Consider the following 72,089-nt stretch of genomic DNA (forward strand, 5'->3'; position numbering starts at 1 on the left):
GATTCATTTATGTATTTAGCCATAAAGTATTTATGCAAATTAGAAATTTATATATATATAGTGGTTTATTAATCATAAGTTATTTAGATACATATATAAATTTTTATATTAAAACATGAAATTAGAGTTTTTTTCTGTAATCAAACAAAAAATATAAAAATTAAATTAAAAAATATATTAAAAGTCTTAGTATAATTCTTATGAAAGAGAATAAGGAAAAGACTTTGAAATAATTAAATAAATAAGAGAAAAATTATAAAAAAAACTAAATTAATTTATAATTCTAAAAAAGTGGATTAAGAATTTTAGAATGATTCTTATGATGATAAGGTGAGAAAAATAATTTAAAGTAATTAAATGGTTAAATATAAAATTATAACACTTTTAATACTAATTAATATATATCTTTCTAGGATAGTTAATGCACTTCTTTAATACTCATACAATTATTATTTTTTAGTAGTTTTTATTTTCATATAAATTTCTAAATTTATGATAATTTAAATAAATAACTTAAAAATCATAGACAAATAAGGTAAGTAAGTTACAACCTTGCTTTTATATCTATATAGATTTCTGAGATCTAAATTTTTTTTGGACAAATTTAAATATTGTCTTGATATGAGTATTCACTTTTGACACATGAGACTTAAGCTTATGTGCAATTTTATAGTTCTTCTATTAATTTATTAATTAATAAGTTACATTCCTAATTAAACACTCATTATAATTCTAAAAAATAACCTATTAATAATAAATTAGTTTTCTAATTAGATAATGATTATTCTAAAAATAGCATATTAATTATATTTTAATATTATATTAACTAATAAATCGATTTTTAATTAGATAATAATTCTAATTATAGAAAATAATAGTTTTAAATATTATATTTACTAGTATATTAAATTTTAATTATTATAATAATCTTTAGTTTTAAAAAATAGTAATATCAATTATATTGGTAGTATTAATTTATATAATTTTAGCATTAATAAATAAATATTTTAAAAAATTATATTAAATGAAATCTTAAAAAAAATTAAGATATTTAAAAATAGTTAGTTTTTTATTATTTTTTAAATATTAAAAATTGATTAAATTGTATTTATAAATTTGATTTTATAATCGAAATAGTAATAATGATCATATAACACACGGATAAACAACTAGTATAATTGTGTTTAAAATGTTCAGTTACTATTTGAGCTTTAAAAATGTTCTAATTGTGTTTTATAATTTTTAATTTGTTATTTATTTTTATAAATACTTGGATCGTTTTTATTAAAAAAACACATTAAAAATGATTATTTTTAATTATTAAAAAAATGTCTTGAAGAACTATCTTGTATTTTTTTTGTTTAATTTATTAAACACTTAAAACTATAAAAAGAATAATATATTTGAATAAAATATCTAGTATATGTATTTAATCTATTGAATTTAAATGAATGTAAATATATTTAGTATTTTATCTAAATCTAACATTTTTGATAAATACATAGTTAAATTCTTCTTTTTATTAAAATAAATAAAAAATAATATATGTGTATTCCTTTTTAAGTAGTAAACTAAATAAAATATGATATAAGATTTTTTTTTCTTAAAATATGATATAAGTTATTTTATTCATATTTTTTTTTCTTACATAGTTTTGAACAGTAATTATAGTCTCTTTTTTCTTAAATCAATTTAAACTAATAATATATAATACATCATGAGAAATAACAAAAAAAATCAAAACCTAAAAATCTATTTTTAAAAAAATTATTATAAAAATTTAAATATGTATTGGTAATTTGAAATTCTGGCTTAACATTTTTGTGAGTGGCCTTAACCTTACCTCTCTTTTGATACCTTGTCATTTTTTTATCTCAAATAAAATGCTAGTTTATTGCCTTATTCAATATAATGAGACAACCCGATCAATTAAGATTTGGTTATACATTATGAGATTTATATTAATACTCTTTACAAGATCTAAAATATTCTTCATGAAGATGTTTGTAAGATTTTAATGGAGATGAAACATTAATGATAAAATGTTTTTCATTAATATTTTTACAATTGTGGTTCATTTAAAGACCAAAAGAAGTAGATATGTGTTAGAGATATCCATTAGGTGAAGATGTTAATCGATGGGTTAAAAATTAGTAGCATTTTGTTAATGCCATTAAAGAATATCAGCAAAACTTTTTATTGTTTATGTGGTATTTATAGTGTGTCGGGTAGGATCCTTACAAGAGACAAAATATTTTCTTAAAACCTTAATTAAGGAATTGCATGTCCAAAATTTAAACTCGATACATTAATTAAATTAGAAGAGACTCCTGCCATTTGATTTATGCGCTCTTAAATAATTTTTTTTTATTTAATCATTAATTTAGATATACTATTATTTTTAGTGAAAAGAAAGTGTTTCATTGGGCTGTAAAACACTTGCCTTATAGAAAAAGGGTTCAAACTAATCTAATTTCAGGAATATGCAAATCTAGCTAGAGTTTTCATTTGCCAAAAATTGTCGTTGATGAGGTGACTAGGGTTTGCAGGAGCTTTCTATGGAAAGGTAATGAAACAAGCAGCAAGATGGGGAGATGAGGGGGTTGGTTGCTTGGCAACAGGTGTGTAAAACCTAAATGTAAGATCTAATTACCGTAAAATTTCTGCACTTGACTTATTTTTTTAAATATATAATTTTTTAACTTTTACAAATAATTTCTGTATTTTAGTTTTTTTTTTAAATTTATAAATCTAATAATCGTGAATATAGAGAAATTTTTAAATAGATTAAATTTTAATTTAGTAAATAAATAACGTAATAAACTGAATTTATCTAAAAACCAAGAGTGTAATAAGACTAATGCTCAGCAAATTACTATCAAAACGGTGAATTTGGATACATGCAGCAGAACTCCTCCTTCTTCCTCAACAGAATCCAGGTAAAAGAATAAAAACCATAAACTTAAAAAGATTCAGATTCTCATCCAAGAACTTACAGCTCTCACTGCTCATTTCACTTTCTTACAGCAATCCCTGGCCCTAAAAAATCTCAATCCCATATTCTTTTTTCTTTTTTTGGAAAAAAGAAACAACTCAGTACCTAGATTTAAATTTTCAATCTTTACAATTAAATTCCAATAACAGCCTACTGAAAAACAGAATTCACGATCTCATAGAAGACTGCACCGCCGGAGAAGACGGCAATGGCATCGAAGAAAAAGAGGTTAACCGTTCCTCTCAACCGCTGCTGGAAATGGATTCGTTCTTGATTCTCAAGACGAAACGAAGATTCGCACTTGATAACATATTCAAGATCAGATTCCGACAAATTAAACGAGCTTTTAATATTGGATCAGAAAAATAACTTAGAAAAGTGGTGCCTCAAGTCGGAGATTTTGCAGCGCACGTCGTGAAGATAAAGAAACAAAAACTTAGAAGAAGACTTCATTGCTCAAAATCTTTTGATCTCCTATCAAAGTTCTTGAGCTCTGCCCATTTAATAGATCACCATTCAACTTGTAAGTTAATATATTCTATAATATTTTTGTCGTGCTTGAGTTTTTTTTCTTCTTTAAAAAAAAAAAAAATCATTTTGCTAAGAGAATGAGTTTTGCTTCTTCTGTTTTTGTTTCAATAAAGATACATTTGCTTATGCATTAGAGAATTTGAAGAGTGGAATAAAGCTACAGTTTGCATATACCTTTATGAATTAGCTAGTTGTATGAAATCTGTTCCCTAAGCTCACTGGAATAAATGGAGAAGATTGAGCTTTTATTGCAGCGTTTATTTGATATCTATAAAATTTATTTATAAATCTAAAAATTTATATACATTAAATGGAGTGGAAGTTAATTTAGTTTTTTATATAATTAAATTTTTTGTTAAGTTGATTATAACTAAATTAAATTCTGATAAAATAGGTAGAATTTTCAAATGGATTTCACATTAGTAAGTCAATACATTTTATAACACCAAACTAGATTGAGCTTTTATGCAGGGTTTTTTGAAATTCATAAAATTTATTTGTAAATCTAAAATTTATATACATTAAACGGAGTGAAAGTTAATTTAGTATTCCATATAATCAAATTTGTACGAAATTGATTATAAATATACTAAATTCTGACAAAATAGATAGATTTTTCAAATGAATTTCACATTAATAAGTTAATATATTCTATAACACTAAAATATCTCTTTTAATTTTATTGATTTTATTTTATTTTATTTTCATGTCTTTCATTCAAATAAAATGAATTTTTTTATAGATTTCAACCAAACATACCATTAGGATATTCTAAAACCGCATAAATTTCAGCTGTGTTTTTCCTAACGCGGTGAAAATAAGGAAGGATGTATACAAATTTTTGCTTATAAACTAGAAAAATGGACAAACTTTCTCTTGTATAGCATAGAACCTGTAGATTGAAGGGTTAACTCTTTGTCAATTGTTCCTCAACCTAAATTATGTTAGAGAGAGAACTACAGGGTTTTCAAGAGAAGATGGATTTAAATTCAATAATAATAATAGTAGTAATAATATCAAATCTGTGGGATTTGTGATTCATATTATTTTATTTTGCTATTGTTTATAATTTTAAAAATCATATAATTAATCATTATGTTGGTGATTAAGCATGGTTATTTTAAGATCTATAAATGTTTTATTTGTAATATTTTTGGGTGAAAAATAATTAGTTAATTTTTCCATCAGGTGTTTTGGCATAAATTGCTGTTGGTCTGCTAATAATATATGCTGGCCAGCTTCAAGAAATATGTGTTTAAGCAAGTTAAAAGAGATTGTTTTTCTGGAATGTTTTTAATAGATGGCATAATGGCCAAGTCTATTTGTCTTTTCCTAGTTTTGTTGGTTAAGTGTCATTGTATATTGACTTGTATTTTGTATAGTTTGAAACTAATGTAATAATATAAGGTTGGAGTTATTTATGCCATTATCTAGCTATAGTTACATAGTTTTTTTTTTTTTTTTGTTTTTTATAACAATAAAAAACTGTATGGAGGATTATGTAAAATGATTAACAGGAGTAAGGTGGCAAGTTTTGATTTTTGAGAGGAAGCAAATTGGGGTTGTTGGAGGCTAAAAGATTCTCTTTGGAAGGAGATAAAATTTATTATTTATTTGCTAATTTTTTTATTTATAATTAAGAGTGTTCTAAATATTTTATTACTCAGTATCATTATTATGTGTGGTAAAGAATTTATTTATTTTTAGAGATATAATTTTAAATTTAAATTGATGAGAGAATATAAAATAATAATAATTTTTTATTATTTAGTTTATGGGTAATTGAGCTTTCTATAAATTAATTTTAAAAAATGAATGTTAAAATGGTAAAAATTTAAAAATATAGAGACCAATGGTTGCTTCATGTTTCAATTTAGTGGATGTGAATTGACCTTAGAACTATTTGCATATATTAATGTATGTATCCTAATAATTTTCCATGGCAAGCATAGAGTGGTGTGGTCCACAAATTCATATCAATTTAGTTTGAGGTTAAAAAAAAAAAAAAAAAAATAGAGGTGCCTTTTCTACCAAACAAAATTTGGATAAAGGAAAAGAAAACAGAAGAAAGACTAGTTCTTGTTAGAGAGGACATCAATCACATGCCATGTGTCAGATTTATCATTATAATAAATTATCAATGACCAAATTCTTTTATTTGGTTTTCTGTTTTTTGGTTGATTGTGTTGCACTGATTATCATTCTTTTGGTACCTAAAGAAGAAGACAATAAATAGCATATGAAACAAAAATATATAATTAAATTTATCAAACTACAAAATAATAAAGTAATAACTATTATATCAATAATTAACTCTTAAAGATCAGGTGGAAATATGTGAATCATCTCATAAAAGTAGGAGAATTAGAAAGTGGGGCCAGTTTGATGTTTACCAAAAATGCTGAAAACCTTGTTCAGGAATTTTGATATAATTAACCAAATAGACTTGTCAAAGTACATCTCTTATCTTATGGTGACTTGAATCTTATGAGTTAGTGCATGTATCTTGAAAAAGAAGATCAAAGCAACCCTAAACTTTACTTGTTTCCATTATCATTGTTCTTATATATATTTTTTATTATGAAAATGATAGAATATCATGATGTGGTGGATATGCATTGAGAAATTTGAATTTATAATTTTTTATCATAAAAATGTTGAAATATCATTAATATTAATAAATATGATGAATTAAAAAATTCAAATTCAAAATCTTATAATACTCATAAATAAATATGTTAAGCATATCAGTTTAAATTGGACCTCATTAAATTATTAACTCAATAAAATGGAGTAATATATTGTTGTCTATTAATTCAATATAAAAGAAAAGAGAAAATATGGATTACAATGTGATTAAAATACTTTTTTACTAGAGAGTTTTCTTGGTATTTTGGAGTTTATGATTCTATTTTCAATTTAAAAATCTTCCAATTATCTCTTTCTGTTACATTAATATAACATCACTTCTCAATGGTAATATTATTTTCTAGTAATTTACTGCTAAAATATAACTGTCATGATATTCTTAAAATTATTTTCTTGTTTATAGTAAATTAAATAGTCTTACTTATTTATCATAAATCATCTTATCATTTAAGTAAATAATAAATCACTTAATAAAAATATAAACCCTAAAAAGAAAATAGCGTTTTATATGAATTTAGTGTATGTCCAATTTATACACTAAATCGATGAACGATTGATACAAATTTATTAGTTAATATAATAAAGCATGTGTCAATCACTTAATACTAAAATATAAAAAACTCATAATACTTTTTTTTATTGTACTATGTACATTAGATTTAATAAAAAAAATTATTTATTTTAAAATATATTTTATATAAATTTAATATATATCTTCATTTATCAAAATTTATTTCCCCTAATTTTATCTATAAAATAAAATATGTTGATTAGATAAGTGAAGAAATAATATACAGTTGGCATAAAAGGAAAAAAACATGCAAACTGATATAAGTTTTTTGTTTGAAATTGGACCCACTAATTATATTAATTAATGTTGTATATAATATATAGGAAACTTCCTCTTATTAGTTTTGGGCTAAATGACTAATTAAAAATTGATCATCAATTTAGGTAACTCACCCTTTATGAAATCAATTTCTTTTTTTTTTTTTCAATTTATCTTGGTTTACACGTGTTCGGGAATCCGTACTTACCACCTCATCCTCAAACCAATCTTCCAAAATCAGCAAGCGCGTGGTTTCACGCTTTCCCAAATCACATGTTGTTCGTGCATAAGCAACGACAACCGCACTTCTACATTTATCGCGTGAGTTCCACTCTACTATAACCATCTACTTTCTAAATTAGTAAGTTCCCTTGTTCTCAAAACCCGGTCTATATTATCTGATAGGCGAGTAAAACTCTAATTTCGTACTCTCGAGAGTGTTAAGCCCGTGAATTCTTGTTCTAGTCTTATCTAAACGGACACGTATCATATATTATCCTGTCCAGAAAAGAAAATGATAGCAGAAATGATAAGAGTACCTGCCTGTCATTTGTTTTTATTTTCTTTTTTCGAGTAGCTCACTGTTGCCCCGTTGACTGTTGAGTCCCTACAGTGCTGTCCGCGGCCCAGTCTAAAACCGGAATTTCTCCCTAACGTCTGTATATATATATATATATATATATATATATATATATATATATATATATATATATATATATATATATATATATATATTATTAATTTTAAAATTTAGATTTTTTTAGATATATATATAAATTTTTTATTTTGATATATGTATCTATTTTTAATATAAGAAATTTAAATTTATATATAATTTTATAATTTTTATTAATTTATTGATTCATAAATCACATTTCTAATTAAGTATTCACTTTACTTATAAAAAATAAAATATTAATTATATTTAAATATTATTGCAACTAATAAATAATTTTTTAATCGGATAATAATAATAATTTTATCTTAAAAAATAGCATATTAATTATATTTTAATATTATATTAATTAATAAATTAATTTTATAATTAAATAATAATTTTAGTTTTAAAAAATAACGTTTTAAAATATATTTTTAGTATTATATTTAACAATAAAATAATTGGACTGACGGGATCGAACCCGCAGCTTCCACCTTAAGAGGGCGGTGCTTTGACCGATTGAACTACAATCTCATAGATTTTAATTCTAAAAATAATATTATTATTTATATTGATATATTTATTTTATATAATATTAAAATTAACTAATAGATCATTTTTATATTATTATATCAATAAAAAATTTAAAAAATTAAATCTATTTAAATATAGTTAGTTTGCTATTATTTTTTTAAAAAATTTATAAGTTGATATTAAATATTAGAAATTTTATCAAATTATATCTATCAACTTGATGTTATATCTAAAATAATAATGGTCAAATTTTTTAAAATAAAATTAGATAGTCTAAATTAATTTAAATTAAAATATCTCATTTGATTGGATTTTTTTAATTTTATTCAACCCAATTAAAAATGAGTAAATATTAAAATAATTTGGAGCTATAAACTAACATATTATAATTCATGAATCCAACAAGTTAAAAATATTTAAAAATTATTAATCCAACTAAGACAAACCAAATCACTCCAAAGCAAGCCATACTTCTACCTACAAAATAGGAACTCATTCATCCCTTTGCTCAGACACCATTACTAACTATCTTTTTAGAAAATAAATTTTTATCAACAAACACTATAAAAATTTAAAGAAACTATTTGTTCAAAGTAATGTCATTTTACCTTTTTAATTACTTATATCCAAATCTTTACTTCAATATTAACTTAAGCTTTAAAATAGTTTTTTAGGCGTACTGTTTGGATCTTTGTCACGTGTATTCTACGTATCATTAAAAGTAGTTCGTCAGTCTTAAAATCAGAATTTCTCCAGTAGGTTATAATTGTAATTATCATTATAAAATTGAATTAGTTCTTTTTGAAAAAAAATTAATTTAATTAAGATCAGAGTAATAAAAAAAATTGAAAATGTTTGAAGTTTATAAAATAATTTATTATGATTTATAACCATAAAGACTAAGTTATATGACTGTAATTATTATAAAATTGAATTAATTTATAATAAAAAAATAAAAAATACTAGAGTCTAATTAATAAATTTGAATTTAAATGTCTAAATAATAAATTTTAGGTTAATTTAATTAATATCAGAATAATTAAAACTAGGATTGGTCGCAACTTTATCCTTATAAATTATATGTTTTTCTGATTTCTCAACACGTAGGATCCCTAACAATTATAAAGTAACTTGTTATGATTCTGACAGGAAAGCATCAAATTATAATCGAAAATACTCAACTGTAACTATGTCATTGGAGGACATGACGGTGAGGATACACTGAAGTATACTTTCATCACCTCTTTACCGGATGAAATACAACTAGAGGTCAACAATATGATTGCTGCAACAAAGAAACCAGTCACCTCTATCACACTTGGAGAAATTTGGCAATTCACTCTCTCTTCCATCAAGGGACTCTGTGACCAACAGGAATTATTCAGACGATTATCTCAAAGGGATTTGATAGTCCAGAAGGCCTGTAATAAAAATCATCTCAAGATCAAGTGCAAGGCCTCAAACTGCGTCTGTTCTAATCATAAGAAGAAGTCTGGGTATCATTTTCAAAAGTACCCACGCCGAAATAAGGAATTCAGAGAAAGAAAGAAATGCTCAAAAGGATTCAGATATTTCCGAAAAGAAACGAAATCAAGGTCATAAATCAGACAGATGCTACATCTGCAAAAGAAAGGGACACTATGCAAAAAACTGTCCCCAGAATCCGGAAAAATCAGCAAGGATGATTCAACAAGTCAGCATGTCTATGTCCCTTCCAGACTCATTTGAAGAGGATATAAAATCTCTCCTCTCAGAGCAAGATGATCTTACTCCAGAAAGTCTTTTTAGGATTGAAACAGAATTTTCAGATTCCACAGAATCCTCACAAGAGTTCTCTTTAGACTCGGATGAAAGTGAGATCCCAATTTTGATGATCAGTCTCTCTCTGAGACAAGAAACTGAAGAAGATATTCTGAGAGATGTGATGCAGTATCATTTCTCTCCATATCTACTCCCTCAGTTATCTCAGTTTGCTACTCCACTCCCATCTCCAGAGTCATCTCAGCTTGCAACCAAAATACCTCAAGTTCCTTATGTTCCCATACAAATTCTGCCCTCAAAATATGCAAAACCTGTCCTAGTTATAGCTTTCTTTGACACTGGAGCTCAAAGAAGCATGATGAATCCAGAGGTACTTCCATCTGAATACTGGAAGCCCCATAATCAGTTTTTCAGGGCAGCCAATAGTCAGACCTTCAAAACTACTCTGATCACAAAACAGAAGATCGGAATACAATTTTTTCCTGATTGCGTAGTATGGACGCATATCATCGGTTCGGATCTTCCAAGCAAGGATATTCTGATAGGGTTTGATGTTTACCATCAAGCTCAAAAGCTCTAGATTCTGCCAATTAGCATAAAATTCAAAAGACAATTTTGGCCATACACAGAAACCTCAAATCTGTTCGCTATAACAAATACGAGTCCACAATTCCTACAATACACAGAAAAATTCCTTCAGTTCTGTCCAGAATCTCATTCACACTTCCAACACCCTCTTCCTCTATGGAAAAATCCTCAGTTCTATATCAGCCTCCCTTTCAAGCTCAATGAAGACATCAACCCAACAAAGGCCACACATATAGGAATGTCTCCTACAGATCTGGCCCTTGCCAGATCGAAATGCTTAACCCTGATACAGCAAGGCCTCATTGAGCCCATAACCTCACAATGGGCTTGTCAAGCCATTTATGTGGATAAACGGTCTGAAAAAATACGAGGGAAGAAGAGACTTGTCATAGATTACAAGCCCTTAAACCATTTCTTACAAGACAATAAATTTTCTCTCCCTCGAATCTCAAACCTCAAGGTCCATATCTAAAAGGCCCAATTCTATTCCAAATTTGACCTGAAAGCGGGCTTTTGGCAATTGGGTATCCAGCCCTCAGAGAGATACAAGACGACCTTTTGTATCCCTAATGCCCAGTATCAATGGACAGTCATGCCTTTTGGGCTAAAAATAGCCCCATCACAATTTCAAAAGACCGTGATTGAAATCTTTGGACCTATCCTTTATTCCTCTTTGATCTACATAGATGACATTCTTCTATTCTCAAAAACAGATGAGGAACACCATCAACTCCTACAACAGTTCCTCGCCATCATTCAAAAATATGGCATTATGCTGTCAGAAAAGAAAAGTCTTATTGGTCAACAGGAGATAGAATTTCTTGGCATGCATTTCAAGAACGGCCAATACACATATGGTCCCCATCTGACAAAGGAACTTGATCACTTCCCAGAAGAGAACCTTTCAGTAAAATAAATTCAACAGTTCCTTGGAATTTTGAATTATGTCAGGGAAGCCATACCACACCTGTCTAGTTACACATGTCATCTCTCAAAGATGCTCAAGAAGGACCCTCCTCCTTGGGGAATAGAGTAAACTACAGCTGTCAAAAAACTAAAAGAGCTGGCCCACAATCCTCCACCTCTCACAATTCCATCCACAGGAGATCTCATTCTTCAGACAGATGCGTCTGATTATGCATGGGGGGCTATCCTCCGAGAAAAGCTCCATGACAAAGAACAATTATGTGGTTATGCATCTGGACAGTTTTCCTCTTCGAAAAAGTATTACCACACGACCTATAAAGAAATTTTGGCGGTCAAGTACGGGATAAAGAAGTTCGACTTCTTCTTGATTGGACAACACTTCCTAGTTCGGATGGATACTCCTCCTTCCCGAAAATCCTTGAATCCAACCAGAAGGTCTTACCTGAGCCTCAATTATTGCGGCTAAAATCATGGTTCAGTAGGTATGATTTTGAAGTTTAGCATATAAAAGGGACAAGAAATCTAATTCCCGATTTCTTATCTAGACTTTCAAAACCACAGAATCAACCTATAGTTCTTCTCACCTCGACAGTAAATCTTCCCATAATCTTTATGGCTTCTTCATCTTCAAGAACAACATTTTCGATCAAAGAACTCTTGTTTTTGTTGTCGTATGACAAGATCATAACTTCCAAGGAACTGATTATGGAGGATTGTAACTGCTGCTGAAGGAGTTGGTAGTGCCACAAATTGAAGCCTGGTGTACTCAGGTTGTGGCTGAAACCAATCTCTTAAACTTCCTGTGAACCTTGTGACGAATTCGACAAGAACTTTTTTAAGTGTGGCCCCTTCTAGGGTCATTTGGAGATCGATCTATGCTAGAAATTTAGAAAGCTTGTCTTTCCATTTTGATGGAGGCAAGTCATCAAAAGAGAACCAAGGTTCTGTTGGTTTTGACCTTGGGTAAGGAGCTCCAGTAGGAGCAAAGAATGACTGTGCATCCTCATCCTCAGGTTCCACTACTTCTGGTCTGGGATCAGTAGTAGAAGTATTCATCAAGATTTCAGTAATATCCGTCATTTCTGAGGTGTTTGAGGAGGAATCAGAATCATAGGGGCTGATGAGAGATTGTTCTGGTAGTTTTTCTTTAGAGGCTGGAGAAAGGGAGGTTTTCTTTTGTTGGATTTCTGAGTCCTTTGGGTAAAGATGGGAAAAAGTGCCAAAGGGCTAATAAAGGATTTCTTATTGTTGTTCTGGCTGTGGGAGGAAGGGAAATGAAGAATAATATGAGGAAGCAATAGCAGAAGATGTAGAAGCTGCTGATGTAAAAGATGGGATTACGGTAGAATGATTTTTTCGAAGATCATGCTCAATCTGGTCTATTTGCCTTTTTAGCCTTGTTATCTCCTTTTCCTTCCATGAAGGCTGGAGTGATCGGCTGAGGAACTCGAAGTTCTTTATCCAGAGCTTGATATTTGGCAGCGATGAATAGAGCTGGAGTACTTCTTGAGAGAATGTATCCATCTTGTGATCCAGTTTATGAGCCAGGTGTAGAGCTTGATCCAGTTTTCCATTTATTTTCTTTAAATAGGAATTCTGGATAATAGAGTTGGAGGTTTGCCAGTTCAGAACCTCTTCTGGTGGTGTGAGGGGCTCTATCGATCCAGAAGGAGTAATCCTTGAAAGAAGGATTTCAGATCTTTTATTCTCCATTTTCCCCAGAGGAGGGAAGTCTTCCGGTTGGAACATGTAACAACCTTGGATTGGTGGTTGTACTACTGGTAGATCAGCCTTGATTTCCTTTCTGCATGTTGCAGAAGGACTTTTCCCAAATTCAACTCCCAGTTGGGCCAAAAGTGCCTTCATTTCATTAAAAGTAATGTCAAGGACAGTCTTTCCTTCTTTTGCAAGAAGATCTAAGGCGAGAGGAGCTTTGTTTTGATTTTCTTTTTGTCTTTTTTGGATGCCAATCCAAGGACCGTCTGGATCCCGGTCATCCGGTCTTGGTTCCATGACTGAACATGGAGTCTCTGGAGTCATATTTCTTGGATCTTCCTTAGAATGCTGAAAATACGATTCAACAAAATCTAGATCATCTCCACAAGTGCATCCTGGTCGGCACATTCCTGGGTCAACATCCCAGATGAAGTATTTTTTTATTCTGGCAGCATAGATCTGGTGCCCAGAAGACTGGAATGAGTGGATAGGGATCTTCTCTCTGGGTCTGGATACAGGCTGGATCATTGATGCTTGGAAGATAGTCGGTGCAGAAGAAGATTCTCCTGTCTTTGTGAAGATCGTCTTGACAGTCCCGTCCTTTTGATTGATAAAAAGAGGGTCAGTAGCTTGAATAAGCTTAGCTTGGGATGCCTGAAGCTTTTTGTAGTTGGTTACCCATTCTGTTAGGATCAACTTTTGAAGATCTTCCTTTTCCAGTTGCCTGGGGGCCTGGACAATCGTAGGAATCTGGCCAGAGTCAGCCATAATGAATAGAGCATCAGAGGAGGCTTGAAAGCCTGGGATCTGCAGATTAAAAGCATGATCCTGTAATTTGTATACTATCTGATGATGTAGAGTCGCAGAGAGAGCGTTATCTACTTGATTTGCTCCTGTTATTTGGACTTGTACTTTAAGTGCAGTGGATAGATAGGGATCGTTGAGGGATAGATTGAAATTGGGGAAGAAGGTCAAAACAACACTTCCCGTGTTGAGTGTTGTGACGATCGTGCCAATTACTGCATGCTCGTACTTGAGGTATCTGGTGTCCAGTAGCGACATACGGGCTGTAACTGGTAGACCCATCCTTCCATGATAGGATAGAACTAGCCTTACTGCTCCAAGATGGAGATGTGAATAGCCCTGTTTCCTCCACTGTTTTATGAAGGATGTTGGGATTTCGAGAGTAACATACTGCTCCTGTTTGGTAGCAGTGAGAGAACATTGAGAAAGGGAAAAAGATTGGACATATTCTTTTACAGAAAGAGGTTGTTTATGGATAATCTGGTTAAAGGTTTTTCTGACAAAGTTTTATTTTTTAAAGATATTGTATGGGTTCATAATAGGTACAAGGGTGTTTTCTATTTGAACATTCTCAGGTATATGAGAAATTTCTACAAGATGGTCTATCTTGTTGGATACGGCTTTCTTACATGAAGGAGAGAGTTGCAAGGTTGAAGTGTGGGCAGTGATTTCTGAAGTCATTGTGTGTTCCAAAAACGACAGCCAGAAATTGACGTTTTACTTTTGTCTCTTTTATAAATAACACTTTTTTGCTCTTTTGCTTTTTGTAGCGCTCTCCTCGGCTTCAGCTTTCTAAAATCACAGCGTCTGCTGACCGCTTTCTTTCTGTCCCAGTTTTCTCGGAAGAGAAAATCTAAAGGAAAACGAAGAATCTGTTTTCCAGTTCCATTTTTAGCAGCGAAATTGATGAAATAGCTGCACTATCCCAGAGATAACGTGTTGATTCTTTGTTCCTTTTTCAAAAAGTTTTCTCTCAATTTAATGCGCATGTATTGCTGTTGTTGTAATATTCAGAATTATTGACTGTTACATTGAGGGGTTTCGATTCAAAATCAGAACAGAGAAAGAGACATAGCTTGTTCTAGTGGCTGCTATTAGACCGGTCAAATTCATTTCAGTGAGTTTAGAATTTCCTTCAAAATCTTGATCGATTGAAATAGGGTGTTGTTTGTCTGTTTGTTGAGTGATCGAGATTTAGGGTTTGGTTAAAGGAAGAAAGAAGAAAGAAAGATGACAATAGAGTCATTACCCGGAAGTTCAGGGTATTTAGATTTGTTTCCAGAGAGGAGAATGTCATATTTTAGTAATACTTATGTTTTAAGATTGACTGTTATTGCTGGAATAGGAGGTTTGCTCTTTGGTTATGACACAGGTACAATAATGAATGAAAGGTTATTTCTTGGGTTTGAATAATGATGCTTGCTTGTGTTGTTTTAATGTGAGAATTTTCTTTTCCAGGTGTTATTTCAGGTGCCCTTTTGTATATTAAAGATGAATTTGAGGTGGTTAATCAAAGTAGTTTTTTACAGGTAACAACAACTCCCTGTAAATCACTGTGTTTGGAAGGCTCATATAACACCACTGTTGCTTTAAGATTTTTTTATTTAATTGATTGATCTTTTAAATATATTTTTTACAAACTGCTTTTGTAAAACATCAATTTTCCTGCTTATCTCAAAAGCTATTTGCAGAACTCGGAAAGAAAAGAGAAATTATTTTTGGAAATGCTGGTCTGGGAAACACTATCCCAAACGCAGATAGTTGCTAAATTTCAATTCTTTCAACATAAAAAGAACAAGGATATTTTTAAGAAACTATGCAAAAATGACTTGACTCTGTAAGGCCTATGTAAAAGGAGAATTTGATTTTTCAAAAAAGAATTTGGGCTGATGTCATGTCTGTTTGGGAAGAAATGAATAAATCTGATGGTTTATATTGGAATTTTTCTAAAAGCTGATATGTTTTTAACATTTTTGTGAGTTGCCAGGAAACAATTGTTAGTATGGCCCTGGTAGGTGCAATAATAGGAGCTGCATCAGGGGGTTGGATCAATGATGCATATGGACGAAAGAAAGCTACACTTCTTTCTGATATTGTATTTGCTGCTGGATCGATTGTCATGGCAGCCGCTCCAGATCCATATGTTCTTATACTGGGTCGATTTTTAGTTGGCCTTGGTGTGGGTGTAGCTTCGGTTACTGCTCCTGTTTATATTGCAGAAGCATCTCCATCTGAAGTCAGGGGAGGATTAGTGAGCACTAATGTTCTTATGATAACTGGTGGACAGTTTCTTTCCTATCTAGTTAATCTTGCTTTTACAGAGGTCAGTTTAATCTCTGCTTTTATTGCTACTCTTAAGCTCTTTCCGCAAATTGAACCAAGCTCATAGGACCGAACTTGGATTTTTTTTTTTTAAGAACTAGCAGAACATATTCAACTTAATTTTGCATAATTTAATAACTGATTTGTTGATTGACTCTCTGCAAGCATTTTGTGTTAGATTAGCTTTGTGCAGAAAATATTGTGAGATTGGAATTCTTTTTTTCTCTAGAGAAATAGAAATGGTTTTAATGGTTATATATTCATAATGTTTCTGCTTTTTGAATATGACTTAATTATAATTGGTTGAACTTTCACCTATCACCAAAATATTTAATGCAGCAAGCGGTTTTTTTCTTTTCAAATATTTTCTTATATAAAAAACTGTTAAAAGGGGGTGAATGCAATTGTAGTGGTTGATATGATGTTCAGAGGACAAATTCTGCATTCTTTGCATCAGATATTTAACTTGAAAGGTTTTTAAAGCATTGGACATGTAATTCTCTTGGCTGTTTGGTGCCGATGTCGTATTCTATATGATTATGTCACTTATTTGTTCGTTATGATGAAGGTATCTTATGGTCCCAGGCCTTTTGTATGAGCCAAGTGTGTATCAATTGCCTTGTAGTTAGGTAACAGTATCCAATTTTCCCTGTTGCCTTTCTGTTGGAAATATTTTTTGGCTGGTGCTCTCTACCTTTCTCTGTATATTTTATTGGCCAACATTTTCTTGTTGACATCGCTGCAGCTTCTCTTGTTCCGGCTTTGCCAGCTTTTTAGTTTCTCCGCCATCACAGAAAAACTATTCTGTCCTAGAAAAAGGTTACACTTTATTGGTGATCTTGATAATGTAGTGTTGCTGCATTATTTTAAACTTTCTTCTGGCTTTTCGTTGATGCTAAGGCTAGAAGAGAAGGCATGACATATAAAAAATAAACATGATCTGATTAATGGGAAAATTGCATAAAAGCTGATGCTTTGCTTTCAAGACTTTAATTTTCTTATAAGATTTTTTTCAAATTTATTCTGGATGGGATTGAAAATCTTGGGCCTCGAATGAAAAATTTATCAACTTTCTAGCTTTTCAAAGGATGACAGTACATAAACTTTTGCATTTAGGGCAGGGTTATTTTTGTTTCTGTTTTTCACAAGTTTTGTTCCTTGTTTTGTCAGGCTTTCCAACATTTTTTTTGCATTGACAGGTCCCAGGGACATGGCGGTGGATGCTTGGAGTTGCAGGTGTGCCAGCCGTGATTCAGTTCTGTCTTATGCTCTGTATGCCAGAATCCCCCCGTTGGCTTTTTATGAAGGTATGCAGCATGTCAATTATTCTGTATGGTTCGAGAACACCATTATAAATCAGTTAATAATTCTCATTTTAATATGCAGGATGATAAAGATAAAGCCGTTATAATAATGGCTAAAATATATGACCTTGCTCGATTGGAGGATGAAATTGATCACCTTGCTGCTTCTGCAGAGGAAGAAAGTCAGAAAAGGAATACTGTTAGCTGTATGGATGTGTTCAAATCAAAAGAAATCAGACTTGCATTTTTAGCTGGGGCTGGACTTCAGGTAAGATGAGACAAACATGCTTACACATCCTCATTTTTTCCGTATATTAGTCTTGCTTGGGTTGAACAATATGCTCCATAAATGATGCTGCAAGTAAGATATATACAGGATATGTTCCATTTGGCAGAGTTCTGGTCATTTGTTAAGTAGTTATATATGCGTAACAAATCCCTGATCTGAATTTTTCTGGACAGCATTATGGTAGCAGTTTTTGTTAAGATTTTCTATATATCTTGGCTGGAAATATTTAAACTTAACCTTATCTCAACCCTGCCCTTTTCCACTTGTTAACCAACCGAGTATTGACTAGTTCAATGACTGATCTTTCAATGGAAGTATTTATTGATAAATTTAATGTATAATCGAGACTGGCCGCATAGAGTTTGTGTTGTGTATAATCTTCATGCCATGTTTCTGGCGAAACAATTACACGGTCTTATAGGTTTTGTTGATAGCAATTTGATTAATATGAGAGATAGATGTTACTTGTGAATAGTAATCTACTTAACAAGTGCTGTAATGATGTTTGAGAATTTTGTTACTTGCAGGCTTTTCAGCAATTTACTGGCATCAATACAGTTATGTACTATAGCCCAACCATTGTCCAGATGGCCGGCTTCAGTTCTAATCAATTAGCACTTCTATTATCACTCATTGTTGCAGCGATGAATGCTGCTGGAACTATTCTTGGCATTTACCTTATTGATCATTTTGGGCGGACAAAGTTGGCCCTCTCAAGCTTAACTGGTGTGATTGTGTCTCTTTTCATCCTTGCTGGGGCATTCTTTGGTCAGTCATCTGATTCTTCAAGTGGAATCTATGGGTGGCTTGCAGTTGTAGGGCTAGCTCTATACATTGCTTTCTTCGCACCTGGAATGGGACCGGTGCCGTGGACTGTAAACTCAGAGATATATCCTGAGGCATATCGAGGGATTTGTGGTGGAATGTCAGCTACTGTAAATTGGATATCCAACCTGATAGTGGCCCAAACATTCCTTTCAGTTGCAAATGCTGTTGGAACGGGTGCAACTTTCTTGATTCTTGCAGGTGTGGCTATCGCTGCAATCGTGTTTATTATTCTGTTTGTGCCAGAGACGAAAGGGCTTACATTTGTCGAAGTAGAACAAATATGGAAGGAGAGAGCATGGGGCAGTAGCTATAACACAGAGAGCCTCCTCGAGCGGGGAAATGAGACATGATCAGCTTTTTATGTGCTCATTAATAACAGAATAAAAGAATTTTAGAGGTTTTGAAGACAGGTTGTATCTACCTAGTTTTATGTGGGTAAAAATGTAAATGCATGGACGTATTATGAAATCCAGCAGCAATAGGGTTTGTTCAGAACTTGGAGATAGACATGAAACTTATGGGGCTATCTTAGCCTTCTGCAAGTGCCAGTAGTTCTGGCCAAGCAAAGTAGGGTTCTTTTTATGTGGCCCCTTGGAAAGGCAGTTCCTTTTAGAATTGTCCATTCTTTCAGTTATTCAGTGCTATGTAGTTATTTGTTATGTATGAGTTAAGATTTTGCAGCCATTTGTCAAGGTTTGTTTTTCTTAAAATGAGACCTTATCTAGTTTAATTTCAAGAAACAATTTATAATAATAATAGAGAAAGGCAAATCAATCTTCATAAATAATCAAATTCCAACAGAATTTATAGTTCTATCATAATTTAATTTTAATTTATAATAAAAATAATCAACTAGTATTGCTAACTATATTTTTATTGTAGTACAACTTAATCATAGTATTTAAGAATATTTATCACTAATTAATTTGATATCAACGTTAATTTTATTTCAAAGTAATAAAATAATTCAACCATCTTTAATAATTTTTCTTTAAAATATATTAGAAATTAATAGAAAATAAAATATCTTATACTTATAATTGTTATGAGATTTTTCATATTTTTATCAAATAAGATAAAATACATTGAACTAAAAAGTATATTGAAATAGAAAAAATAGTATCTAACTAAATATTTTCTAAAATGCGTAAACAAAAATTTTTAAAAAAAGTTATTTAATTATATTTTATTACACAAGAATTTAAGTTAAAATTTAATAAAAAATTATTTAATTTGAAAAACTAATTTAAGTATAATAATTAAATTAAATATTTGTAATTAATTAAATTCTTTGACCGGGTCGACTCGATAGCAAAAAATGGATAAAAGTGATAAATAGTAAAAAGTTGGGAGGGTTAACTTGGTTTAGAATAGACATTCTTATAATACCAAACAGTGGTCAGCCAAGAAAGGAATGACCAAAAGTAACACGTAGAAATAGTAATACAACAAGTCTATAAGCATTTAACATGTGAAACTTTTTATATAATGTGAAATCTCATTCAGTTAGGACCAAAGCAGACTGTTTTATTTCTATGTAATAACTTCTTTTATCATCTTCTTCAATTAAATTTGTCGGCATCAGGACATTCCCAATATTATTCAACATTAAGTCCACCAATTTCAAGTCTCATAGATATAAAGATTATGCCCCCAGATTGCTTTCACATTTTACTCCTTCAACTTGTAATAGTAATAATAATACTAATAAGAAAATAATTAATAATTAATGGAGAGAAATCAGTTTTATACTTATCATTTTTGACTTTCGCTCAACGTTATTATTCTCATTTTATATTATGTTTTTGTTTTAAAAAAGATTTTTCCCCTCTTTTATATATATATAACTATCACGTGATTTTGTTTTATAACTTTTAGTATATATTATTTTCAAAAAGGTAGGTATGTGGTTATAATCATAATAAAAAAAATACATTCCCGTTAGAAAATTTTGATTCGTAAAAATTTAGTAATTTTTACTCCGATTGATCACTGTTATCATGTTATAAGGATATTTTAGTCGGTTTCAAAATTCTTTCGTGCTTTATATATATTAATATTACTCGTCATATGTGTTACTTTTAAATTATTATAATAAAAGTCATAAATATAAAAATATTTGATAAATTAGTATATAATATAATATTTATTAAACATATTAAACTATTTTATGAATATTTATATTTATTGTATATTAGAAACTCATGTATTATACTTTACAAACTTAATGAATAATTAGACTTCAAATAAATTTATATAAAATAAATAAATAAATAATTATTTTTTGCTTATTTTATTAAAATAATTTAATTATATTATTTTAATACTTATTTAATAAAAAAACTGAAATAAAATCTCCATTTTAATAAAGAAAGAAATATGTAAGCAGTTCAATATTTTAGTTTTAGTAATTTTTAATTTTTTTTTACTTTATATACAATATTTTTCAATAGTAATATTACTATAATTATTGACGGTTCACTGGATAGATTAAATGCAAATAATTGCTGGTTTGCCACGAGTGTAAGCAAAAGTCTAAATGCCAAGTTGGATTATCTTGGAAACTTGGATTTGGTTTCTATGTATTCCTGACAGGGACACCATTTTTATGTTTTGTTTGACAATTCATGATGTGAATGCATTATCAACTTTACTGGAGTTCATATTAAATATTTTAATGATGATTAGCCAATTTTATATGAATGTTTTGACTAATTCATCTCTTACTTTACACTTTTCCTTTTTCCTCCTCATTTAAATAAGTGCAAACATGTGGTTAGCTTAATCCCAGTAATTCTGCCTAATTAATAAGTGGGTCTACTTTTTTTTTTTTTTTTTTGTATAATTAATCAAAAGTTTTTAATCTTGAAGTCAAATCAGGAAATTAACAATTTGTTTTGTTTAAAGAAATAGAGTTAACACTGGACAAAGATTATCTCCTAATGTCACTGGATATATAATATGTATTACCTTTCAAGCTTGCTTGATTAGCAATTGGAAAGGTAATGCTCAATGTTACCAATGTAACAGACACAAGCAGCATGGAGAAAGAAAAGAGCAATCATAGAGCTCCCAACAATGGGGACAAGTTTTTGACTTAAATCTTTTACGGATCCTGTAAAAAAGGCTTCAGCACTCATGCCACTCTTCATAATCATAGACCCTTTTTGAATTGTTCATCTGTTCTCATCTTCATTTGTCAAAAACATACTTTATTGGTCACAAGATTAACTATTGGATGGATTTTAGCTGATCCTATTAGTATTTTCATTTATAAGATGTAAGAACGGTTCAGATTTGAGTCTTTTCTACCACTTAAAAATATTATATTAACCAGCCAACCAAAGATTCACATAATCTATATCATTCACAAGAAATGTGTTTGTATTAGCATATTATTGATCAATATAATAAATAATTATGACAAATATAGCCAGAAACATTACAACAAAGAACAAACGGATTGAATATAATTTGAGTTATCTTTTTAATTTATAATAATTATAATCAATATAATTTTAAAAAAATAATTAATTCATATTGTGTAGCTCACGGAATAATAAAACTTCAATTAATAAAATATAAAGTCTTTTTTTTTTTTTTTTTTTGCTTTTGCTCCTAGTCTAATTAATGTTTTTTATATAGAGCTTTTATATCATATCCAAGAGAAAATTGAATCTAATTATTGTTTACAACATAATGTTTACTCACTCCTTAATAATTTAATTTTACTATTTGTATGAAGTACTGGAATCCTATTTATATGAAGTTTGTCTTTATTAAAAATAAATAGTTAAAGTATAATTTAAGTGATTAAAATATTTATTTTTTAAAATAAAATATTTTAAATTTAAATTTTATTTTTATATTAAATAAATTTATATTTTTATAATAAACATAAGAAAATAATTATTCTTGTCGGACAAATTCACAGTTGGTTGATCCTCGTATGAATTTATAAAAAATAATAAAAAAATAATTAAAAAAAAAGTTGAGAATGGAGGAGACTTGCTCTACAAAATTCTTAAGTGAAAAGAAAAAAAGAAGCAATCTTGTTCTTAAGTGATACGTTATTGTGTTGTGTTCTGTTGCAGATCTCATCAGTTGCATGATTGATTGGCTGTCCAAAAATATTACAAAAGAACTCTCTAGACATCTCTAAAACTGGATATAATCCTCAGCATCTTACGATTCCAACTACAACCAATCCCCGCCACTCATCCTTTTCCGTCCCCCACCACTCTGATCACATCCATCCGTCTGATCGTGTGGATTGGAAGATCGCAACTGTATGTAATGATTTTTTGTTTTTCTTTATGTGGTGGGACCACTTTATATATAATAATAAATGTAGGCGAACAGAAATGCTGACTCTTGTTTCCCGCGAAATTATTGACTGATAAAGACAAGCCACGTGGGTTGTTGGCCTGTTCTTGTCCTTATTCTATTCCTTCCAATCTGTTGGTCCCACGTGGCTCATCCTCTATCACGTTGAATATTGTTCTCGATGCATGGCCCATAGTGGTATCCATGCATGGATGCTTATATGCATGCGTGGATCATATATGTCTAAACATATATTACATGACATGTATTATTATATCCGGCAAATCTTTTAGTTTTATTTTATTTAGCGTTTTAAATTTATTTTATTTCATTTAGTTTTGTATTTTTATTAAAGAGTTTAATAGTCTCTAATAAAATAAAATTTAAATTTAAAAACTTAATAGAATAAAATTATAAAAATCATAGACTTAATATTTATCTAGAGTTTTTAGATTATTTTAAAAATTTTAATTAAAGGGCATCGAGTCATTAATTAAAATAAATTAAAAATTACAAAAATCTCCTAAATATATAAAAAGTGTCTTTAGTTAAAATAAAATTTAAAAATCAACATTTATTAGAATAAAAATAAGATTATAAAATTTAGCAAAAGGCAAAACCTTTATTTTGAGCCCTCTAATTTTTATATTTATTTCAAGTAGTCTCTAGACATCAATTGTATTTTAAGTGGTCCTTAAATTTTTATTTTACAAGCATTGGGTCCTTAATTGAACAGACGTTACGTGTACATATTGTTAAATGTGCTTATGACTTCTTTATAAATAAAAATAGAGATTTTCACTTTAAAGAACTTATTGAAATATAAATTATGTATTGAACAGAAATAATAGAAAAGGAATTAGAGAAAAAAGACTAAAAATCATATTACTCTCTTAAGTCTTGTTTTCCATGTAAAGATGATAAGAAGTTGTTGAAAGAAAAAAGACTAAAAAATCACTAATTGATAATTTTGATAACTCAGGAACCTTAGATATCAAAATTGTCTCTTTTATTATCCGGTTCTATAAAAAATAGGAAAGTATGGAAAAAAATATTTAACGGTGATAAAAAAACTGTTAATATAAGAACCAAATAGGTAAAAAAAAAAAAATAGAGATATAAAAACGATTTCAAACAAATACGAAAAGTAGAAGGAATGAATTTTACCTTAACAATATAAAACTTAAAGATTGCTTTTTACTTTTGCTTTTACCCTAACTAAGCTTCCTCATGCCTGTTAAGATAGCATTCATCACAGTGATCATTTCTTTATTTATTATGAGCACATCTTCATTATAAACTTCATGAATGATGATAAATAAATATATAAATATTTTTATAAATGATGCATCGACATTGATTAATATTTTTGTAAATATTTCTTTTTGATTCTTTTTAATATTTCTTAATTTTATAAGTGTTGCTGTGACCTTTTTAAAGGTTTAAAACTTTGAACGTAAATAGTTAGGAAATACATATTTATGAATAAAAGAAATCTCTTATTCTATATAACAAATATTATTGATTACTCTATTAATTATCATAATTTAGAATAGAGGACACATAACACATTGTAGTTTTAAAAAAAGAATTTAATTAATTATAATTACGAGAGAGGAACATCTCATATTACATTATTTATGGCCTAATGATTTAGTCTATTACATATTTATTTTAATAGAAATGTTAAATTATACTTAATTAACATTGTGTAGTATATTCAAAATATTGTGTAATGTATAAGAATTTATGATATAATAAAGACGATGACGATGATTATATAATATTATTTTATAAAATTAATCTAAATTACCAACAAATTAATTGTGTATGAAAATCGTCTCAATTTAATTAAAAACACATTATTTAAATTTATAGTCTAAATAAATATACTCTTAAGAGATTTAGAGGGATAAAAACTTAGAAAAATTATAAAAATTTGAAAACAAAACCAGAAATTAAAAATATACTTTACATAAACTATGAAATGCTAAAAAGATTAAGAGGAATTAAAAAGAGATTTTATAAACATTATGAGAATTTGAACTAATTTGTGTCGACTTTTTTATAACATTTTTATTGTGTGTACCTATGCCACATCATTACAAGTAGAAGTGTCTAATTGATAATTTTTAAAGTATAAAGTGTTAGTTGAATATTTTATGTAAGTGTTTACTAATGCATTGTAGTTTACTTCTGAGTTTGCTTAAAATGTAAATGATATTATAAACAAGTCTTAAAAGGATTGAGTGGAAGCAATAAACTAATGGACAAAGGACTGAAATATCCCAAATTAAAAAATAAATACTATTTTTACAATATAAAATATTAGGGTAATAAATTTTTTATGTAAATAATTTTTGTATAAAAGGAAAATTATGGCTTTAGTACTTTATGTTATGAAAATAAGCTCATCCAATTAAAAGTATGTTTATTTCTTTTTAAAAAACCTAATTTATTAGTTTATCAATATTAAAGATCTTTTTAATCACCTGATATAAGTCAAAAGATATAATTGAATATATTTTGTCTATTTTAAGAATATTTTAAATGATTTTTCATAAAATATACTTAATTTTTTTAATTATTTTTCAACTATGGTTTTTAGGCCTAACTGCTAGTTAAATTTTAAATTTACACTTTTTAATAAGTTTATCCAATTATTTTAAGATCTTAATATAAATACCTATACTATTAATTTATTTTTGGATAATAAATTTTAAAATTTTACAATAAAAAAATTATTGTAGTAAGTCAATTCTGTTTACTAAAATAAAATTTAATGAATCGCCAAAAAATTTATTAAATTTAGATGTAAGATGTGCAAAATGATGTATATATGTAAGATTTTTAATGATCATATTGTTAAGTTTAAGACAAATTATTTGCATTGATTCACTATTTTACTTGTTAAGTTTAATTATATTTTGCTCTTCATATTATAGGTAAGGAACCTAATGAGATATATAATTGGTCCAGCGTTGGCTTCGTAATGAGAAGAATAGAGTATAATGTAGTCCGGTCGCACCTTTTTTTTTTTTATTTTTATGCTTATTAATTCAGTGCTGAATGTTCATTAATTTATATTCATTAAATATATATTGAATGCTTATTGTTTACACATTGAATGTTTATTGTTTATTAATTTTATTTTATTAAAAATATAATTGTACCAAAAAATAAATATTTGTAAGATAACTTTAGCTTGACTTTTTTTTGTTTACTAACTATAAAAATGATTTATATTATGTCTATATTATATATGTTTGTTTCACTATTTATTAACAAACTAATAAATATTATGTTTATAAATGATGAAAACTTATATTAATTATAAAAATATTTTAATATGTATCACAAAATCAATGAATCTGACTTACGTAAAGAATCAATATCATTTTCATATGAAAATAAATATTTTATAGTGATTTGAGAAATATATATAAAGTTATAACTATTTGAATTAACAATAACACATTAATGAACATGTAATCATAAATGATGAATATTTTTCACTAAAATAATGAGTATTGAAAAACTGATGGAATGCAAAATAAATATCGTCGTAGTAAGCAATGAATATTATCTTATACATGATAAATATTGATATCCATTATAAAATATAACACTTTTTTGGTTATAGAATTATCAATTACATATGGATAAAATTTTAAAATTGTCAAATATGTAAAAAGAAAAGTTTAATTCATTAATAATATAAAATCTTAGCATATAAAAATTATCTAAAAATCATATTATATTAATTTTAATAGATAAATTTTATTGTATTAAGAAAGACATTAGAAATATTTAATTTATTATTATTTGTAAAAATATTTTAGATATTTAAGTTTTTTTTTTCTGTTGATTTTCGCCAAATTCAGGTAATATATATATATATATATATATATATATATATTATATTATATAATTATTTATTAATATCCCTATTAAAATAGTCACATCAATTAAGTTCATCTTAAAAAATTTCGGTTGCTAAATTACTTCTAATGGATCATATCATGTACCTAACTTTTTGAGTTAAGTGTTATGTCCAATTCTAATGGCTCATTTTTCCAGTTTTCTTTTGTTATATTTCAATGGTATAATTATGTTGTGATTGAAACTATCATCTATTTAATTATTGGGTTCATCTTATATTTCATAGTATTACATTAATTTTTCCACATTTATGGCATTGATTTATGTATCTTGACTTTATTTATCTATGATTTTCTTCCTAAGTAATAGAAAAGTTAAGGAGGGATTCATTAAAAGAAACACAAATTAAGAAAAGATATACTTCAAGTATTTTGATTTTTTAAATTTATTTATAAAGTATATTTGCTTATTATTAAGTATCTGAATTTTTATTTTTATTTTAATATTAAGACTTTTTACTTAACATAGAATGCATGATGCAATTAAGGGCACGTTTGTGTTGCATAGAGGGTTAAGGAAAGAAAAAATATATTTTGAAATTATCGGTTGAATTTAATGGCTTTTTGTTAAAAAATGGCTTCAGTTTCATATATTTGATAATTTAAGAACTTATTTACATGTAAAAGGATTAGAATAAGGTTTAAATAGACTTTAGACTTTGAGAGTGGTGCTAAGTAGGTACTTTTTCTTGGGCCATTTTAATTCATAATTTAACTGTTTTAGTTCAACTTAATGTTTTTTTTAGGAGAAGTTAATATTTTCTTAGTAGAGTGAATTAGTTCTCCGTATTAAGAGAGTGAATTCAGTAAAAAAATAATAAAAATTAATTTTTTAAAATTAAATTTAGTAAATATATAGTTAGCTATTAATAATAACATTAAAAAATTATAAATTGTTAAAAAATTTAACTATTTTTTTTATTTCATTTTTATCTTTTTTTGTTCTTAGAGAAGAGTATTCTCACTCTCTTTCATTTAAAGATAAATTGAGTTAAAATATTAAAGTGATAAAATGACTCAAATTAATGGTCTCTCAAGTTTGAGTCTAATATCATAAAATCCTTAAATTTTGATTTGTATTAAAAAAACTCATTAAATTTTAATTGGATTATCATTATATCATATTTTCTGCCAGTATTTATTTTTTTTTAATTTTTAATTTGATTATCATTATATCATTTTTCACCGGTATTTATTTAGGTAATAGATAGAAAACTGACGTGGTATTCAATCTAGATAAATTTTTTTTTTAGAAATTACATGTCATCCGTATATTGCCATATCAGCATTACACAAGACTAATAAGATTAAAATATTTGGCATTCATTTGAAAAAAATAATAACATTAAACTAGATTTAAAAAAAAAAAAAACAAAATCAAATGAAAAAATACATCAGATTTGAGGAACCCTAATAAACACGCTAAACAAATAAATACATTAGATTCGAGGAACTCTAATTGAGAATGAACAATGAATCAAACCAAGTGCAAAGGCGATGACATCCTACTGAGGAGTGAGTCTGGGTCGAGTCGATACAGCGGTGGAAATCGCAGCAGCGTTCAAACGTGCATCACCGCCGCCAGCGTTTGAACGTGTGTGTCATATCGTTGTCGTTCTTCGTTTGCCGTTTGCCATCTCTGCTTAAGTACCGGGTCTTGCTATCTCAACCATTCCTCTGTTTAGTTTAAATTTGTGGCTGTCCTTTTTTTTCCTCTTTGATTTTTACAACAATGATGGAGGAAACACCGATGTTGATGTAATTCCAATGTGGGAAATATGAGTTAGGTGTGGCTTTTTGGTCTGACCAAAGGGTTCAAGCTGTTTGGATTCTGCTTGTCTTGGCTAAGAAAAAGGATACTGGTGGTTTAGTTCAAGAGACGTCTCTCTCCCTCTGTCATTACATTTTGAGATTATTGTATTGGTTTGGTGCCATTGCAAATGAGAGGAGTGGACCTCTCTAAGCCCTCGCTTCATTCCTCGCCTCCTCCTCCTCCTCCCCTTATATTTCAAGTCTCTTCTCTCGCATTACTCCTGAACTTCATCGTCGCTGCCCCTTTCTTTGAACAAATATGTTGTCGGTACTTCGAACCTTGGTGATTCTCATGTCCCGTCGATAGTGGAGGAGACGTTTGGGGAATGTTCTCATCTCATTTTTATTTTTTGATTTTTTTTCTATGATTTCCTTTTCCATTTTAATTATTGATTTTAACTTTAGTATTTTTAATTTTAATTAATTGTAGTGTATCTAATAAAGATATGTAAATCTTTTTTTTAAATAATAAGCTGAATTGCCACATCATTTTTCAATTAAATTTTTAATTAGAGATTAATGGATAGGGGTTTTAATGATACTCTAATTAAAATTTAAAAGAATTTATAATATAAACTAAAATTTAAAAGCTTTAGTGATATTAGATCAAATTCGAGTAATTTATTTTTAAAAGAGAAAAAAAGAAGCACATTTCCCTGTGGCTTACCATGAAGAAGATGGTTACAAATAAACATTTATAAATTGATAAATATATTGTTTACTGCTTTGTGTAAGTAATACTACTTGACATGATAACAAATTATTTTTGTCGTAAACTATATAAGAACAAGAGTCTATGACTCAATGTAATTGATGGGATAAGTATTTGCATTGATACTGAATAGGACAAAGCTATAAATTTATAACCATCAATTATCAACCCATTAAAAAAAGAACAAAAGAAACACAGGATGCCACCATATATAAGGAACTCTGCCACAGGACAAAACCCAAAAAAGAAAGAAAAAAAGAATGAAATTCTTCATCCATGGCTTCAGGATCAAAGGTGAATTGATTGGTGGCTGTGAATTGTATGTATGGTTTCTTGCAAGATTTTGTGGCAAGTGAGGGGAAGGAATTAAAAAATAAGAAATAAAAGATATGATAAATTATAATAATTGATTTGTTGAAAAAAACAAATACCCAATAATTTGCAAGACTGAAATAATATTTTATTAATTAACAAGAAACCTTGGATTTAGACAAGCTGTTGATTGAGTGGAACATGGTGTGCCTCCAGGCATTATTCTGCCAAAGATACCGGATCAAACCAGTTTCTTTACTTGCAAGCCTACAAAAATACCATCATTTTGGGATTTCTGCAATATCTCTCTTATTATTATTATTATTATTATTACACATCAATTCTCCTTATTATTATTTTGGCAGTTATATATATGCACCTGTCACATGATTCACATCAAATTCAGGGGTTCAAGGAACTTGGTATAAAAGTTTTTATCAGGAGAAAAAAATGAAAAGAATAATTATGATATCATTGATTTTGTTTTAGGCAAAATTATTGTTGTGTTTGCCATTTAGAATTATTTTATTTTAATCTTTTATCACTTTAATATATGTTTTAATCCAATGTGTTTAAGTATATTGTTGGAGTTGTTTAAATATTATACAAAATAAAATATTAATATATCTCTATGTATTGTTTAAGGTGTTTTAAATATTATAAAAGAATAAGATTCAAATATATATTAAATTAAGTTAAAAATAAAAATATATTTAAATATTAAAAATTAAAATTTATACATTCAGTCTCAAATTATTTTTTAGAATTATTATTATATTTAAATATAAATTAGCTATCAACTGTTGTTTCTAAAATTTTTATAAAATATTTTAATATAATTATTCAATAAAAAATAGTTATCAGCTATATCAAACCTTTGGAGATGCAACTGATTCGATTACACTATTCTATTCACAATTTTTGAAATAAAAGTAATAACCATTTTTTTTTTCTTTTGGCATCTAAAAGGGCTAATTTATTACTAAAATTAAAGGGTTTCCTGCAAAGAAAATAAATAAAAAAGAAAATGTTTTGGATAAAATAAGATGTGATGTCCAAGATGGATATATGCAACAATGGCATGGTTGACATGGTGCTACTCTGCTATTGGGTGGAGGCATGTGGGATTATTCAAAATTATTAGCTTATTGCTACATAAAATATTAAATATTAATTCAACTGATCCACCAATAAGTGAGTCCAGAAATTAGCAGTGTCTAAGCCACTAGAACAGTTTTTATTTTTATTTTTCTGCTAATTTATTAACTGGACCAACTAATTCTATTAAATATCCGAACACAATTGATTATCTTTTTATGTGTGTTATTGACGTCAAAACTTATGTATCCTATTTATGATTACAAATTAGGGAATTCTAGTTGATTTTATCAATTAAAGTTTAGAAATATTAAAATAAAAAGTAATTGGGTTGAAATTATTTGTATAAATTGAGATCCAATGTTCTTTAAATAAATTATTTTATGCAAGATAAAAGATGATTAATATGTTAGAGAATTTTATATATATATATTTTATCATTTGGTATTAGTTTGATATAATACAATTTCATATTATTACACTTTTAGTTTATCTAAAATCTAGTTTAGATGATAAAATTTGTTACTTTTTCAATTATAAAAATTTTGAATTTAAATTTGAGTATAAAAGAATAATTATTTTTTTATATAACTAAGATCTATTAGATTTTTTGTAAATATAGAAATAGTATATAATATTTTTAATTTGGTACGACTGAATTTTAATTTTTTAATTTGATTTTAATAATTTTAAAAACATTTTTCTTATTGGAATCCGATGAACCGAAATCTATAGACCAAGGCTGTCAAATTGAATAGTTTTAGTGGGTCCCGGTCGCGCGTTCTCCTTTGTTGATTTCATTCAAAGGAATAAGATGGTTAATCCAACGGTTCATGACTCTTGTCTGCAATGCGAATGGTCTTATTGAATCATTGTTCAGAGTTTTATACGTCACCTGTCTTATCAACCATGTTGCGAGCTGCGCGTATATATAATTCTTCATACTTTTCATGATTTCTTTCTTATGATTTATGTAAAATTTATATTTTTATTGGATGATAATATTTTGGAAGCACATTCTTATCCTTTTACAGTCCACATTATGGGGCCCTCCAATAATTATTTTATTTTCCACATCAGAATTGAAAAGATTTAGATTCTAAATTTTTAATTATTATAAATAATTAACTAAAATCATTTTGTAAATTGATATGTATATTTTACTTATTATAATAAATTACGAATTAATTACAATAATAAAAGATAATTACAAATTTTATATTCGTCCTGAAAAATAGACGTTTATAATCATTCTTACATTGACAAATTGTTTTTGTGGTGCTTTTTGTTTGTCTCATTGGTGTTTTTCTTATTTCAATGTATTTTGGGTCTTGAGGATTTTTGGATGGACCACCTATTACTAGTGGATTGCTCTTTTCCTTTGTTTTAGGTTTATTTCTTTCCTTTTTCTCTCTCTTTTTTTATTTTCCAAAATTGGCACATGAAATATTGAGAGTTTTGAATTTTAATTATTTTAATATTTTAATTTTTAATTTAATTTAATAAATATTTAATTTTATTTTTATAATTTTTTAAACACTTTAAATTTTTATTTCGACTAGACAGATGTCTAAATTTTATTAAATGATAATATTAAAATAACTATGTATATTATAGATCAACTCATTCAATAAAGTCATGTGTTAAAGGGTATTTAAATATTATAAAAAATAAATTAAAATGTCTACTAAATTAAATCGAAAATTACAGTATTAAAGTGATTAAATAATTAAGATTTAAATATGGTGACTAAAATGGAAATGTGATTGTAGATGTGCATTAGATGAGATTAGATTTGTGATGTGTTTGTTAGATTCACTTTATCATTTGAGTAAAGAGCCAAAACTCTCTTTTTATTTCCCATCTTCTCAGGACAGACATTTCTCATCCTTCTGCAAAATATAAAAGAATAAGAGACGCATGGGAAACTCAATGAAAGACGTTTTCACATTGCCTCCAAATCCTTCCCAAATTCTCCATTTTTTATGCTCTTTTATTTTTTCCTATGTGTATTACTCTTTTGAACATTAATAAAAGTGAATGAAAGTTAATGAATTTATTCGGAATCGACTGTTATTTTTATTTAAATTGATTTTTTTTTTAGAATTTTATTTGGATAAATGATTATATTATAACAATAATATTTTAAATATGAATTTCTTTTTGTTATTTCAATTCTGAAATTGAAAATTTTGAAAGAGAGCTGATGAATTTTAATTTTTATAAAATTAGTTTGAGAATATAGATTTTAAAAATTGCTAATTTAATAAAATATTAAATTCATAAAATATCAAAAATATAGTTGGTGTCACTTAGCTAAAAGTAAAAAATGAATACTCATTTTCATTTTCTAATGTTAATTATATAGAAAAATAAAAATGACAAGTGAAAAAATAAATTTAACTAGTCGCAATAAGTTTTTCTAATGTTAATTATATAGAAAAATAAAAATGACAAGTGAAAAAATAAATTTAACTAGTCGCAATAAGTTTTTAATAGAAAGTATACTGTAGAGTGTATGTAAAGAATATAAAAATGAACAATGTCTTTTTATAATTATTATAATTTTAAATATATATATATTATATTTTATATACATATATATTTTAAAAAAATCTCTAATTCGATTCTTATTATTATTTTATTTAATTCTTTTACTTTTACGCACTAATAATTTTGAAAATTCCAAGTTGATGTTCACATTTTTTTTACTTGCAACACATATAAAAACAAAACCCAACAACACAATCATCTACACTATGCACATGGTAGTCCCCACCCATTACCCATTCTTTGTCTTGTCCTTAATACTTTCCCATAACCCCCACCACGTGTCCTCTTCCTGCACCAGTCATCATCACCCACCACCACCCTCTTCCTCCTTGACAGCTGTCTTCTGCCACCTCATCCCGCCACCACCACCACATACATATATCATGCATGCATGCATGTATATTCATTTATATATGTCCTTATCTTTGTATAATATAATAATAACAATAGCATCCATATTTTATAATTAGTTTCTTTTTCTCAAGAAATTAGAAAAAAAGAAAAAAGGAAAAAGAATTGTTACTTTAAGTTGAATGCTGCTTTATAAAGCACCGTCTCTCCATGTCTCACAAGCACATTTGAGAGAGAGAAAAGAAAAGAAAGAGAGAAAAAAGATCAATCATGGCAGGCATTTCTTGTGAACAAGAATCTTGGGTTTCTTCAAGAAACCTAAATCTTGATCCAAAAACACAAACCCATGCTCAAGCAACAAGCCTAGATCAAGAACATGTTTCTTTTGATCAAGAAACTGAAGAAATATGGCAGAAGGTGAATCAAAGCATCACCACCGCCACCACCAACACTCTCAACAATACTTTCAACTCCAACAGCAGGAGCAACAGCAAGAAGAAAAAGAACCAAGTTTTACTAGAAGGGTATGTGGAGGTAGCTAGCAATAATGAGGAGGATGATTTGAAGAGAACAAAGAGTCTCACGGATGATGATCTTGATGAACTAAAAGGGTGCTTGGATCTTGGATTCGGTTTCAGTTATGATGAGATCCCTGAGCTTTGCAATACTTTGCCTGCTCTTGAGCTTTGTTATTCAATGAGTCAGAAGTTTCTCGATGAGCAACATAAGTCTCCTGAGAGAAGTACTTCTCCGGAACCTGCTTCTAGTCCTATTGCTAATTGGAAGATCTCTAGTCCTGGTAAAGTTCAATTCTTTTTAATTTTTTTATATATACTGGTTGTTTCTTGTTGATTGATGTTTGAAGTTGGTTATGGTTTTGATCTGGTGTTTTGTGTTCTTAACTTGGCATTATGAGATTGCTTTTGGATTCTTGAACTGAAATAGAAAACAAGATAAATAGGTCGGTACTTCTAATTTAAAATTTAGTTTGAACTGAGATCATATGTTTGATAAATGTAACTATTGATTGTGTGTTGTGTGATATCTTGTGTTGCTTCTCGTTCAAATTGAAATGGCTTTTGGGATTTTGATGGTTATTAAAAAAAAAAAATTATTTGGTGGGATCTTTTGTTTAGAAGAAATGTTCTATATTTGAATTTTGCTCTGTAATGCTTGGGGTGATCTTTGTAGATGTGAATGGTGGCCTGACATTTCCTTGTCCTTTTCTTTTAATTCTTCCAAAGTTTTGGCTTATATTTCTATATTCTTTATGCTGCATCTTGCAAATGATTTAAGTAATAGGATTCAGTGAGCTTTATGAAATTCATGAAGCAGTACTGCAGATTTCTTACTTTGATCCTAATCTGAGTGTTTGCTTGATCATTTTGTTAACTTTGATATTAACTTCATATTTTTCATCTATCCAGGTGACCATCCGGAAGATGTTAAGGCAAGGCTCAAATTTTGGGCACAGGCTGTGGCATGTACTGTTAGATTGTGCAGTTAAAAACATCTTAAGAATTGAATGATGCATTGAAATGAGAAAATGTTTGTGCATTTTCATGAAGAGCTTGTGCTCCACTATCCTTTTCCCAGGTGCAATTATTTGCAGGAATCAGAGTTCCTGTACCTTCTTTAGCTGGGAACGGATCAGCATGGATCGGCGTTAAACTAGAAGAAGAATAAGAGAAATGCTTCAGGTTTGATATTAACCGAATACTCGTATGAGATTTACTTATATATATCAGGGGCAAAGACTATCATTGTTGTATTCGGTGCATTAAAATAAGCTTCAATAAGAATAATGCTATATCTTCTTCGTATCATTGGCATTGTTGCTAGTGTGTGCTTGATATGGCTATGAACGTCTTCCAATCTGAGCTGTCGGTTTTATGCAGTGTTGATAGCCTTCAATTGAGCCTTCACTAACTACCTGCAGACCTCTGCATTTGCTGAGGTAACTAATCTAACTGGGTTAACTGTGTTGTTTTGTTTTCACCATTGTCAATGCATAGATAGGATGGTATCCTAATATTAACAATGATACGCGTGCTAACTACTGACTCGTTATAATCGATCGGATTGATAGATGATCAACTACCTCGTTTGGCTCGTAGAATAAAGGAAGCTGGAGAGAAGGTGGAAAGAAGTGGAGAAGATTTGCAAATTTGGACCTCTCTACAAGCTCTACCTATCATTAACTCAGTTTTCTTTATATTTCTCATATCTTGTCCATGTATATGGATGAAAGTATTGTCTTACGAGACTTGATGTTGCATCATGGTAACAAGTTGTGATACACGAACTTTAATTAATTTATCATTGTTTTCAGTTCTGGCAAATTCTTTGGTTCATTTTCGTTTGTGTCTAACTGTAAACTCTGGAAGTGGACAATAATATATCGACTAGAAGGTAAACCAGCCTAAACAGGCTAGGCATTAGCTCATAAAACACTCGATTCTTTAAGGTCTGTTACAGAGCTATCAATCTTCAAGTAATTAAATGTTAAATGTGTTTGATGGGTCATATAGCCGCAGCATTCCTGTTGTTGATGCTGCAATAACAATAGTGACCAGTGAGAAATGTGGGTATAAAATTAAATAAAGTGGAGACAAAGATGTCTAAGAGAGAACAGGTTTTGAATAGTTAGATATGAATCTGAGTTGCAGACAATAGAGCAGCAGAATATTACTGGAAAGTCTGTCAGAAAATTACTTGAAAATTTTCAGTCAGGGAGCAGAGAAAATTTGGTGCATTAGTTTGTCCTTGATAATGTTTGAGAAAAATATCTGCCTCAAACCTGGACAATTCTCCTATTGAAGAGCCTACTACTTGAAAATAGAAAAAGGAGTTACTTGGGAAAATATGTATTGGACTATCATTCCAGGTTATAGAGAAGAGCAATTGCTTATTGGTCTCGAGTCCCATAAGCATTGGAAAGCTGAATAGACATCTGGACCAATAGAATATAATGAAGCCAATTCTGGAATTCAATCCTGATGCATGCTTGTTAGACATTTCTTTCATTTTGGATGTCAGCAGCCCAATTTGAACTTCATTTTCAAGGATTCCATGAGAAGTGTCTTTGAAAATCAACATTTCTCCAATTGTGGAAGGTTGATTACAGATGACATGGACTTTTCAAATGCAAACAAGCAATTGCTTTTTATTTGCAGATTGCATTTCCATTTCATTTGTCCAAAATGGAAGTCAATTTTAGTACACATCAGCTTAATCAGTATTGATAATTACTTTGATAGTTATCTGGAACAGTGAGAACAAGTTGGCAAACCTGAAAATGACTTGATGAGAAAAGAAAAAGGTATTCTCATTTCCTCCCAAATTCCCAATCACCTCAACCTGTATTGATTACAACTATACTTGACTGGAAGGATACTTTTGCTTTTTATTGAAGAACAATCATAATTGTTAAAAATGCTCTGGTTTAGTTTAGAGTTTATCATGATCCGGAAATAGAAATATAATTTATTAGAGAATTTTGAAACTGCAGGTTAATCCAAGTACATAAACATGATAATTATGACCACTTAATGTATTTTTAAGAACAAATCCTAGAAAACAATAAAATCTATAGATCCATAAATAACAGCAATGCCAATATGAATAATTACTAAAGGGGTGGAAAGTTGGTTCTATATCTCAAAATGAGTCTCACAATGCTTTGGTGAAAATGATATGACTTACAAAATTTGCTGAGGGTCTAATAAAATCAGAGATTATGAAGAAGAAAACCCTGAAATATCAAATAATAAAGGATCAACTGCTTAGAGCAAGAAACACTCTGATAAATATTATATAAACAGTTGCAGAAGGAAAGGAAGAGAAAATCAATGTAAAGATTCTGTTCCCTACACTTTCTCAGCACCCAACCAATTATGATCCTCTTGAGCTATGAACCATAATAAGCAATTGATAGATATTCTTCAGGGTGTTTTATGAACCATAATAAGCAATTATGATCCTCCTGAGCAGCTGTGATTGGTATAGCATCAGGATGCTCAGACTATTGGTTTTATTGCATTTCATTTCATTACTCCAATATCAATTACAATGAGTTATGTTAGAATGGCAAAACATATAGAAGCAACATATACAAGGAACAGGACTAGCTGGGAGTAATCCATTACCGCCCCAAAAACAAACCAATAAAAAAATGGCATAAGTAAATCAAACCTACGTTTATGATGTGAGAGAAGGACATCTATATCTGCACCTCTGTAACTCAGGGGATTTAATCTGTTGTAATTCTTCTGTTTTGAAGACTGATATACTATATTCAGAAAATTAGGCTTATTCTGTGCTTTCACCTGGTTTGGATGGGGTTTTCCAAGTTTTTTCTTTTTAAGGGTTTTATAAGGCTTGGTACCTCTAACCCTTTGTATGGAAAGCCTCCAAAAACCTTGGAATCTATTTTTTTTTATTTGCATGGAAAGACATATATCAGAAACCATACACGTTCATTTAATTACTTGCGTACAATTCCTTTGCATGTAATATTTTCCATGCTTCAATTTAAAAGTGACAGCTAATGATTTCCACAATCAGCCGTTGTAAATGAATAAATATCAGAGTATTGGTGCAATAAATGGAGGTAAAACTAATGTATGGACATCAATCACAATGAGATGGATGTCTTTCGGGAATACTGACCTGAGTCGACAGAGTAGCCATGTCCATACTATTTTAGATAATTCAAGCCTCATCAGGGACAGGATAATGGAAGACACTAAATCGTTTATCATACAAATACAATAGTTGCAATGAAAGAAGGGGGTGGGTGGGGAGGGAATAATTCAACAGTTATTCCCTATTTGCCATCATTTCCAAATAACTTCAATCAGCAGAATCAATAGCTCAATCTCATTTTTATTATATGGAATTCCTCCCACAATACTGATAAAATCAGATTTAATTAAACATTCCATTCGATGTTCATAAATGCCTTATATAAATAAGATTGCAGATAATGACAATTGGTGCGGGAGTGAAGATATCAGAAGAACTTAAATAGGAAGAGTTATTTTATATGGCTGAAACTCTAGTATAGTATCTCACTACAAACGCTCACTTTTTGGCAATTCAGAAGACAGCTATTTGCCAACGACTTTAACTATCACATAACGACTTTACTTTGAGATAAATAAACAAATCCAATACAATTTTACTTAAGATTAAGGCAATCGAAGGACGGCCTGTTTAGAGTTTTACCCTAAAAATCACTTTAGACTACTGACAGAAGAACAATGGCTCTTCCTCCTGGTTTCAGGTTTGATCCTACAGACACTGAATTATTTTCCCATTATCTTTACAAGAAGATCAACGGTACTCTTTTGCCAATGCAGAAATTGTACGTTACAGTTTGTGATTTGTATGGCCAGAACGACCCTTGGATTATTTGGGATAAATTTGGCGGCAATTCCTTGACTGAGAAAGACGATCTTTATTTCTTCAGTAAGCTCAAGAAGAAAACTGATAAAAGTTGTAAGAGATTTGATCGAACTGTTGGTGTCGATCGTAAGGGAACATGGAGTGGAGAAAAGTTGGACAAAACGATTCAATTCAAACTCAGTAGCAGCCATAATCGCACCATTCAAGGATTGAAGAAACGCTTTAGCTATGAAAATCCAACAGTACCATAACAGAACATGTTAAGAATACTATGAGTAAAGAGATAAAGATGATAATGATTTTGGATGATTTATTATGGGGCAACAGTCCTGTATTTATACTGTACAAGGTGAATAATAGCTAATATATATTGCACAATTACAGCATGTAATATATACATAAATGTAGCAGTTAATTTACAATGGCAAATATGGTAATTACTTTAATTTCTGTTCTTTCCTTTCATACTCCCCCTCAGATTGATAATGGAACAACATCAGTTTGTTGCGATAAAAGTTGTGAGAAGATTTGGTCTGTGATTTTGTAAAGAAATCAGTCAATTGTTCTCGAGATGAAACATGAGGAAGAGTAACGAGGCCTTGTTCAAAATTCTCTCGAATAAAATGACAGTCTACTTCAATGTGCTTAGTACGTTCGTGAAAAATTGGATTACTAGCAATTTTAGCGGCGCTTTCATTGCCACAATACAAAGGAGCAGGGGAGGTAAGGAAAATGCCAAAATCTTGTAACAGTCTTTGTAGCCAAATAATTTCACCACAAGCTGATGACATGGATCTATATTCTGATTCAGTAGAAGATTTGGACACGGTTGGCTGCTTTTTGGACTTCCAAGAAAGAAGAGACTGTCCAATAAAAATGCAATTTTCGATGGTAGATCGTCGAGTATCTAGACAACCTGCGTAATCAGCATTAGAAAAGACATGTAAAACTGAAGAAGAACTCGAAGGATAATATAAACCCATGGTTGAAATAGATCGAAGGTAGCGAATGATATGGTAAACGGCAGTGAAATGTAAAATATGAGGATCTGACATAAATTGACTAATAATATGCACAACATATGCAATATCAGGTCTAGTAACAGTGAGATATACCAAGCTACCAACAATACTGCGATAAAGAGCTGGATCAAAAAGTGGTTCACCATCAATGCGACTATATTTAACATTGAGTTCAAGTGGAGTATCTACAACTTTATCATCAGTAAGACTAGCCAAACTAATAAGGTCTTTGGTGTATTTCCGCTGACTAAGAAAATACCTAGTTGAAGATCTAAAAATCTCAATTCTAAGAAAATATGCAGCAAGCCCTAAATCTTTCATTTGAAAAGATTGCTGAAGTAGAGTCTTGAGCTGTTGGCGTTATAAAGAATCACCCCCGGTTATTAAAATATTATCAACATAGATGAGAACAAAAACCTTGCCTTGAGGGGAGGAATGAATAAACAAGGAGTAATCATTATGACTTTGTTGATAACCAACGGCTAGCAACACACCTTTTAATTTGGAAAACCATGCACGTGGTGCTCGTTTCAAGCCATAAAGAGCCTTGCATAATTTGCAAACCATATTTGATGCTGTAGGATATCCAGGTGGTGGACGCATATAAACGGTCTCAAATAAATCACCATTGAGAAAAGCATTTTTAACATCCATTTGGGTGATGTCCCAATTTTGTACTGCAGCTATGGCTATCAAAATGCGAACAATAGTTATTTTTCCAACAGGAGCAAAAGTCTCATAATAATCGATGCCATATTCTTGAGTAAAGCCTTGAGCTACCAGACGAGCTTTATAACGATCTAATGAACCATCAGCCTTAATTTTAATAGTGTAGACCCATCGACAACCCACCACAGGATGGTCTATAGGAGAAGGAACCATTTTCCATGTCTGGTTATTTTCTAAGGCCTTGAGTTCCTCATTCATAGCACTGCACCACTTTGCACTTTCTACTGCTTGTTTATAAGATCGAGGAATATAAACAAGATCAAGTGCAGTAAATTAATAAAGACGATCAAGAGCTTTAATTACACGAGTGGTTCTTCGAAGTAAAGGTTGTGCAGTGGGTGGTAATGGTGGCGAAGTATGTATTAATGATGGTGGAGTGGATAATAATGGTGATGGAGGAGAGGAAGGAATATTACCTGAATCCGGAGTTGGTGAAGGTAGAGGCATAGTTGGGGGAACTCGAGGCCTTCGCTGGTACATCAAGATCGTATGCACATGGTTAGGAAAGCAAGACAAAGGAACACATGTTTGTACAGAGGACAAAGAAGAAGAGGAAGTAGAAAAATAGAAAGTATCTTCAAAAAATATGACATTTCTAGAAATCCTTAATTTCTTTGCTTCCCAATCATAACATCGGTAACCTTTTTGAGTCTCAGAGTATCCCAAAAATATACAACGAACAGATTTTGCATCCAATTTTGAACATTCTGAAGGTGGCAAAAGAGCATAACAAGTACATCCAAAAACTCGAAGTAGATTGTACTTGGGAGGATAGCCAAATAATTTTTGCAAAGGAGAGATTTTACCTAACAGTGGAGTGGGTAGACGATTAATGAAGTAAACAGCTATGGAAATACTCTCAGCCTAAAATATCTTGGGTAATTTGGCATGCAGCCGAAGAGCTCGAGCAGTCTCTGAAAATTATCTATGCTTCCTCTCAGTTATGCCATTTTGTTGTGGCTGATGAGGACAACTTCACTGGTGAATGATCCCTTCAGAAGATAGATATTTGAAAAATTCAGTAGAAACATATTCTCCCCCTAAATCTGTATGAAAAATCTTAATCTTTTTGTTAAACTAAGTGTTCACCATGGCATGAAAGTTCTTAAAAATTTCCATAACTTCATATTTGCGACGTAAAAAATAAACCCAAGAAAAATGGGACCAATCATCAATAAGGAGAACATAATATAATTTTCCAGTTAAAGATGCAACAGGAGATGGACCCCATACATCAGAATGAATAATGTCAAATGGAGAAGAAGCAAAATTTGGACTACGGCTAAAAGGCAATGTATGAGCTTTTGAAAGAGCACAATCTTCACAAGACATATTAATATCTGATTTTTGATTAAATTTGTCCAACACACCAGAGGAAAATAAAGAACGTAAACTAGAAGAATTAAGATGTCCTAAACGACAATACCAAAGCTGCCAAAGTTTATTAGTTGAGTTCATATCATTGGAGGATGAAGCAAGTAAACAAGTAGCTGAGTTGGAAGAATGTCCCAAATCCAAGACGAAGAGTTCCCCTTTCCTATGGCTTATCCCAATCACCTTCCCAGTCCGTAGGTCCTATATGATACAACCAAAGAAGAAAAATGAGACAATGCAATTATTTTTCACCAATTGGCTTACATAAATGAGATTGGCTGAGAGTTTAGGAACATAGAAAACATTAGAAAGAGATAAAGATGGTGAGCCAGGAGGTTTAATGGTTAGTGAACCAATTCCTTTTACAGGAATTGTTTCTCCATTGACAATGGTGATAGTTTCATCTCTATCATAAGGAATAGAATGATGAAGAGTACTTAGATTACCAGTCATATGATGTGTTGCTCCTGAATCTAAAATCCATAGAGGTTTTGAAGTAATCTTACCAATACCAGAGGCATGAAGAGCTTGAATGTCTTGTTGCATAATTTTGGAGAAAGAGTTGAACACTGACCAGAATTGTTATCAGATGAATCAGAAGGTACGGCTGCAACGGTACCGTTGGATGAGGATGAGGCAACATATGCTTTAAAATTTTGTCGTGGCGGCCGTTTTCTGCAATTCTCTATGACATGCCCATCTTTCTTGCAATAACAACAATAAGGAGCTGCTGAATCTTTCTTTTTCCTGCATTGAGAAGCCAAGTGCCTAATCTCATAACAATTAAGACATTCAACCTTGCTAATGTCATGAGCTTTGGGCTTATAAGTGCTAGCAATAAGAGCCATATCCTGTGTTGAATCATGAGATGATAATGACTGTAGGCGAGTTTCTTCAGCAAGTAATTCAGCCATGATGTCATCAATGCAATGGTTGGTTTTATGATTAAGAATGGATGCACGAATATGTTCAAATTCAAAACGAAGCTTCATAAAAAATTTCAATGTTGTTGTCTGAGTTGCACAACTGTTTCAAGAGCTTCTTTAGGAATGTTGTTATTGATCATATCCATCTCATTCCAAAGTTTAGTTATAGCCAAATAAAATTCTTGAATATTAAGAGAGTTTTGGGATAGAATACTTATCTCTTGTTCTATCTGATAAATTCAAGCCTCGTTACTTTGTTTGTAGATTTTCTGTAAGTAATCCCACATCTCTTTGGCTGTCGTTAAAGAACTGAGATTTGCAACAATAGAACTCTCCACAGACTCCATGATCCATGTTTTAATTTTTGCATTATTGATGACCCATTTGGAGATGAATGATTCTTCTGTAGGTTTAGACATGGAGCCATCAATATAACCCCAAAGATCCTGTCCTTTCAGGAAATTCTTCATATAAGATGACCACAAGGAGTAATTTTTTCCATCAAATTTGATAGCTAGCCGATGATTATGTGACTCCATCAAGAGAAGGCTGAATAAAAATGAATTTCTGCAAAAAATAAAAAACTAGGGATAAAATCCAACTGTTGTGAAAGAGAAATTTTTTTTTTGATGGACGAGACCCGGTGCTCTGATACCATGTTAATAAAGAATACTATGAGTAAAGAGACAAAATGAGAATGATTTTGGATGATTTATTCTTGGGCAACAACCCTGTATTTATATTGTACAAAGTCAATAATAGCTAATATATATTGCATAATTACAACAGCTAATATATACATAAATATAGTAGTTAATTTAGCAAATCTGGCAATTGCTTATTTCTGCTCTTTCTTTTCATAGAACAAGTGTTGGATAATGCATGAATACAGTTTCTTTCCTCAAATCAGCGATTGGGTACTTTGCCGTTTGAGGAAGAATACTTCAGAAGAGAAGAAAAGAAAAGTCGTGGCAGAAAACATGGAGGCTACGTCCAAGAAGAAGAAGAAGCTACATACTGAAATCAGCCTTCAAAAATCATCACCTCCGGATGCAAATAACAGGGAAGAGATTTCTGATAAGACTAATCAAATTGCTTTTAATGATGGTCAGGCAATTCCTGAATTCAACAATGATGAGTTGGTGACTGACAATCGTTTGATAGCTGAGACAGGGAATTTAGGGGATATTCAACCTCAACAAACAATGACTGAAGCAGGAGAATACGGTGCAATATCAGCAATCGAACAATATGCTTTCAATGACGATGCCTGGTGAATTCCTTTATTCACCTGATTTTCGAGCCCCTGAACCTCAGACTAAGAATGGCTGAGAATTGGGTACAAAATCAAACCAATATCCTTACATGGACGAAGAGTGCAGTGCTGCTTTATTTTTGATAAGTAACTTAGTTTAGTAATTATTGACATACAATTAGTATTTTTTGTAGAACATTTTCTGGTGCAATTTATGGAATATATTATTTTAGGACGCAAAAACTGAATATTCAAAAGCATGAAAAGCTATAGGAACTATTTAGCCAAAAGATCAAAATGCAAAAACCAGAAAGTACTTAAATTTAGTAATAGTAAAATACTACAAAGTTAGTCACATCTAAAACAAACATTTGAAAATTAATAAGATACTTTCCCTTCACATAAACACAGTTAATCTTGTAGTTAGCATAGAAATAGCTGTAATCATCTCTCAATGGTTTACTTGTAAAGTATCCAAAAATTAACCAATATTGTGTGGGTTAAAAGAACAAATAAAAGTAGTAGAAATGCAGATCATGACAACCCAACAAGCCATTGCCCTCTTCAGATACTACAAATTGTTGTTTTTGCAACCAGATCAGTCTTTTCAGAATCTTGTACTGCACCCTCATCAATCTTTGAGAAGCATAATTATTTCTTTACAAGGCGGCAAAGCACCCAATCGGTGCTGATACTAGGCAAACTGAACTCGTGCATGATCCAACGACGGTGCTGATTACATTTATTCTGACTTTTATATCTAAACCTTTTCTTTATTGCTCGGATTGACCACACTTTATCACCTGGATCAACATCTCCCCTAAAAGCTATTTCCTTACTACTCTCACCTTGCCAAGTACCCTTGTTGCCTACAGTCCGCAAGATTCTTGGAATTCTAGGTTTCCCCTTTAACTGAGTGAAAAAATAAAGATCTCCATCAGTAAACAACAGATTCTGGGCAAATTCATCCCACAATTCCCATGGTTCTTTATCCCCGTACAAATCGCAAACAGGGACAGTCCTATTATCCACCTCAGATAGCTTCATGTGCTTGACTTTATGGAAGAGATAATAGCTAACTAACACTTTATCACTTGGGTGAAAAATATACCCAGGCGGAAGTGTAGACCAAAAGGAAATTTGAGAGTCATCTAATTCCTTATCAACTTCACCCAGTTCCCTTCTAGTTCCTGCCTGTTGTTGTTCTTCAGGATGTTTACAACTCTCTGCAACAAAATCTTGCTTTCTGCTCGATTCTTTATTGACTGGCTCCGTAGCTTCTCTAGGCACATCAACTTCTTTTATCTCAATGTTTTTCTCTACACCTTCTGAATTTAGCTTCTCCAAAGAAACACTAAGATCAAGATCAAGATCAAGAATCGCTGTGTTACCATCATCAATTTTACCCTTTCCCTTTTCTTCAATAGTGTGTATTCCTTCCTTGTGTTGTTGTTCAGGATGTGCAAATCTCTCTGCAACACTTCTTGCAATAGAACATTTCTTTCCGCTTGATTCTTGATTGACTGGCTTCATAGCTTCTCTAGGCACATCGTGTTCCTTTATCTTCTCTACAGGTTCTGAATTTAACATCTCCAAAGAAAGATCAAGATCAAGATTCACTATACTATCATTTGCCTTTTCTTCGACAGTATGTCTTTTTCTTTTACTCAATTCAACACCATTAGTACAAGCAGAACTGTCACCTTTACCACGATCATCTACTAATTGATCAAAAGAATTAAAACCCGTGGCTTTGTGAGCAGAATCTTGAAACGCTAGTCCAACAAAAGACTCTTGAGCTGTTAAATTCAAATCAAGATTCAATCTTTTCTTTTGTTTCCCTGGACCCATCATTGAAAATTCCTCCTCCTCCTTGTCCCCCATTCTCTTTTCTTTCTCGCTTATATGAGAGACTTGGTCACTTTCTTTCTCTAAAAGTCCAATTCAGAAACTCTCATACTCTTCAGTATATATACTATTTAGTTCTTTCTCAATGTATCAAAATGCTTTGGGGTTTATTACCTTATAATATAGAGAAATAATGGACCAAGGGTCAATTTCCCCTTGAAGTTATATTTAGTGCTATATATCCAATTTAATTTTTTTCAACAAATAACTTTTTAAATTTAAATTTAAAGATTAAATACATCCAATCTAAATTTTATCAACAAATAGTCATCTAAATATATGTCCAATGGTCAAATATATCCAATTTAAAATTTTTAAAAAAATATTAAGTTTTAATTAAATTATAAAAATTAAAAATAATATTTATTTTATTAATTACTGGTATAATATCTAGTAATGCGCTATATAAGAGCGTATTTAAAAAAATTTAAATTTTAAATTTAATTGACTCAACAATGACAAGTATTAAATAAGTTAAATTTTAATTTTTTTAAGAATTAAATAAGTTAAATTTTAGCTTTCTAAAAATTAAATAAGTCAAGTTTCAATTTTCTTAATAAATGGTTCCATAACTTATTATTTTTAGGTACATTAAATTTAAATTTTAAATTTTTTCAAACACGCTCTTGTATAGTGCGTCATTATATATTGTACCAATAAATTAAGAAAAATAAATATTATTTTTAATTTTTATAATTAAATTAAAATCTAAAAATTTAATATTATTTTATTTTTAAAAAAATTAAATTCGATGTATTTGATCTTTGAACACAAGTTCATGAGTTATTTGGTAAAAGAATTTAAATTGAATGTATTTGACTCTTAGACATAAGTTCAGAGAGTTATTTGCTAAAAAAATTTAAATTAAATCTATTTGATTCTTGGACATAAATTCATTGAGAAAATTACCTTTGTGATATAATGGCTTGATGTGTTATTTAACAAAAATTAGCTCAAATTTATATAAAGAGTTTTAATACGTAATCTTTATATTAATTATATAAATTTTAATAAATTAGAAAATTTAGACTAAATAATATGCAACAATTTATTTTTGACAAGATTACATTATTTGATTAAAATTCACAAATTCTAGTTCAGAATTACATAAAACTAGTCGTTTACCTATGCGTTGCACGACCGTTATTATTATTTTGACTATAAAATTAAATTTGTAGATGCAATTTTATTAATTGTTTAATATTTAATATTGATTTATAATAATTTTAAAAATAATAGCAAACTAACAATTTTTAAATGTCTTTAATTTTTTAAAATTTTATTATTATTACATTAATAAAATATTTATTTATTAATATTATCTTTAAATTAATACTATAAATAATTTATTTTTAAAAATATTTATTTATTAACTCTCATATCAAATAAATTAATACTATCAATATAATTGATATTACTATTTTTTAAGATTAGAAATTATTATATAATTAAAAATTAATTTATTATTGTATATAATATTTAAAAATATTATTTTTATAATTATAATTATTATCTAATTAGAAAACTAATTTGGTAGTTAATATAATATTAAAATATAACTAATATGCTATCTTTTAAAATAATTAATATCTAATTATCAAACTAATCATTATCCAATTAAAGAATTAATTTATTAGTAATATGTTATTTCTTAGAATTAGAATGAGTGTTTAATTAGGAATATAACTTATTAATTAATAAATTAATAGAAAAACTAAAAAACACATAAATTTTAATTTTATGTGTCAAAAATTAAGCACATGTGTCAAAAAATTTATAGGTCTTAGAAATTATATATATATATATATATGTTATTATGCAATTCTTATATTAATTTTAGAATTTTTTATAATATTAGATGATTTACACTATATAATATGCAATGATAAACATTTTTGATAAGTTAATAGAAAATTACATAATTAATTACAGTTTAAAAAAATTAGCTCAAATTTATATAAAAAGTTATAGTATGCAATTAAACCTTTTTTCTTTATATTAAAGCTATATATTAAAAGAATCTCATTCTAATATTTTTTTATAGGTTTTTGGGTAGGTTAATATAATTTATTGACGATATTAACAAATTTTATATAATTAAATAATATAAATTATTTTCTTAAATGTTTCAATCGCTTAACGTTTTCTTATAATAATTTGAATCAGTGTAAAATGTTAATAATTTTTCTATATGTGTTAGTTAAATTTATTAAAATTATTCATTAATCACATCAATAAATAGAAGAAGGTTGAAATTCAACCACCTCTGAGTGTTATAGTAAATATCGGTTGAGATAATGTATTTGTGTGCTTCTCAAACTATTGATAGAATTGCTAGCCAACATTTTATAACTCTCTCCATTGTTCTATGAATTAACTTTAAAAGATTTTCAAATTATTGATTACACTGTTAGCTAACTTTTATTTTATTTTATGTGATAAGTTCATATTTTATATATATATATATATATATATATATATATATATATATATATATATATATATATATATATATATATATATATATATTTATTATTTAATTTTATGTGTTAATATTTAAAAAGAAAAAATATGAGCTAAATATATATAAATGGTCTTAAATTGGACTACCATTGCTGAGATTTAAAATAAAGATACGTAGACTGCTTATTGTTAGGTTTAGCTGAAAAATACAAATCCCACAAGAGAAAATTAATTAGTTATTATGTAATTATAAATAAATACTTTTAAGTTGTTTGTTTTATTTAGGATATTTAACTAGTAATTATTAGAGGTGTTTTGTTTAGAGAATGACTTTGCAGAAAGAATTTTTGCGAGTAATGGAAATAAGCTAAAAAAGAAGAGTCACTTTGTACCTGTCTATTGTTTCTTTCTCAGCAACTATTTACAGTTCATCTTTCAAAAATATTTTTTTGAAGATCTAATAAGCTTTTTAAAAAGTGGAGAGAGAGGACCAATCATTTTCATACCTTCATCTTTTTTCAAACATTAAACTTTTCTTAAAACATTAGCTTAAAGCGTTTAGATTTATTCTTAGTATTTTTTTTTATAATAATTAGTCTTTATAATTCATACTCTTCCTTGTGAGATTGACCTTATGGTGAACTTACACATATTATAGTTCGGTTCGTACATTTGCGAGTACTAAATTTGAAACATCGTTATGACATATGTCTTATATTTAAAACTATTCTTTTCATCATAAATATTTTTACTGTTCTAATTATTGCACTAATTATCACCAAAACTATTATATAAATTAATTTATAAATTAGACATGGTATATTAAATATTATTACTTTTTACTTTGTGATGTTAAAAATAGAACCATGGAAAGTATTTGTCGCTATTGAGCTTTTAAAAATATTTTCTCACTTGTTAAGCTTTTTTAATGTCTTCAATAATATAAATTACAAGAGATTATTAAGTAATTATGTTTATCTTTTTTAACGTCTTTAATGATATAAATTACAAGAGATTATTAAGTAATTAAATAACTCATAATAAATTACATAAGTATAAAGTTATGCAAAATAGTAATAAATTATTTAATATTTTGTTGTATTGAATAATTTTTTAATCTAATCTAAATAGACTAAAAGAGATTAAAGAAAGATTAGATAAAAATAAAAAAAGATTATCATAAACCCACTTGGTATTATTATCTTAGAATAAGGTCCAAATTATGACTTATTTTATATATTTTTAATTTTTGGTCTTTAAAATCTTTAGTTGCATATCTATATGTTTAATCTATAAAGAGAATTAGTAATTAAATTTTAAAACAAATTCTAGAATAATAATATATGCTTTTTATCATGGTTGGAGACATGTGCTTTGAGGTAAATATTGTTTTTTTTTTTTTATGCTGCCATCTTTGTTTTGAGTAAATTAATTATTATAGATGATTAATATGTACATATATTCTATATAAATTACAGAAATGGCACCTAAAGGTATGTGCAAACTGAAAATGAAAAGTTACCCAAACAAGTCTCAATAAAGTCTCACTGATCATAATTCTATTTGTGCTTCATCTGAGTCATCAATTCCTAATGACATTAGAGGAAAAGAAAAATCTAGTGCAAAAAATGATGCATTTGGAACAAGTGAAGCACAAAATTTTGCCTCTGGAGGAAGGGAAACTATTGCAACAAATCAGACCTTGGAAAGTGACCAGCATTTGTATGTAGAACAATCACTGTATATCAGTAATTCATATGACCACATGCCTTAAACCCCTGAAGTTCCATCAACTGAAACCCGTCAAGTTCCATTAACTGATACAAATTTTGTAACAGGTAATACGTTGTTTGAGTAATTGCAAAAAAAATTATGACAATTATTTAATATACATGCAGTAAATAGCTCCAGAAAAAGAGGTGATGGTCAAACAATGGGAAAAGGCCTTATGAAGGCATTTGTTGCTTTTGGAAATAAAATGAAGATCATTGTAGACCCATTGATCAGAAAACCTTTAAATGGAGATGAATTTTTATGTTTAATGATAATATCATATCAATATTCAGTTTAAAATCTCAAAACAGTATTTGCTAGGAGAAAGGGTTATTCCAATAGTATTCTTTATTTACGTATAATTTAGATATGCACATGAATATAAAATATTTTCCAATTAAGTATATGCTCATGTTTTTATTTACAGTGCTTTTTTGCTTCACCCAAAATTTAAACTTCATTATTTGAAAAATAAATGCAATTTGGTGAACAAAAAATATAAACAACCATTAAATTTTATCGACACCATCAAATAATCCATTCAGACTAAAATAAAGTATGAGATTTTATTAATGCGAGTGTTAATGTAATAGTTCATTTGATTTTGTTGTGACCTTGCAAGTCATACACAACTCTCAAGGTTCATGTGCATCAAGTGATTTGCCGGCCAGCATATAACATGTGACTCAAATGATCTCATTTTATCTGTAGCAATTGGTATGTCATTTAACCTTTCAGTTTATATTCCAAATGACTTGCAAGTATTTATCAAGCCGGTCACCATATCCTTTTAATCCCAAATGCAAGTGTCCTTATGCAATTTGTATAACCAATAATCATTAAAATCATATAAATGTTTTGTATTAAAATACATATAAACATAATCAATGAATAATCCTACCATATATACATGTAAATAATCATAGAACACCTTACTTTACATCTCATATTAAGTTTTGATCTATAAATGCATAACTACATCAACTAGAGTCTTAAATTGTATTAAGACTCATGACTCAAATTCTAAAAGAATATAACAAAAACCAAGCTTACACTCATCAATTATAAATAAACAATAGATTTCAATTGATGCTTATACTCACCTTAATTTGATGTCAAAAACATCTACTACATATTTGAATCTCTCTCTTGAGCTTTTTTCAATGTGTTGAGGATCTAAAATATAATAAATATTTAATTAAGGATCTACTTATAATGATAGTTATGCTTGATGCACAACTACGGTTATGTTCAATGCAAGTAAGCTTATTATTTATACATGTTTATTCTTATAGGATACCCTGACCTTGCCTTACTTATATAGCCATCAATATACTTATACATATCCAAATGACCTGATTCTTTTTTCTAGTTAAACTAGATACATGATGCTACACCATATCTAGAATCCACTACAAAATAATTACTATACAATATATGGTAAACTTTTAAATTCTACCATATTTTTGTGCAGCTATATTCTGAACAGGTCTAACAAAAATTACTAGTGAATAAAACGTATATATCCAATTGCAAAACTGGTTTATAGAGAGTTAGATAACTAACAAATAAACTTTTTTATGTTACACTTTATCTAATTCGGCCTCTAGGGTCATGAAAATAAATGAAAAATTTTAGACTATCTGCAGACCTAGCAACATGAACCAATCATACATGAGGAAGAACATCTCTTCACACACATCAAATTTGCAAAACTATTTTGCAAGCATATAGATGAGATATAAATCTAAAATTTTCATGTCTTTCACTTTTTCAAATTCATTCTTTAAGATGATGAAAAGTGAGGCGTAAAATCACAAATTATTCATAATCCCCCAAATCCATATTTACACCATGATCACTTCTAAAATTAATCACTCAATTTCTTCAAAATTCGAACTAATTATGCAAGTTTAACATGTCATAATAGAGAAATTTTATAAGAAAATAAAATAAAAATTACTTACCTCTGTTGGGATTAAAAAATCTTAAAGTTTCTTCTCTTCTTCCTCTTTTCTTTTCTTTCTTTTCTTTTCTCTCCTTTTCTATCGTCCCTTTTCTCGTCTCTAAGAATCCAGCCCCTCTTCATGTCTCTAATTCACATTTTCCTATCTTTTCTATGATCCTAGAGACTTCCACTAACTTATCCCTAACTAATAAGAGAAAGATTCTTTTAATTATTTTACTTATAATTACTAGTTTTCATATACCCCTTAAATATTTAATACATCTTAAAACACCCTTGTTTATAATATAAACTCTCACATACTAAATTTGATAATTATTATACAACTATGCCAACACTATGTGTATATTCAAGTGCCTAAAATATAGTATAAAAATATTATCATTATATTAACTAAATGCACTTATAGAAATTATTATTCATAAAATGTATATGCTCATACCGAGTTTCAAGTAAATAAAGATAGGGATGTTACAATTCTCCCCCAATTATGAAGAATTTTGTCCTCAAAATTCAATACCTGTAAAAAAATATGGATATTGTTGTTTAATGTTCTCTACAATCTTCTATGTAGCTTCTCCTTGTGAGCACCTTAACTAAAGGAATTTCTCGGTTTAGTAACTGCTTTACCAGTTCTTCTACATAACTCATATCATCAGCAATTTCTATTGCCTAGTCTCTAAGTATATGTGTAAGATCATATTGATATCTTGTGAGTATACTTTCATGAAATATATCTTGTATTCGGGCCATCTTTGACAGTAATGCTAACTTGTAAGCTAATAGACTAACCTTTTCAAGAATTTCATATGGACCTATGTATCGAGGACTCAGTTTCCCTTTTTGCCAAATCGAATCACTCTATTCCATGGTAAAACTCAAAGGAAGACTTTATCTCCCATTTCATATTCCATTTCTCTCTTGTGTTGGTCTGCATAGCTTTTTTTTTTTTTGCATGTCTTGTGCTGCTTTAATTGTATCTCTAGTTATTTTCACTTTGTTCATAATCTCTTGCATTAATACTGGCCCAGTTAAAATACGCATTCTTTCTTAATCCCAATAAATAGGACTATAACATTTTCTTCCATATAATGCTTCATATAGTGCCATCTTTATACTACTATGATAATGATTATTATAAGAAAATTCAATCAAAGAAATATATTCATCCCACGCACCTTTGCACTATGTGACACAAGCACAAACCATGTCTTTAAGTTTCTGAATTATTCTTACTGATTGCCCATTTGTCTGAAGAAGTAGTATTGAAATTCAACTTAGTACCCTGGCCTGTTGTAGACTCACCCAAAACTTAAAAGTAAACCATGGATCTCTATCTGACACCATGGATACCAGCACTCCATGTAATCTCATAATGTCATTCACATACTTTTTAGCCAAGTATTCAAGTGAACTACCCCATCTAATAGATAAAAAGTGAGTTGACTTTGTTTATCAATCCATGATAACCAATATAACATCATTCTTTCTCAAAGTTCTTGTTAAACCACATATAAAATCCATCATTAGTCTTTCCTATTTTTATTCCAGTATTGATAACGGCTGCAACTTCTTGACTGCACTTGATGCTCTATTTTGATTTATTGATATGTCAAACATTTCAAAATATATTCCACCAACTTTCTTCATTCTAGGCCACAAAAAATGAGGTTGCAAAGTATTATACATTTTGGTCATTCCCGAATGCCTAGCATATGGGGCAGTATGTGCCTCCTTTAAAATTTATTTACACAAGTTATCAACATCAGGTACACAAATACGAGATCTCATTTTCAATGTATCATTTTGAATCTCAAACTCTGTGCTTTTCCCTTGTTTTACTTTCTCAATCCTTTCTTACAACTAAGCATCCCTGCCTATGCTTCTTTAATCCTATCACACAACATTGGTCTAACTTGGAAGGTAGCAATTAAAACTCTATTTTTTTGCACACTTAACTTCATATTCAAAGCTCATAACTGGACTAAATAGGGTAGTGAAGATACCTACAAATGAGCTACACTGCTCTTTGAATTTCTGCTCAAAGCATTAGCTACCAAATTTGCCTTTCCTGGATGATATTCAATAGTGCAGTCATAGTCTTTCAAAAGTTTTAACCATTGCCTTTGCCTCATATTTAATTCTTTCTGATTCAAGAAGTACTTCAAACTCTTATGATTTATAAATATTTGAAAAGTTTCTCCATACAAGTAATGCCTCTATATTTTCAAAGCAAACAAGTTCTAAATCATGCACTGGATAAAATAATTCATAAAGCTTTCAGTTATCTAGATGCATAAGCAATTACCTACCATGTTCCTAAACCTTAATGAGATGCATCATTATAAATTACAGTTCCTCAATTTCCTGCAAGAATGGTTAACACTGGGCAAATGTCAGTCTATTTTTTAATTCATTAAAATTCTTCAAACATGCTTCAAACCACTAAAATGCTACATTTTCCTAAAGTAACTTTGTTAAAGGAGTAGCTATATGTGAAAAACCTTTAACAAATCGATGATAGTACCTGGCTAATCCTAGGAAACTTCATACTTCTGCAACATTCTTTGGAGTTTTTCACTTTACTACAACTTCTATTTTATTTGGGTCTACCTCTGTGCCTTGTATAGAACGACATATCCTAAAAATACCAGATGATCTAACCAAAACTCACATTTGCTTAATTTAGCATACAACTATTTTTTCCTTAAAGTATACAACATGATTCTCAAATGTTGTTCATGTTCCTATTTGTTTCTTAAACATACAAGTTTGTCATCAATAAACACAATCACATATCTATTTTAAAAATTAAAAAAGTTGAAAAATTCTCCTTATATCCTGCGATGGGCTCACATTACTTATATATTTTCTATACCGTTGGACCGGATTCTATTAATTCATCCAATGGCCTATTTTTAAGTCTGCTTTCTAGTATGGGAAAGGCTCAACTATGAACCTAATGTTTATCCGTTTTATCACATTGAACCCTTATGTATTTTCTAAACCAAATATGACCCTGGATTTTAAAAAATGAGATATTTAAACCTCCTTCTAACATTACACTGTTAAATTTTAATGATATAGAATGATAGAACTTAATATTTAGTGTTTAAAATAAATATAACTAATAATGGAAAATTAGATCTGTTAATAGTGATTTATGTATGTGTATATATGTGTGTGTAGGGTCATATTTGGTTTAGAAAATACATAAGGGTTCAATGTGATAAAACGGATAAACATTAGGTTCATAGTTGAGCCTTTCCCATACTGGAAAGCAGACTTAAAAATAGACCATTGGATGAATTAATAGAATCTGGTCCAACGGTATAGAAAACATATAAGTAATGTGAGCCCATCGCAGGATATCATTTTCCCAATTCGTTATTCAAAGTTCTAACTACTGAGTACTGACCAGTGAAAAGACAGCCAAAGACAACACTCCTTGCTCTCTCCACCAAATTCCCATCTTTCTGTGTCTCCGGCCACCCCATGACGACGGCTTCCAAGAACCATCACAACCATAATCATCAACCCTCATCTTCCCGTCCACCCAAAAACCCTAACCCTAACACCTCCACAACAACATTGACTAATTTCCCAAACCCCAACAATAACCCTAATCCTAATTCCTCTACTATTACTACTAGTACCCATTCGCCACAAGTTGTTCTCTCTCAACAGGACCAATATCTCTCACGCGCCACCCACCTGACTCGCCAGGAACTCCTAAAGCGCCGAGCTTTCAACCTTAAACAGCTCTCAAAGTGTTACAGGGACTATTACTGGGCTCTAATGGAAGACCTAAAAGTACAGTATAGAGAGTACTACTGGAAGTATGGTGTGAGCCCATTTAAAGACGATCACCCTTCACTACTACAACGACAACAAAAGGCAGAGCATGGTGTAGAGAGAGAAAGTGGAGAGAGAGAAGGTGGTGGAAATACTGTAAATAATGAAGTGATTGGGGAAAATAATAATAATGGAGTGAAGGGTGGTTTTGGAGGTGATTTGGAAATGAAGAGTAATAACAGTAATAACAATAATAGGTGTTTATTTGTTGGGTGTAAGTTGAAGGCTATGGCTTTGACTAGTTTTTGTCATCTTCATATTCTTTCCGATGCGAAGCAGAAGCTCTATAAGCCTTGTGGTTATGTTATCAAGAGGTTTTCTTTTGATCCCATTTTCTTTGATTTTTGGTTTATTGGCTTCCTTTTTTCCCTTTTATGGGTATTTCTTTTTGTGTTCTGTTGTTTCTTTGTTCTATGTAATTTGATTGTTTGGTTGCAGAAAAAGTGTATCTTTGTGCTGTTGAATTTACAATTTATATGTGCCTCTTTTTGGGTCTTTAATGCTTGAAATTGAATGATCAGCATTGTTAAGTCTTGCTGTGGTTAAAAAGTAACTCAACGCTTATGGTAGGAAAAAAGGGAAAAGAAAAAAAGCATAGTTGCTTCTTATATAAGTTATAGACTTATTTTCGTGTTTCGGCAAACGTTTCACTTGAAAGCTTTTACCATGGCATGTATTCTAAATGAAGTTGACATTGTACCTAAGTTTTATTAAATTTTTTTTTTCTGAACTATTACTTTCCATAACAGCTACATTCAGTGCTGAACTTGCAGTATTTTTATTTAAAACGAGAATAATCAAAAGAAGTTTACATATAGATGGATACATATTATCCTGGCCATGTTTCACTTCGTGCTTCATGCTAAAAGTAGAGCTAGTTCTTGAGGTTAAAATATTAACCAAAAACTCATGTTCAAGCTCAGGCCTGGGTTGTGAGCCTTTCTTTTATCCCCTCCCCCCCTTCCCCTTAAATCTCAAAAAGAAGCATTTCTGAAACCAGATTATTATCCAACTTATTATCCTGTCTCACGTTTTATGTTTGAGAGTTGGTTGTTCTAGCTGTCAAAGGTCTGAACTCGTAAGTTTGATTTTTGCATCAAGATATGTTAAGTATTACATATACATTTGATGATATAATTCTCAATAACTAAATACTCCATTTTCTATTCACCAAAAGTTTAAAAATTAAAATTGGAAGAAAAATGCTTGCTTGTGGTAGTATGCAATTTCTGATATATCTTTCGGTCCGTCATTGTTTTGCTACCAATTATGAAAATTTGTTATCTTCTGCATGAACACTAATCAACTGATTGTTTCTGTTTGACTGTATGTCTCTAGTGCTCAGGCAGGACCCATAACATGTGGAAAGCCGATACTGAGATCAAGTGCTCCTTCTCTCTGCACTGTACATTTTCAAAAGGCTCAAAAGCATGTAACCCGGGCTTTAAAGAAAGCAGGTCTTAATGTTTCCTCATCAAGTAAACTTGCTCCTAAGTTCCATGTCATAGTGGCAGAATATGTACGTCAAATTCAAGCCAGAAGAAAAGCTACTAGAAGGGCAAATAGAATTAAAGGTTCAGATAAGGATAAGGACGGTAGTGCTAGCTAAGCCATTTTGTCATTGTGGACATGACTGATGTAACATGCTTGGCAATGTACATTTTCGCTAGAACCCAAGGTTAGATACTCTCAACCATTAATTAGAAGAATGAAGTGATTCATGTGACGTGTTCTGATTTCCATTGTAGTTCCTTTTTTTGGCATGTTTCTGTAGCAGCTCTTTTGTACTCTGTTTTGGTTATTTCTCCTTTGTTATCTGTCAATTGTCATCTAGCAAAATTTCAAAAGATGTTGCATAAATTAAGATAAAGGGTCGTATTATGCCTGACTTCACTCTCCATCTAGGTATCCCATGGCTGTCAAGACTAGGCAAGTGTGACAGATAGTTAAAGTTCTTCTCTTTGGAAGAAGAATAACATGCACATATATTCTTTTCTGTATCCAAAATTTATCAACTTAGTTTAAGTTTTTATTAGATTCCTAGATAATGAAATTAAATAAATTCATTATGATAAAATACAGAAGGATTACATTAAATTAAGATGCCCAACCAAAGATGCATTCCTGCTTTAGCATCTAAGGAAATTATTTGATTTGAGGTCTGCCTTGGACATTGCTGGTTGTCTTACTGTTTGATATATGTAATGAGAAGTCATTTGGATATTTTAATAGGTTACGGACACAATTTTTGTACCAGATATATTTGATTGCAGAAAGTGTTGTGGACATTTTTAATGGACTTGGGAACGGTAAATACTTTCTGTGGTCTAGCAAAGTCTAAGCCAACCCTATTTGATCATTGTCTAGTGCATGATTAAAATACATAAAATTAGGATGTGGCAATATTTTATGAAGACTGTCACCTACCTCTATTTTCGTTCCATATCCAGCTTTATACCAGTATTGATATCCAACCAAAGTTAAAACCTTTCATAATCTCATGATAGATGTTTAGGCTGTTAGTTTAGATCTTAGAACTATTAACTACACATCTATATTTGTGACATTAATCCAGATGATCCTTACACAACTATTTGTAATCAGATATGTTACTGGGGCTGCAAGTCTGTGAAGGCCACATAATTAAGCTCTTATGTTTTTATAATCAAGTTCAGACTGAGTAAATTTTTAGATAATGTCAGTCTTGGCTCATGTAATTACTAAATGATCTCCTGTATGTATTAATTGGCACAGGCTCGGTGCCTTTTTGTTCTCTTTTGCTTAACAAAAAAGTTGATACCTACATAGCTACCATAATAGTATCCACCACTTTACCATATCATGATGACTTGAAAACTATACACAATGTCCATAGATGAGTGACTATAAAAAACTAGAACAAATTACAAAAGATAAAATGGGAAATACTGGAAACAGCCTAAGTTTGAACATTTTTTAGCTTTACATTGGATTTCATCTTCTTGCCGGTGAAGTTCTGGTGATGTATACCATTAGATACCATTAGGAAACCTTCCAAGCAATTGTTTTTATACCAATTAGTGGCATTCTCTGTGTGATAAAGGTAAGAAATCTCCATTAGGGTTGATATAGTTGACATAGAACTAACTAGTTCTAAATTGAACTACCAACTTTTCTTGCCTTGGGAAGTTAGGAAGATGCAGAGCAGATCTGTAGGCATGTGGGACTTATTAGGCACCAATAAGGTCTAGAAAATGCGTCAATTTAAAATTTATTTTTCTTCTTTTCTCAGAACATGGTGGAGAAATATTGTATGTTCAGGAAGCATGAATGTTATTTGTAGAAGAACTTTTATACTATCTTCTGTCAGAACCATATTATTGTTAATTCACAGTTTCTTTTTCATTTTTTCTTTTTCCTTTTATTCAAATATCTACTGTGACAGGGACTTTAGTTTTTTCTTTTGTTTTAGAAAGTTGTCCTTATCTATCATTTAAAGATTCTTGTGCTGGCAGGATATGTTTTTCCAGGTGATGATCTTGTTGCCACTGAATGACATGTTCCACGACTAGGAACTAGTACGAAGGTCTGTAATATGTGTATTTGTATAATTGCAACTAGAAGAAAGCTGGATGCCTTCAATGTTGACTAAACACCAGCGTTTTTGGATGTCTATTAGATGTTCTACCACAAGCCTTTGAACTCCGTAGCTTATCCAAAAAATGAAAAAGGGTTTCCTTTATGCTTGTAGAGATATTGAAAGCCAGTAAAAAGTTTGTATAGCTGTTCAGCTTCAATTGATGCATGATGCATGTCCTGCCCACCATTAATGCGAGTGAGGTGGTCACATTTTCATGACCATCCTTGGTTTGCCTAGGTTATTATGATTCAGCACTAGCGTAGCCTCTTTATATAGTATGGTGGTACAACAAATTCGGCCTTGTAATTTGGAATAATTAGCCTGCAAAGTTCTCCGGATTGATAGGATAGGATAGGAAAATACTCAAGAGAATGTAGCTCTTTATTTTAACGAGCACCATTTGTATAACACCGACACTTCAACCTAATACCTTTTGACTTCAATATTCCTTCCGCCGGACTAATTGCTGTTATTTGATTCTCCTGTTTTTTCTCAGGAAACCATGGTCCATGAAAGTGCTGCTTCTATTTGTTTAACAATTTTATTTTTGTTTGGCATTGTTATTGTTATCTGCTTTAAGAAAAAAAAATCATATTGTAAACAGGCCATATCTATGTATACGAATTCTCACATATTACTTGAGCCAGTTTAAAGATTAATCTTTCACTGCTGCCCAACTGCAAGAGATGGCCTTGATTATGTCTAAGAGTCGTCGAGTACCTAGCCAGGATAAAACATAAATTTTTACAGCTGCAGACCTACTATCATCGATCAAATGCAGATCAAAAGCAGTTCATAGAAACTTGCCGATAATCACCGATCGAAAGAGGAATCCTGGGTCGTGGACCTCCTCCTTTTGTGTCTGTCGGACCTACTATCATGCTTGTGACCCTTGTGAGAGGCTTCTTTTCTATCCCTAGAACTTCTATTAGAGTACTCTTCCACTTCTGAGAACAACTCCTGAGGGGTCTCTTCCATGTCTCCAAGGTTCCTTTTCTCTTTGTGCTTTTCCCTGTCCAAAGAGCCCTTTGCATAATGGTGATCCTCCCTTTCTAGTAAGTTTTCACGGGAGCGCCCTGATCTATCAACAGAATTCCCTTTGCGGTGACGTCCTTCCTTCTCTTCAGAGTGCCATTTGCCAGAGTGTTCTTCCTTGCCCCTAGAGCTCCTTTTGCTGTGGCGTTCTTCCCTCTCCACAGAGCTGCTCCTATGGCTGTGTTCTTCCTTGAGCCTAGGACTCCTGTTTCTGTAGCGTTCTTCCCTCTCTGCAGATCTGCTTCTGTGTCTACTTTCTTCCTTATCAATAGAGCTCCTCCTGTGCGAGCTACCTTCTTCCCGGTCTATTGAACTCTGATTTCTTCTAGGGGGTGATGGGACCTAAAACATTAACTGAACAGTGAAGGAAAGAAAAAACAACGCCTAGCTCATTTGTGTATTATGTTATGTCAAATGAGATTTGCTGATTCTTTCCTTATATAAAACTCAAAGTGCTATTTAATAAATTGGACACTTAATGACGCATACACAGCAACTAATCATGCATGCCAATGAGACTTATGACAAGGCAACAACTGCATAAGTGCTTGCACCCCAGGTTGAGAGGAAAGATGAACATTCAAAGGAATTCGCAATTATAAGAACCAATACCCCAAAGCGTGACATGTATCTTCCTTCTGGTGGAGGAGAAATGCCAAGCCTCTTCAATTCATCAAATGGAACTGATTGCCTGCCTTGTGGAAGAAGAGATTCCATCAGTAATGTTATTAATTAGTATAATTTCCATCATATGACTCCAATAGATTAGGACTACAAACAATAAAAATTATCAAATCAGATCTGATTCCACCTTCTGCATGAATTACATTTTCCCACACATGCAAGAGGTTACATTCTAGAGGAAGTAGCTACTAAATATGTGTAGAAAGCAGATAAGGAACCAACATGCAGTTATCTATTCGCAATCATATCCAGCCCAATCTAATGCAAAATCAGGCTGAATTAATCTCTATCCAGTAGTCAAACCTTGTATGAGAGAGACTGCATCACTCTATCCCACAGCCCAATCTCGGATTGAGTATAACATAGTCCTATCTGGAATGCATTTAAGCCAATCAACCATGAATCTGAATGGACTACAAAGCCTTACTACTTATGGGAGGTGTACTCTTAAATATTAAATTAACTCGTGGAAGTGGCAGCATATCAACTTCTACAATGATACAAGATCTTACTACAGTAATTGACTAGAAGTTTCATATGTAATATGCGTTCTGGTAAGCTAGTGCTCTATATGTATTGTGAAAATAAGTACAGAAACTAATTTCAAGGAAATCAGTGACATCTTTCGTGTAAGAATCTATAGTAAGCTCCAGTATTCAACTCATACTGTTGTAAGGTTCAATAAGAAGGCCTTTTTAAGACAAAATGAAGCAAATAGTGAGAGGAAGAGAGGAAGAGGGGCAGGAAGAGGATGAAATAAATATTTTGATATAAAATCATATTTCCATCTTCTACTGTTTTCTCCTATTATAATCCTTTTCAATCAAGTGAGATTCTACAATGTGTGGCTTATCATATGATTATCCCATCAAAAGGAATTGTAAAGCAAATGCAATCATGATTACTTATAAAAGATGTATTATCATCGTTCAACTTGCTGCAGAGTCCTGCCTATGTGCCGCTGACTTAACTCCAACCCTCAATTACATAAATCCAACACAAAGCTTTGATGCAATGTTTGGGACAATATGCAACCAAAATGAAATAAAATTCTAAAATAAAGACTTAATAATACAAAATGACGAAGTAACTATCTGAAGAATGTGAATTGACCCTGTTTTGTTAAAAAAATAAATGGCACAAAGCAGACATAAAATGTGAATAATAATACATACAGAGGAGCTCGAAATGGTCGTTCTCGCCCACCAAACCTAAGCTGTCCGGACTCCTTCCTTCCACCAAGCCCTCCTCCTGATAGGAAAAGAAAATAAAACAAAGAACAAAGGTTTCTGGTAAGAAAAAAAGAGTCGCAAATGCTTGAAATTCCTGTAATTTTCTTATGCAACTGCTTCCAGATCAAGCATAATGTGAAAGGCTCTACACTATGAGACAATCTTCAAGGTAGAGTTATGTTTAGCTGGTCATTACCAAGAAACTTCCAGTTTCACTTGGTGGACCAACAATGTATTATTGGTTTGATCTTTATTGGCAACAATACTATGATAAAAAAATATTATTGAACTGACCTAACCTTCTCGGGATCCATCCAGGCATCAACTGCTGCCTGTTATAATCAACTATTATTTCAGAGTCATCAATGAAGGAATGATGAGCATCCTGTGTTACAGATAAAGGCATTAATAGTTAGTTCGAAACAGGCTCCAAGAACATAGTAATCAAGAGACCTTGCCTCTTGGTACTACATAGACAAGGAACCAGTTGGATACATGATTAATATGTTCAAATCATATACTTCAGTAAGTAATTGCTAATATGTTGTGTGGGTGCATGATGATGTAACAAGTCCAAAGAACAAGAAATGAACCTTCTTGTGCTTGAATATTGATCAATAACAAGAAAAAGATGTAGGTCTAGCAGGTCATCTGCATTAAATGCAAGAAAATAAAGCTCCACTTAGTCTACATTAATGATTCTAAATAGTGCACCTAGCACCTGCCAAAAATGTTTCAAAACATGGAAAAGCAGATATTGGTGCGTACTGTTTCACAATTTAATGAATCTTCCACTTATTTGATGGGATGGTTAAGAGATTATCTATGGTTAAACTCTTCGCAACTTATCAATGGATATAACCCTTTTGATATGAATAGCTTATCGGTCATTAATTATAATTATATTTATATTAATTATTCTATTATTAGTTATTTAGTTATTAGAAAAATTTCTTATAATCATTAATTCGTATATAATTATACTAAGTATATCTAAGTGAGTATATATAATATAATAAAGTACAAAGAGCATAGAACTAACTAAATGACTTATTCATATTTCTACATGAAATATGATAATCCATTTATTTGTTATTCTTTTATTATCTTTTTTTCTAAAATTTGAAATTTGACTATCTGGTGATTTACTTTATGTTAGACTTCCATAATATACTTCCTAACTAGCATACATCCTCAAGACCTCATTATTAAACATCACTTCCACTATCATCTTAACTAGGACAGATTTAAATATTCATTATCACTGAATATTTCTGATTTTCTCCAAGAATATTCTAGCATGAGATGAGGAACAAAGTGAAAGAGGAGAAAATGGCAAAGAGATCCCTACAAGAAGAAAAACAAATGGTCCTTTCTTAAATTTATTTATAGAAGGGAAAAAATAAAACATGGCTCATGATGCATATAACTTCCAATACTAGATCGGCACTCAAAAGATTTCAAATACCGAAATATTAGAGGGGAAAAGGAAAAAAAGAAAAAAAAAGAACCTACAATTTAGTTGTCATAATTGATCTATTGTAACCATGGAAGTTTAGTAAAGAGGAACTAGAAAGGACAAGCACCAAAACAATTAAACTAAATAACATGGAAGATTGTCCAATATAAAGACATGGAAAATTATGGTGCACTTCCGTCTTCATGCTCAAAAAAGTAAAGACCTAAAACCATAAGACCCTCTTCCCGTGTGATCTTGTTTGATATACTATGAACATGATAACAACAAATCTTTATGGGATTAGCACTCAATACTCACAATAACATCCTAATATGAAATATAAGCATCGCGCTGGGCTAAGCAACAAAATGTCAATTGTGATGCATTAAGCAGGTGAACTATTAACGAGCACAATGAGGACTCTGAGGACCACATATCTAAATTTCATAGTTATCTCTAGCTACTCAAGGTCCATTCCGACTAGAAAAATAAAGAAGAAAGAAAAAGTAGAAATGAAAAGCAGACCATGTAAGCCCGGCGCATCTCTCTTTCAGTTCCATATTCAACAAAAGCATAGCCACGGGAAGCGCCAGTTACTGCAAAATCAACAATACTCTTTCTTTAAACACAGAAATTAAGAATGACAGAAAACCGAACACTGTATTTCAAAAAAAAAAACTTGCCAATGTCCCTGACCAAACGCAAGTTCCTAACTTTACCATACTTGCTCATAGCCTGACATTTGCCAAAAAACATCAATTAGCGAAAAGGAAATAGAAACAAAAGCAAAAGGGTACTCTGGTAATGAAGAATTACCTTGAGAAGAGTGTTTTCAGTGGTGGAATGAGACAAGCGGCCAACGAAAAGAGTGCAAAAAGGGTCGCCGATGACTTTGGGATCGCCAAGTGGGTCATCTGCAGAAAAGAAAAATTGAAAAATTATTGAAGTATAGAGAAGAAAGGGTTAGAGTTAGGGTTATTGAAGAAGTCAAGATTAGTAGTACAGAGTCCAGCTGAAAAACAGAGGAAAGCACGGTAAATGGCGTTGTCGTGGGGGAGAATATCGGTGCCGTCAATACTACCAGCTTGTATTGGATGGTATGATTTTGCATAAAACACTGAGTTTACTTTGGTTTCTCTCATTTTCACCTCTCCCTCTCCCTCTCCCTCTCCCTCTCCCTCTCATTCCCCAATTTCCACTTTTTCTTTTCTTTTGTTCTGTAGGGAGGTTAGGGTGGACATAAGAAAACCGGTCAAACCGAACCGACTTGGAAAATCCATAGAATTCAAACCGGAGGAATAGTTAGAACATGGAATAAGGTTTAATTTGCCCTAGAACTTCTCAAAAAAATTCAATTCACCCCTGTTGATATTTTTTTTTATTTTGCTTTCTTTAGCTTAATTTCTTTGTTGGTTTAGAGAATGAGAGTTAATTTCTTTTAAAAAATAAAAAATACTCCCATAATTCTTAGAAATCTATTTTATAATTTGAAAATAGCTTAAATATTTAATAAAAATAAACAAAATCTAATTGACTAGCCGCCCTTACTACCATTTCCACCACGTCTAAAGTTGTTGTCCTTCAATCAAAGGTTTTTAGAGGCAAGAAATCGATCGCTAGCTCTGATCAATGAGATAATAGCGATAAGCAGGCGAACCTCGAATAGCAACTAGAGGTGTGATCTCCTCTCTCTTTAAATCGACAAACTAAAGTTGTTTCTAGCATGTGATAGGAAGAGCTCTTGATATTGAAGATAGCATATGATAGAAATCTGACATTGAACGACAACCAAGAAAAAAAAGAACAATGGGGAGAGTGCAACGGCGAAAGAGGAAAGAGAGAGTGTGATTATAGTAAAAAATTATGTAATGTTTTAAATTAAAAATTTTAATTTAATTTAAAAACTAATATTTGTTATTATTTTAATATATCACTCTCTATTACATTAATGATGATCAAAGGAAGCAATCGAGTTGTAAAGTAGTTTTGAGCTTAGAAGATGTTAAGAAGAACTTACAGCAAAAGATCAAGTCTTATTTTATTAAGAAATAACAATTGTTACAAATGAGATGTATAGACCAATGAGGAAAAAAAGATTATGAATTAGTTAGCCAAATAAATTTTGTAAGAGAATTGTTAGTAATCGTAATAGATCAATAATAGTATCATATTGCATTCTTGTAACTGTAACAAATCATCACTGAAATTATCAATACATTCTATCTCTTCTCTCTTGCTTTTCTTTTTATTTCTCTCTTACTTCTAACTTCTCTCTCTAGATAACTATAGCTTCCACTTTTATTCAGTTATGGTGAAGGTATCAAATAATTTCAACCATAGCAACTTGGTATCAGATATAGCCGATCTAGAGGAGACCATTATTTCCATGGTGACTCGCACAAAATCTGAAAAAGGGAAATACAATAGATTTTGCTAAGATCCAATCTCTTTTTGATGAGCAAGTTCTGTTGTGGAATCAGAAACTATTTGATCTCTCGCAATAAGTGAAGGCAAATCTTGAATTTCATTTTAAAAAGATTGATGCAATTGAGCTACAACAACATCAATCCACAGATGAATTTCAACGATCGAATCAAGTTCTTACCTAAAAGCTTGATCAGTTGATGGTCGCATACAATTAAAGTCCAAAGGTAAAGAGTCTTATGTTAATATAACTTCGCAACCTTCATTTCAAGCTACTAATGTAAGGGGTATCTTGCCTACTCCTAGGCCTAAAGAAATGGGTGAAACTAGTTTTCAATCTACCTCTAATAAACCTAATTTAAATTCAACATGGAATCTAAAATTAGAAATATCTTCTTTGATGGATCTAACATTAGAAATTGGACCAGAAAGTGTGTAAAATGCTTTCAATTGTTTGGTATTCCACATCACCAACAGATTGACTAAGCAATTCTTTACTTCAATGAGGAGGCTAATAATTGGTTCCAATCTTGGATCATACATAAACCAAACCCTTAATGGGATGAATTTATTGATGATTTGTGTCTTTGTGTTAGTAAATTAGACATACACGAGATCAATGGTGCCTTTCATACTATAAGATAAGATGGACCTCTTTTAACTTACCAGTAGAAATTTGAATCATTATGATATTTGGTTGCTAAGTATAACCTTGGGATTATTGAATCTTATTTCTTGTTTGCCTTCATCAATAGACTTAATGATGAACTTCGCCCAACTGTTACTTTAACCAACCCATATACCCTGCATTACGCCTATGGATAAGCAAGACTTATAAAGAAATACTTCTTGATTTGTCCTTAAAAATAAACTATATTTTAGATCTACCAATCTATTTTTTCCAATACTAACCACACTTTAAAATTTACACCGACCACACCAACTTCTAATTCTAACTTTGCTAAACCAATGCCATTACCCCCACCTAAAACCTCTTTTCTTACCATCACCACCTTACCACCTAAATTTGAACCCTTCAAACCCAAGCAATCTTTTGAACATAAAAGACCACCTAGCACCTGTTATAAATGTGGTGATGAATATTTTCCTACCCACAAATATACAACCAAACAACTCTTAACCATGGAAATTGAAAAATAGCTTGATTCGAATATTGAAGGTGAGGTATTTTTCTTTATCTTGAAAACAATGATGAGATGGCCATTTCTTTGCATGCTCTAGAAGGGAACAACATCATCTACTTTGAAATTGAAAGGTAAAGTAGATAAAAAGTCATTATTGATATTAATAGATAGTGGCAGCACATATAGTTTCTTGGCCACTAGAATAGTTAAGAGGCTCAATTACCATACTATTGAAGCTTCTCCTATGTCCATTACTTCAACCATCGGTCATAAACTCATTAATAACAATAAGATTCCTAACTTCACTTGGACTATGCAAGGTCACTCCTTTTCTCATGAGATCATATTGCTTGATATGCTTGGGTATCATGTCGTTCTTAGTTGTGATTGGATTTATGATCATTGTCTGATAACATTTTATCATCCTTATTTTAAGTTGTATATAAAAAAGGATGGAGAAAAAATTGAATTATTAGGATTACAGGAAGAAGGTGCATTGAGAGCAATGTTTGGCAAACAATTGCATAAATTATTTACCAAAAAAAATTTATGGGTTCTTTCCGCACACGTTTACCCATATCCTCTAAACCTATTACCAACTCGAACACTTGTAAAACACCTTCAATATCTGACCTTTATTATTTGATTGACTAATTTTCTAATATCTTTGATGAACCAACTTCTTTACCTCCTTTTAGACAATTTGACTATGTCATTCCATTAAAACTTGGGGCAAAACCTGTTAGCATAAGACCTTATCGATACTCTCATTTTTAAAATGCTGAGATAGAAAAACAAGTTGTTGAGATGCTTAAAGCCAATATTATTTAGCCTAGTCAGAGTTCTTTTATCTCTCCTATTTTATTGGTGAGAAAGAAAGACAAAACTTAGAGATTTTGTAATGATTATAGGCAACTTAATGACTTGGCTGTGAAAGACAAGTTTCACATTCATATTATTAATGATTTATTGGACGAGTTTAATAGTGCGGCTGTATTTTCTAAGATTGGACTTTGTGTAGGTTATCACCAAATACGAATACGACCTGATATGTGCCTAAGACATCTTTTCGCACTAATCAGGGTCACTATGATTTTAAGGTGATGTCGTATGGTTTGACAAATGCACCTGCTATATTTTAGGCCCTTATAAATAACATTTTTATAAAAGTTTGTGTTGGTCATTCTTATTTACAATGACTCTATAGAAAGCCATCTACAACATTTGCATCAAGTATTTTCGATGTTACGGTAGCATATTTATTCACCAATATGTCAAAGTGTAGCTTTGCTTAGTCAAGCATTGACTGCCTTGGACATATCATATCAGCTGCTGGGGTTGCTATAAATCCAGGTAAAAGATCAAAGTTATGCTTTCTTGACTTATTCTAAAGGATGTGAAAGCTCTAAAGGATTTTAGGTTTAACCGGTTATTATCATAAGTTCATTGAAGGTTATGGTGTGATCAATAGGCCTCTTACTAATCTAGTGAAGAAAGATTTCTTTGTTTGGACTAACGAGGCCACTGTGGCTTTTGAGCAGCTCAGATATGCTATGTCTGCTGCTCCTATTTTGGCGTTACTTGATTTTACATAGCCCTTTATTTTGGAAACAAACGCCAGAAGTAAGGTTATTGAGGCGGTCTTAATACAACATAATAAGCTTATTGCTTTCTTCAGCAAAGCTTTAGTGCCACAATATTTAGGTTTGGCCACTTATAAGAATGAATTATTGGTTGTTATTGCAGCTGTTGTGAGATGGAGACATTATTTAGAGCTTAATCCCTTCATCATTAAAACTGAGCATGAGAGTTTGAAGTTTCTTCTTCAACAAAGTTGACGGCTACCATTCAGCAAAGGGATATGGCCAAGTTATTAGGCCTCAATTATAGTATTCGGTATAAGAAAGATGTGGATAACATTGTGGCAGATGCACTATCTAGGCAACATTGTTATACCCTTTAGGCTATTACTTTTGCAGTTCCTACTTGGATGCAAGAGGTATAGGATAGTTATGACTTTGATCCCTTTGTACAGGAGCTTTTGTTAAGTTTATCAATTGATTCTAACTCTAAGCCTAGCTATCAAAGCACTCGAGGTCTAATTAGGTATATATTTAGACTATTAATTGGTGTTAATAAGTTACTTAGAAATAGATTGACAATTGCTATACATGAGTCTCCTATTGGAGGCCCTTCAGGGGTGCAAGTTACTTATCATAGAGCCAAGCAATTGTTCTACTGGAAGGGGATGCATCAAGACATCGCTACGTGGATTTCTAAGTGTGAAGTTTATCAATAATGTAAAGCTGAGCATGTTGCTTCACCTGGCTTGTCATATATTTCAATGGATTTCATAGATAAACTACCCCAATCTATTAAGAATGATACTATAATGGGATCGTTGACCGTTCTATAAAATATGCTCACTTTCTAGCCTTATCTCATCCTTTTACAGCAATTTCAGTGGCCAAGATATTCATGGATTTTGTCTTTAAACTTCATGGTTTGCCTACTTCTATAGCCTTTCATAGAGATAAGATTTTTACAAGTATTTTCTAGCAGGAATTATTTATGTTACTTGGCACCAAGTTACATTATAGCTCTGCTTACCATCCGTAATCTGATAGGCAAACAGAGCCTGTGAATCAATAACTGGAGAATTATTTGTGGTGCTTTACTTTTGAAGACCTAATGGTTGCATCAACTGCTTGCTTTAGCCAAATAATGGTACAATACCAGCTATCACTCTTCCATAAATATGGCCCCTTACAAAGCTTTATATGGCATTGATCCACCTTCATTTTCAGCTTTCTTAGCTTTGGATACTACAGTTCCATATGTCCGAGATTTTTTCAAATTTAGATAAGAAGTTTCTACACTATTCCAAGTGAATTTAAGTGTTGATGTTAATCGAATGATGCAAATTATAGACCAACACCGTTCATAGTGAGAATTTAAGGTTAGTGATAAGGTTTATCTGCATTTACATCCTTACAAACAAGTATCAGTTGCTTCTAGAAAAATTTAAAGTTGTGTGCCAAGTTTTATGGTCCATTTTGTATTATTGGGAAGGTTGGCTTAGTTGCATTCAGTTGCTAGCTACTGCTGCAATCCACAATGTCTCTCTTTTAAAGGAAAAACTTAGGGATAATCCTGTATTACAATCACATATTCCTATGTTTTCTAATTTTGAGTCTATATCAGTAGTTCCTAAGGCATCATTGCATTACAAAAAGGTTAAGCAGGTGGCAAGATGATTGCTCAAGTTCTGGTTAAATGGTCATCACTAGATATCACTGATGCTACTTAGGAAGATGTTTATTTTGTTGCTCAATAATTTTCCAACTTTATCCTTAAGGACAAAGATCCTTTTCATGGGGAGGGTAATGTTACATCAACGATGATCAAAAAAAGTAATTAAGATGTTAAGTAGTTCTGAGCTCAGGAGATGTTAATAAGAACTTACAGCAGAAGATCAAGTCTCATTTTATCAATAAATAACAATTATTATAAATGAGACATGGACTAATGAGGAAAGAAAGATTATGAGTTAGTTAGCCAAATGAGTTTTGAAATAAAATTGTTAGTAATCGTAACATATCAACAATAGTGTACATATAGCATTCTTGTAATTGTAATAAAATCATCAGTGAAAATGATCAATATATTCTATCTTTTCTCCTTTACTTTTCTCTTTGTTTCTGTCTCACTTCTAACTTTTCTCTCTAGATAAATATAGCTTCCGCTTTTACTTAGTTTTGGTGAAGGTATCAAATAATTTCAATCATAACACTCTCCTATTAAAAAGAGTGAAACTCACTCTCCAAAAATGGGTTCAGCTGAACTAAAAAGATAAAGTTTCGATTATATTGCCTTAAAAGTCAAAAACAGATAATTTGATCTTTCCTAATAAGTTGAAGAGTCAAGTTGAATTTATTCCTTAACATATCGATTAGTTCAATTTTCATCTC

At 30.6% G+C, this 72,089-nt stretch overlaps 7 protein-coding genes and 1 long non-coding RNA gene across 13 annotated transcripts; 5 read left to right on the forward strand and 3 right to left on the reverse strand.

The window, feature by feature from the left end:
* The first annotated feature begins 2,542 nt into the window (after positions 1 to 2,542).
* LOC125370829 lies at positions 2,543 to 4,994 on the forward strand. Its single transcript, XR_007216913.1, has 2 exons — positions 2,543 to 3,518; positions 4,715 to 4,994. It is a non-coding gene; the product is annotated as an uncharacterized LOC125370829 (long non-coding RNA).
* A 9,739-nt stretch (positions 4,995 to 14,733) lies between these two features.
* On the forward strand, positions 14,734 to 19,427 carry LOC8279630 (inositol transporter 1). Its single transcript, XM_015725722.3, has 6 exons — positions 14,734 to 15,364; positions 15,451 to 15,521; positions 15,980 to 16,315; positions 17,514 to 17,621; positions 17,701 to 17,886; positions 18,435 to 19,427. The coding sequence occupies exons 1-6, from the start codon at positions 15,223 to 15,225 to the stop codon at positions 19,083 to 19,085; spliced, it is 1,494 nt and encodes a 497-aa protein (XP_015581208.2). The 5' UTR covers positions 14,734 to 15,222; the 3' UTR covers positions 19,086 to 19,427.
* Positions 19,428 to 34,025: 14,598 nt separating this feature from the next.
* Positions 34,026 to 36,182, forward strand: LOC8264287. Of its 4 annotated transcripts, none has more exons than XR_007217074.1 (4): positions 34,026 to 34,639; positions 35,268 to 35,540; positions 35,739 to 35,797; positions 35,930 to 36,182. XR_007217074.1 is itself a non-coding variant. In XM_048378264.1 (2 exons), exons 1-2 carry the CDS (start codon positions 34,111 to 34,113, stop codon positions 35,345 to 35,347), a joined length of 609 nt encoding a protein of 202 aa, XP_048234221.1. In that variant the 5' UTR covers positions 34,026 to 34,110; the 3' UTR covers positions 35,348 to 36,182. The 4 variants fall into 4 exon arrangements, 1 of the variants encoding a protein (XP_048234221.1); XR_007217076.1 differs by having other exon boundaries at positions 35,958 to 36,182; XR_007217075.1 differs by having other exon boundaries at positions 35,268 to 35,797; positions 35,958 to 36,182.
* Positions 36,183 to 39,104: 2,922 nt separating this feature from the next.
* On the forward strand, positions 39,105 to 39,500 carry LOC8264288 (NAC domain-containing protein 71). The gene has a single exon (XM_002529702.2). It carries the CDS (start codon positions 39,105 to 39,107, stop codon positions 39,498 to 39,500), a length of 396 nt encoding a protein of 131 aa, XP_002529748.2.
* A 186-nt stretch (positions 39,501 to 39,686) lies between these two features.
* LOC125370935 (uncharacterized mitochondrial protein AtMg00810-like) lies at positions 39,687 to 40,592 on the reverse strand. Its single transcript, XM_048378396.1, has one exon. It carries the CDS (start codon positions 40,590 to 40,592, stop codon positions 39,687 to 39,689), a length of 906 nt encoding a protein of 301 aa, XP_048234353.1.
* A 1,292-nt stretch (positions 40,593 to 41,884) lies between these two features.
* On the reverse strand, positions 41,885 to 43,916 carry LOC125368569. Its single transcript, XM_048378474.1, has 3 exons — positions 42,881 to 43,916; positions 42,427 to 42,575; positions 41,885 to 41,992 (listed from the first exon to the last, which is right to left on the reverse strand). Exons 1-3 carry the CDS (start codon positions 43,364 to 43,366, stop codon positions 41,938 to 41,940), a joined length of 690 nt encoding a protein of 229 aa, XP_048234431.1. The 5' UTR covers positions 43,367 to 43,916; the 3' UTR covers positions 41,885 to 41,937.
* Positions 43,917 to 56,034: 12,118 nt separating this feature from the next.
* LOC8264290 (INO80 complex subunit D) lies at positions 56,035 to 60,602 on the forward strand. The gene is made up of 3 exons (XM_002529705.4): positions 56,035 to 56,834; positions 57,859 to 58,198; positions 60,015 to 60,602. Exons 1-2 carry the CDS (start codon positions 56,161 to 56,163, stop codon positions 58,127 to 58,129), a joined length of 945 nt encoding a protein of 314 aa, XP_002529751.2. The 5' UTR covers positions 56,035 to 56,160; the 3' UTR covers positions 58,130 to 58,198; positions 60,015 to 60,602.
* Positions 60,603 to 60,713: 111 nt separating this feature from the next.
* Positions 60,714 to 65,771, reverse strand: LOC8264291 (U11/U12 small nuclear ribonucleoprotein 35 kDa protein). 3 transcript variants are annotated; one of them, XM_048377892.1, is made up of 9 exons: positions 65,553 to 65,754; positions 65,366 to 65,463; positions 65,233 to 65,284; positions 65,075 to 65,145; positions 63,385 to 63,475; positions 63,034 to 63,109; positions 61,787 to 61,865; positions 60,947 to 61,516; positions 60,714 to 60,859 (listed from the first exon to the last, which is right to left on the reverse strand). In XM_048377892.1, the coding sequence occupies exons 1-8, from the start codon at positions 65,689 to 65,691 to the stop codon at positions 60,953 to 60,955; spliced, it is 1,170 nt and encodes a 389-aa protein (XP_048233849.1). In that variant the 5' UTR covers positions 65,692 to 65,754; the 3' UTR covers positions 60,714 to 60,859; positions 60,947 to 60,952. The 3 variants fall into 3 exon arrangements, 2 of the variants coding, with proteins under 2 accessions (XP_048233849.1, XP_002529752.1); XM_002529706.4 differs by having other exon boundaries at positions 60,714 to 61,516; XR_003080474.2 differs by lacking the exon at positions 60,714 to 60,859 and having other exon boundaries at positions 61,358 to 61,516; positions 61,787 to 61,869; positions 65,553 to 65,771.
* Between the last annotated feature and the right edge of the window lie 6,318 nt (positions 65,772 to 72,089).

This window comes from Ricinus communis, chromosome 8 (assembly GCF_019578655.1).
Source record: "Ricinus communis isolate WT05 ecotype wild-type chromosome 8, ASM1957865v1, whole genome shotgun sequence".
In the NCBI taxonomy this organism is placed as follows: Eukaryota; Viridiplantae; Streptophyta; class Magnoliopsida; order Malpighiales; family Euphorbiaceae; genus Ricinus; species Ricinus communis.

Excerpts from the sequence above, each read along its gene's own strand:
- LOC8279630 (XM_015725722.3), top strand. The coding sequence starts at position 15,223 with ATGACAATAGAGTCATTACCCGGAAGTTCAGGGTATTTAGATTTGTTT. Across the intron at positions 16,316-17,513 it reads TTAATCTTGCTTTTACAGAG|GTCCCAGGGACATGGCGGTG; the intron begins GTCAGTTTAATC and ends TTGCATTGACAG. Across the intron at positions 17,622-17,700 it reads CCCGTTGGCTTTTTATGAAG|GATGATAAAGATAAAGCCGT; the intron begins GTATGCAGCATG and ends TTTAATATGCAG.
- LOC8264287 (XM_048378264.1), top strand. The coding sequence starts at position 34,111 with ATGGCAGGCATTTCTTGTGAACAAGAATCTTGGGTTTCTTCAAGAAAC. Across the intron at positions 34,640-35,267 it reads TTGGAAGATCTCTAGTCCTG|GTGACCATCCGGAAGATGTT; the intron begins GTAAAGTTCAAT and ends TCATCTATCCAG.
- LOC8264288 (XM_002529702.2), top strand. The coding sequence starts at position 39,105 with ATGGCTCTTCCTCCTGGTTTCAGGTTTGATCCTACAGACACTGAATTA.
- LOC125370935 (XM_048378396.1), bottom strand. The coding sequence starts at position 40,592 with ATGAAAGATTTAGGGCTTGCTGCATATTTTCTTAGAATTGAGATTTTT.
- LOC125368569 (XM_048378474.1), bottom strand. The coding sequence starts at position 43,366 with ATGAAGCTTCGTTTTGAATTTGAACATATTCGTGCATCCATTCTTAAT. Across the intron at positions 42,576-42,880 it reads TCTTCATGCCTCTGGTATTG|GACCTACGGACTGGGAAGGT; the intron begins GTAAGATTACTT and ends TGTATCATATAG. Across the intron at positions 41,993-42,426 it reads AATAAACTTTGGCAGCTTTG|GGATCATTCACCAGTGAAGT; the intron begins GTATTGTCGTTT and ends TATCTTCTGAAG.
- LOC8264290 (XM_002529705.4), top strand. The coding sequence starts at position 56,161 with ATGACGACGGCTTCCAAGAACCATCACAACCATAATCATCAACCCTCA. Across the intron at positions 56,835-57,858 it reads TGTGGTTATGTTATCAAGAG|TGCTCAGGCAGGACCCATAA; the intron begins GTTTTCTTTTGA and ends GTATGTCTCTAG.
- LOC8264291 (XM_048377892.1), bottom strand. The coding sequence starts at position 65,691 with ATGAGAGAAACCAAAGTAAACTCAGTGTTTTATGCAAAATCATACCAT. Across the intron at positions 65,285-65,365 it reads CTGAAAACACTCTTCTCAAG|GCTATGAGCAAGTATGGTAA; the intron begins GTAATTCTTCAT and ends GGCAAATGTCAG. Across the intron at positions 63,476-65,074 it reads AGATGCGCCGGGCTTACATG|GATGCTCATCATTCCTTCAT; the intron begins GTCTGCTTTTCA and ends TCTGTAACACAG.